Below are 50676 nucleotides of genomic sequence, written 5' to 3'. Positions count from 1 at the left end.
GTGCAGTATATTCAGAATGAAATGAACCATTAAAGTATGAAACCGCAGAAAAATTGCCCTTCTCTTTTTCGGTCAGTGATGAGAACCGAGCTGTTGTGGCTGAAAAGACTTTATTGGAAATGTCACAGGCAGTGTTGGGACTAACGCGTTATTAAGTAACGCGTTACAGTAACTACGTTATTATTGTGGTAACGAGCACGGTAACTAGTTATTATGCCAAAATCAGGAACGCGTTACTCGTTACTGGGATTTAGATAGGGTCGTTACTCGTTACTTCGTGTGGTGGCTATCGCGGAGCTTCCACAGAGTCAGTAACATTAGCAAGTGGTGGAGGGCAGCAGGTGGATGAAGGAAAGGGGACACAGAAGGAAAAGAGACCCGAGGCGGCCACCGGTCCAAGTGTGAACTGAACTTCAGGTAAGAAGTTATGACCTGCAGTCTCTCTGGGTCAGATATGAACCAAGTTTAGTTGGAGTTTATTTTCGTTATTCTGACTTTTTCCGTACTGCGTGCTAGCTAGCATGACGGAGTTTCTATACAGCTGGGTGATGCTATGAAGTTAATGAAGTTGCACTTTATTTTGTTCATAAGTTATTAGAGTTGCCAACCGTCCCATCTGGTATTCAGAGAAAATATTACGCGTTTCTTATTGAGGTGAAAAGGAACAGTTTGTCCCGTAATTCAGCTACAATGGAAAAGACACAAAGCTGGAGTTATTCTGTGTCTTTGCTGCACAGCTGCCTCTCATTCTCTCATTCTCCCCCCTCCCTCTCCCGTTTCTACTTCAATCATGAAACTGATCAATGATCAGCTGATCGGCTCTCTTGTTTGTTTATCGCCCACTTTGCGCCAGAAAGAGGAAACCAGCGGATGTCGCGCTAAACAACAGCAGCACATTTAAGCTCGATCAGCTGTTGTTAGAATTTATTTAATATTAATTTCTAGTATCAGCTGATGTTTGCTGGAGCCACAGCTGTAAAGCTGCTGGTCATGATATCGGTTTGGTTATCTGGTGAGAGGGAAACATGAAGATGAAACCAGGAGATGTCCTTACTGAATCATCAGAGCTGTGATGGAGAAACAGGTTTACCTTTTAGGTGACATGAATGAGTTGAAGGGAAGTTATGAACTGTTTCTGAGAGACAAATAACACCAGGATCCTTTTCTAAGTAGCTGACAGCTGGTAACTGTGCAGGTGCAGATCTAGCAAAGTGTTGCCAGGGGGCCAGGTAGGGCATTAACAGGGAGAGGGGGGGCACAAAGAAATACTTTTCTTTCTTATTCTCATTTAAAATGTCTAGCTTTTAAAAAATAATTATCTGAATCTTACAACAAACGATTGATAGATTGATGCATAGCATCAGAACAGTGTACATCACTGTCACAACAGTGTTTGTTTTCATTCAAAGGCTTTAAGATTTTTCCTATAATGGTGGGCCAGTCTCTAGTCAAAATGCCCGGGCCAATTTTCTGTCCCAGTCCAGCCCTGTATGCAGCTCACCTGCAGTCTGGTGTTGCCTACATCTTCCTATTCAGAAGGCAGAATTTCTGAGTTCTGAGTACAATCGAAAGCACCACGACTGCAGTTTTTGTGTTGGATGTAAAAGGTGCACATGATGCTGTGACGTAGGCTAGAATCATGGCAGCAGTCAATGACGGTCCAGGCGTGGGATTTCTCTCGTGGAAATATGCACATTATCTTTTCCTTTCTATTGGTAGGTGGCACAGTGCACTTGTGGCAAGTAAGCAAGCTAGAAGACTGGCAAAGTTATGGAAGCAACACATTAACAAGAGAATTCTGAGTAAAACCAAAGTTACTTTCCCTAGTAACTAGTTACTTTGAAAGTAACGAGTAACTTGAAGTAACTGAGTTACTTTTGAGAGAAGTAACTAGTAATGTAACTAAGTTACTATTTTAAAGTAACTTACCCAACACTGGTCACAGGACAGAAAAGACCTGGGCTTCTGTGATTATATCCAGCGAGTGCTTCACATGGTTGTCCATTGATTGGTTTGCACAGTGCGAGCATAGAAGTCACAAAATCTGTCTTTAAAAAGACTGTTAAAAATGTGCAGTGCGAGTTAACATGCTTTTGTCGTGCTTTTAACATGCTTTCAAAATTTTACCTGCTAGCATGCTACACTAGTCACAACTGATGCACTGTCAAAATGTTTCAGGTGGAAATTAATTGTTTAGCTCACCATACTAAACCAAAAACCCTCACAAAAAGTTTATACTGAAAGCAGATATAGATGTACTGCAACGCACTGGACACACCTTCTTATTTAAGGGGTTTTCTGTAATACAGAACTAAAGAAACAAAAGTGGCCACTGATTTTCTTCTTGCCATTAGAGACATTCCAAACACACACATGGGACTGTAATTTGAAATGGTTTTTAATTAACAAATGGGCCTTGTCCAAAGTTATGTGGTGCAATGCAATTTTACGACTTTTTAATGTGTCTGAGACATCAGAAGTGTCAGTGTGAAACAAACAACCCTTTGACTCTTGCAGTCATCCATATAATGAGATGCAGAAACAACGTCAATTAAGACATTTTCAGTCAATGTGTAAAACTTCAATAACTCGGAGTTCCCTTGAGTACAGTCTAAAACCAATCAAAGGTTCTGATGAAAGTGGCTCTTATCAGACCAACTCCAGAAAACAGTTACAAATGACGGGGAGGATAATTTTATTAACAGTGAGAAATCCAGAAATCAGTATGGCAAAATAGCACCTCAGACTGATGCCCACATCACTGCTATACACACATCTAAATATCAACTATTTACAGAAGCCTGCATCAATCTGACCTTCATGGTTGAATTCCTGGGGGAGACTGATAAGAAGCAGAGAAGTGCTTGCATTAAGAAACAAAGAATGGGCATTAGACCAAAGAAAATATGTGATTAGGTCTGATTGGTTTTGGTTCAAGTATTTGTGAATACTGAGAAATAGATGTGCATGTGCGATTCCCATTGTGAAGCATGGAGGAGGTGGTGTGGTGCTGTGGGAATGCTTTGTGGGTGATTTATCTGAAAAGAAATGCAACACTTAAACAGCGAGGACACCAAACAAAAGCCATAGCTTTAGTTGACCTAAATGTAGCTCTGTAGGTCTTCTTGGCAATAAAAGACGTGATGGAGTATTGTGTGATAGCCTGAGATGGATACGTTTGACTGACTGTGGATAAAACAGGAGCCAGTGAGGGGTTAGCATGTAGTGACTTAAACAGTGATAAAAAAAAAGCACTCCAGGTGAGATCAAGATGTTTGCCAGTGTACCAAGTGTACAAAGGTCTTATCACTGCAAAAATAAGTAAATAATTGAAACAAACTTTGTTTTATTTTTCACATTTTGGCTTCACAATGGCCAAACAGCATGATATAAATAGTAGCAGCATAACAAGTACTAAAAGCACTGCTAGTAGCAGTGATGCTAGCACAGAGGTATGTGGAAGCAGACCGCTTGAGACCAGCATTAAAAGCATGGAAATGAAAATGGTACGAATTTGCAGGTGGCAGAGGATGGTGGGAATGAAGGGAGCACGAGGCTGGCTGGTTAGGAAAGTGCTTTAAAATGAACAACACGAGCTCTATGCCATTTGCAAAAAAAGAAAAAAGTCTGTCTCTGAGTCCAGGAAAAAACACACAAAAAGCAAATACACAGAAAAACACCGTGGGCATGAAACACGTTAAAAATGCATTTCAAGCTCAGGTACAATAGATATAAAAAAAACCCAACATGTGACAATTTTTTAAAGTATGTAAACACTTTGGATGCATGTGTCCTTTTTTTTGTATTGTGGAAAATAATTGATGCTGTCATATCTGCCAGAGTAACCAAAACCCAAAACAGCCAATGACTGCAGGGTTTTCTGTGCAGCTTATGAGCGAGCTCTGTGCCGGAGGTCAGATAAGAGCTTTGAGTATAAAATAGACTGGCAGGTACGGACATGATAAAGATTCACCACTCCAGTCGTGGCATGCTCCCACACACAACTGCACATTTCGTCCAAAATGAAAAGAGAGGGAACTACATTAAAAGTTTTTACTGTGCTTGCTGTGCTAGATTATATAAGAACTGAAGGCAGCATATTCAAATTAGAATTCTTTTGGATGTTATCTTGAAAAAGGCCTTTCTCTTAAACACCCTCATGTGACGGTGCATCTGTGATGCTTCGGTACAAAAGTGGAAAGATTCCTGAATCTGTGGCAATGCTCCATTGATTCCCTTGATTGTGCAGTTTTTCTGACGACAGAGTATGGGGTATTAATTAGGCAAATCCTCATGGAGGACCATATGAACTATACAGCAAAGCCAACAAAAACAGAATGGAACTAAAATTATCTGCTGGCAGCTTTGATAATCATTGTGTAACACTGGTTAGGTCCTGGACTACGGAAGGATAACATTCACTTTCAGAACTGAGAATACGTCATTAAAAAATTACAACATTTGCAGATGTATCATGTGACAACTGGTGATCATATGCTTTTGTCAACCATTTAGGACTTATAAATGATGGACATGAAGAACTACTGGAACTCTCTCAAACTCCAAAATGCATTTGTAGTCATAGTGGCACATAAAACCATTTGTTTGGACAAAAGACATGAAAAAGATCAATGGAACGTTATTTGGTGAAAGATGTAAAATGTTTGGACTGAAAGAGCTTTTGGCTTCAGTAAAGATAGTACTTGTTTCAGGTGAGGAGCAGGAGCAAGGCTTTTCATAGATTAGCATAATGTGCAGCTCCAACAAGTCACCCTTTCTCACTTCCATCAGGTCCTATACTACACACTCATTCTTCTCAGTCCCTGTTAAACCCCATTCTGTATGTGAGCTCACATGCTAGGAAAGGACAGAGAACTTCCAGACACCTTAAGAGTAAAATAGGTGGGACGGAAAGGGGGGCTCAGAGCTCTTTAAATGTGTACATGGCAGCACAAATAGAGAGGAAAATACAGTCTTTTTAATACCATTTTCTGCTACATAATGTTGATGGTCATTTGCGAGGGTGAAGATGAGCATGACGATAGTGTTATGATGATTAATTCATCAGGCCAGTGAATGTAAAAATACCCCACTTAGAAGCACTATATGCTATCGAGTGGTTTAATGCTTTTTGGTGCCTGTGATTATTTTGTTCAGTGCATGAAAGTATTCACAGTGCTTCCCTCACTCCACATTTTGTCGTTTTACAGCCTTATTCCAAAATGGATTCAGTTCATTTTTCACCTCAGAATTCTACACACAATAGAAACCCCATGATGACAAAGTGAAAAAAGCTTGGTTGAAATTCTTACTTTATAAAAAATAAAAAACAAAACTATAACATGCACATAAGTATTCACAGTCTTTGCTCAATACTTTGTTCAAGCACCTTTGGCAACAATTACAACCTCATGTCTTTTTGAGTATGATGTTACAAGCTTGGCCAGTTTTTGTGATTCTTCTTTGCAGTGATCACGGAGAATCTTGGCTACAAGCTGAACAGCCACAAGGAGTGGTATCCTCCATGAACAAGGAGACTATGCGATGAACAAAGGCGTGCCTGGGCAGTACAACCAGCTGCCCATACCTGAGGCCTTGGAGACGTAGCAATACTACAAGAGCTTCTGGGAGAAGGATGAAACCTATAACAGCAATGCTCAGTGGCTAATGGATCTAAGAGTAGATCACAGCAACCTCACTGAACAAGATCCAGTGACTATCACAGTGACAGACATCAAACGTCAACAAAGAGTCTCCAGTATGAAAGTTGGACAACGCCAGGCCCTGACATGATTGATGCCAACTGGCTGAAGAAGCTGACTACTCTCCATGAGCATTTGGCAGCACAAATGAACCAGCTGCTAATTGATGAGAGACACCCGGAATGGCTAACTGAAGGCCGGACAGTCCTGATCGATATATAGCACAATGCTAGGAGAGAAGGCGATGGATAGATAGTAGGACAGATGGACATGTGTGTGTGTGTGTGTGTGTGTGTATGCCACATAGAAGTCCCCAACTCCTAATGGGAGATGCCACCAAAGGGGGTTGACAACAACAGGGTAAAGTCCTGTGGGACGTCGAATCCCACACAGACAAACAGCTGCTGGCCAACCAACCATAGTAGTGGAAAAGCTGCAGTTGTGATAGATGTGGCAATCCTAGCAGACAGCACCATTACCAACATCAGTGGCTGAGGGAACAACTGGACCAGATGTGAAAGGCAAAGTCCTAAGCTGTCCCAGTGATAATAGGAGCATTGGGAGCTGTAACCTTTAACCTGAAAGAGCAACATCAGAGCTCACTGTCCAGAGTTGATGACACACATACCAACCCCCAGGGAGTGAGAGGGAGATTTTCTATTTATCCATATTTAAAAAAAACCCGAATATGATGCCTTTGTTGAGTTTTTCCATACTTTAAACAAATAACACCGGTGAAATAAAGGAATGTAGTCAACCTAAGTTTTACACAAGGAAATGATAATGATATCAATATCTCTGAATCTTCCTATTGTCTATTAATGTGCAGCAGAAGGAAACAGGCTTGTGCTCCAGTGTGTATTTTTGGTTTTCTAGTCAGTATATGGGTAAATGTTCTTGTGCAGAGTAAAGCATCTGTCCTCCATCTGGATTACCGTATATTTCAAGTCACTGATGAGTTTGTTCTAATAAGTAATATTGCTTTGTGGCAGGTGCTGAGTAATTTAGTCTTCTGTCTAGCAGAGCAAATGGCATAGTTCAGGCCTATAATTAGTAAATTTAGAGAGCAACAGTGAGACCTCAAAGAAACTGACCTTTAATTAGACTATGTATTGAGCGAACAAGCCATCTCAAAGCCATATATTAAATTACTGAAAAGAGTTATCTGAAATTAGTGAAGCTATCTAAATGAAAGATAGTGGTTTTAATTATTTATTTCCCATGTCATGTTTGACACTTTATGCGAGATGGCGTGACTCATAATTTCATGTCTTTCTTTCACTTTCCATGTCCATCTGTCCCACTATCTATCCATCGCTTTCTCTCCTTGCATTGCGCCTGCAAGATGGGTTGATAAAGGCATGCATTATTCATCTGTGTGTCCTTTCTGTCATTGCAAAGTTGAGCTCTGAGCAGAGGGGTGCAAAGCAGAACTACAATCAATCAACAAGGGTCTGACACTCACCACAATGGGATATATTGAGATGGTCTGATGGTCTTTTCACACTAGCAACAGTTTAAGTTCATTGGTATTCTGCTCCTTTCCAATGAAATCCCCAAAACACCTGCTTCAGAAAAAAAAAAAACCCTGACTGCTTCTCCACAGTGATGACAAGAATGTGGTCAAAATACTGCAAGTATGAGAGGCACTCTAAGAATCTACAGACAGCTGTGTTTGTCAAGCTGATTTTGACATAATACTAGATTGAATGTCATGTTATTAGTATTTGTATTTTTATCCAAAACCTTTCAGACTTTATCTCATGTTGACTGACACCTGTTTATGAGTTGATACATGTCAGACTCTTAGCCCTGTTGATCAGCACTCGTTCAAATCTCTCCTTCAGGCAGCCTGTTACACTACATTACTCGGTCTTTAATTTATAAAAATGATACCCAAAATAAAAAGCACAAAGTCTCACTTTTATAAACAATAATATGACAACATATTATAATAAATTTAGCAGTCTAAGTACTGGTATTAAGAAAAAATATGAAGGCTGATGGAACCCTGAACAGCATCATGCTTAAAAACCCCGGGGTAGGAAACTGCCATGCCAAGATGAAGGTATAATATTTATTTTGCATAAACTCCATTTAAGGAAATATTTTTTGCTTTCTTCAGATTTTATTTATTCAGTTCCTCTTCCCCCCGAGGACAAAGGCAGACTGTCTGTACATGACTGTCACCAAAATCCCAGAAAAGTCTGTGATAATTGGAGAGCATATGACAATGAGCCACTTGGAATTGCCAGTTTTATTTGGGATGCATTTTGCTTGAGCTTATCAGTGATATATTCATCTGCACTGGCAAATTTGTTTATGTGTGTGGCTGATTGCCTGGAAACTCAATAGCCAAATAGCACTACAGATTACCCCATGGACAATTGTAAGGGTGGTCATAAATCATTTCATTTTGATGGTCAGCTGTGTTTATTTGATGGGTTAAATCAAATGTAAGATGGAGCGTGGAGAAATGAGGAGGAGGCAAAAGGAAAACAGAACTGAAGGGCAACATACCTCAGGAAGCTCTCTTTGCTGCTGAATGTGTACTACTACTACTTCACTATATGTTATGTTTAACTTCAAATGTTATTTTGGTATCTGTGACAGGAATAACATCTGTGGAACTACAACTAATAAATATGTGGCTCTGAGAAACATTACTCTCGTTAAAATGATGTCTTGCTCAAATTAACTGGAGGAAAAGATTAAACAGTTGTCTCTTTATTGGAGTTATTCCCAGTGGATACGTTCTAATTCAGTCAAGCAGTGCCAGTACCAACAACCTCCACGTGTAACGTCCTTGTACCAAATGTAGTTATGCATTCCTTACATGCTATTAAAGCAGGAACAGAAACTGCACAATTAAAGAGCTTGAAAGTCAGTATCGGATATGACCACCTTTAATATTCAACACAGCCTGAATTCTCTTAGGCAGCTTTCTTGTCTTCAGGAATAGTTCTCCAGGCTTTTTGAAGGTCATTCAAAGCTCTTCTTTAGATGTTGGATGCTTTTTGCGCCATTCTCTGTCATGTGTCTCTGTGAACCCACACTGTTTCAGTAATTTTCGATCCAGGCTCTGGTGAGGTCAAACCACTGTGTGTTTTTCTATCCAGCTATTGCAAAGCTGCTTTCCACATCTTTTCTGTGTTAATAATTACATCAGTTTTGACAAGATCCCCAAAGTTGCTGAAATCCTGCTGCAAAGCATGGCTGAGCCGCTGCCGTGTTTCATACATGGCTGCAGAAACTTAGTGTTGTGCTTTTCACCAAACTTCCTCCATACATCAGTTTCAACCTAAGAATTTTACATTTGGATTCATTACTCCATAAAACCTGCGAACCTGATTTTAGGCCTGACACTTTTTCTTTTGTCCTCCACTTGTCCAATTTCCTCAGTTTTTTCTAAGAACACATTATAAACTATGCTGAGATACCCTCTGTCATGGTCCGTAGTGCCCGCTGGGTGACCTGTCGTTTCCACTTGTGTGAGTTGGTGTGTGTGTGTACAGCGGTTTTCCGGAGACGTCGGGCCCGCAGAGTTTCCTGCCCTTAAGCCAGACACACCTGAAAGTTAATGACACTCACCTGTTGCTGATCAGCCTCATCTGAAGAGCTACTTAAGAGCGGAGCTGAGCTTCAGTCGACGTTGGATCGTTGTGAGAAAACAGTCAGTCCCCAGCTAGTGTGTGATAGTGTTCTAGTGGAGTGGATTACGTGCGTTAACGGCAGCTTGTGTTTATTTTCCAGAGTGTTGCGGAAACAAGCGGAGGAAAGGGAGCACTTTGTACTAAGACACCGAAGGGAAAAGAAGTTCACCACGAACACTGGAGAAGTCACAGCATGGAAGCAGGGAGCGAGCGCACAAAAAGAGAAACACTCACAGAGGATCTTTGTGCTTGTTGTCATTTTATTCACTCTAAATAAATGCACTGTTCTCTGCACAGGAAGTCCTGCATTTGGGTCCTACTTTCACAACCATGACACTGGGTTTTAGGCTAACAGGCTTACCTTGTTACTTCAAAAATGCTATTTTATAATATTTAACATGTCCAAAATCCAAAAGATAACAAATAATTCAAACATCCAGAATAGGAAGCTCAGAGAAAGCAGAGCAAGGGAAATAGCAATGTGGATGGTGCGACAAGAGGAGACTCAGACAAAACATACACAAGATAACACAGGGAACAGTAACGTAAGCTGAAACTAATCAAGGACAACAAGACAAGGGAAGTAAAACTAAATGCAACGACTGTCAAAATAAAATGGGAACACCTGAAACAGAGACGAAGACTTGACAACACAATGTAAGAAAAAAAACCACACAGGAGAAGCTAGATTAAAGTGAAACACACAAAGGGGTAAATGCAAATGACAAAAATGAAACCAAGGATATAAAAATCAAAACAGTGCCTCCAAAACGCAGGACCATGACATGCAGTGGCAACTAAACAGGAAATGCCTAAAGCAAAAAGGGATGGCAAAAAACTCATGTGCACAAATGCAAATCAATTTGTCTAAAAAAAAAAGAGACTAAAGCCAAAATGTAATTACGAATTGCAAACAAAAGGGTTGTAATGCGGAATTGGTCCTCTAAACTCTCATCTGTTCCCTATTTATCAGAAAAGTCAATTTCATGGCTAATAGGTTCATTACTGTGGTCATGCTTGAAGGGATTCTCAGATAAAACTCACTCAGGAGTTGAGAACTAAGCCTCTGGAGAGCAGGTCTTAATAAGGTTCCCTATCTGTCTCCCAGCTTCTCTTTCTCATGGCAGCATTAAAGGGAAGTTAAACTTTGACCCTTTTCTTCATACAACTTCTGTAGTTGGTCCATTGTGATTGCTGTATGTGGAGCGGCTCCAAACAAGAGAAATCGTTTCTTGTGTAGAAAAGAGCACAGATTTGCCTCAGCTGCTCAATTCACTACAGACAATTTATCTCCTGTTCAGGGGGAGAGAGTTTCTGCAAAGGTCCAGCTAGACAAGATGGGTCTGTGCTGCATACTAATGACAGTCAACTGTTTCTACCACACAGCCTTGTCATCCTGCATTCCAGCCATGTTCTCATGCTGTCACGCTGCGGTGCAGATGGAGCGCTTTATGAGGCGCTGCATCGGGGTCTGCTTTGCTACAGCACGTGCAATGCTCCGACTTGTGTTTCAAATCAAATTCCTTATTCTCAGGTAGATAAGCTCAAGCCAAACACGTAATGTTGTTGTATTTGGTTTTTTAGTTTAACGTGTTATCCCTGAAAATCCTGATTTTCTAAAATGGGATAGTTGATGAATGTGAAATCCTTCCATCGCTAGCTGCACTTGATTCTTCTTAATTCCGCACACATGTGGAAGGAGCATTAACTCCAAGTGCTTTCTCAAAAAATGCCAAAAAACAAAGAAAAAAAAATCACGGCTCTTTTTCATTTGCAATTACTGTTTTAGAATCCATCTTTTTAAACAGACATTTATTAAGTCTGCACTTATCATGTGTGCATAACTTGTCTGGGCAAGGCTTTTTCATCTATCCTAATGCTCAAGTGTAATATCCATCATAAGGCTCTGGGCTTATCCTAATGAAGGTTAAATAATCCACTCCTTTGTTCCCAAACAGATTAGTTTCTCATTTTTTCCTCACTGCTTACATGTAGATCTTCTCTTCTTGGTTTTCTTTGTTAAGATCATCATTCAAGGGCACACGCATGTCTAGTTATACCAGTACCTCCAGATATGCGTACGTCCACTGATGCAACTAATTTTGTAATCTTGCAGTCCGAGTGAACAAATGAGTAGCGGTTCATGTGTGTGCAAGCTATTTGTCTGAGCAAGATTTGTGGCACTATTTAATACAGCATAACTGACCGGCATCATCAGTCTCTATTGATTTTCAATTTAAGTGGAAGATAGATCTTTAGAAGAGGGATGGAGTTAATATCTCTAGCTGCCGGTAAAAGAGAATTAAATGCATCTAAGCGTCTAAAACTGTTCGCAAGACTTCAGCATGAAGAGGTGAGTTGACAGAGTTAGAATCAATACCTTACACATTTACTCCGGCTGTAATATCTGACCGGTGTTTGTGGGCAAACGAAAATCAGCAAGAAGTCAAGAGTTTTATGAAAACTGAACCTTCTGCTGTATAAACAAGAGCACGCTCTAAGAGTTTGCACTCCTTATCAAAACAGCAATCAGCTCTATAAATAGCTTCTACAGACGGTGCTGGCCAATTATTTATGAATAATAATGGAATGACTTGCATGGAGACATGTCACAGTTCAAAATAACATCATCCATCTTTCCTTCCATCTCGGCTCTTATTGCCCAAGGGGAAGTGGTGGGAGTGGGGGTATAAGATGTTGGGAGGGGGCGGGGGTTGTAGCGTGAGAGGGGGAGAGACCTGCAAAACGCAAGGATCTGTCATTGTTTGCAATGTGTGAGGTGAATGACTGCCTGGAGTAGGATGTAGAGGCTCCAGAAATAGCAAGAAATCACGTGTTATCTTATAAGAGTGCTTCAAGAAAAATGTGAAAGTATTTTAGGTTTAAATGTATATCAATGTATAGTTTATCTTTTTCACAGTGTAAACAAGAAGGTGAATGAGGGAAACGAGGTTCCAGCGTTCAGCCACGTGTGAATAGATTCCTCATTCTTCATCCCCGAACAAGTGCGGCGCTACAACAACAGTGAGACGGTAATGTAATCAGTATGTCTCTGTCTATCAACAAGGCTATGCAGAACTCATATTAGCAAGTAAATAATATTATTTAGTAAGAAAAGCAATGGTGATAACAACTCCACGTGAACATAATTTCATCATTTAATGTCTAACCGCAGCAGTTTATTGCAGCACGCCTGTCATTAAAAGTGCTTCTAAAGGATGCTCGTTCTGAGTATAATGACCAGAGCCACCGAGGCGCATCACATTCGGGGAACTGAACAAGCTTGGGCCATCATCAAACATTACTCAGCATCAATGTTCAGTTCAGTGTATATACAAACCATTGCTGCACATAAAAGAAGTCTGTGTCATCTTTTTTTAGTGCCGCCTTATTTGCATGAAACACATTTGCAAGGATCAATGTATTTATATATGTACATGGTAATGCTGCTGAATTATATGGAACAGTAAAAAAACAAACAAACTTTAAGATACCTACACAACATCCACCATGCAGTCTGTCAGGGACCCAGTGAAGGACACCTCAACAACTACGAATCCCTAGAAGCTCCACCTTAATCCCAATCATGGTAACCAGTGCTTCACTGCATAATCTCTATTATTTGCTGAACTCCTTTAGTGTGGGATCCTGCAGTTGCCTGACAAAGGCAGGGATAATCTGTCCTTGATTTTTAGTCACACTTCATCCTTCCATCAGTCCTGCATGTGAAAGACACGTAAATCAGGGCAATGCCCCCCTGAGCTCTCCATGACTTTTCTGGGTCACGATGACAAGAGCCAAAACTGAGTCTATATATTTTTATCTACATTTCATGTCTTGCATGACAATATGGCTTTCAGTGTCTGTCAGTCCCTCTTTTTTTTTTTTTTTTGGCACACGTGCATGGTATTCTCTGTCTGCCATCAAAGAGATCAAATCAAAAGTCCTAAATAGATGACCTTATACTGGCCCAAATAACACTGATCCACATATCTCTCTCATACAGACAGACATTATTGAACAGTGATAAACTAGCCTCGGGGTGATAAAAAAAACAAAAAAAAATAGGTCAAATTGTTCCTAAGCAAGAATACTTAGATTAACGAGGACATATTCATCCCTGGACAAAGCATGTTCTTGATTGTAGGGCTGGAAATATTTGGGAAGCTCAATCCAATTACAACTCTTGTTATACTGTTCAATTCCTCTATCCGTTGGTAAACTCAAAATCGATCCTCTATTCATTAAACAGAAAAAGGGAACTAATTTTAGAGTCTTACTTGAGTAGTTCATCAAACATTGTCGGCTGCCAGCTAAGTGTTTTCTTGATTTTCTTTTTCTTTAATTAAAAAGGCTACCAGGCATTATTTGGAAGCATGTTGAAGCCTTCTATTGAAGTGTGGTTACATGTTTTTTGGTAAAATAGAAAGTGTTCTGTGTATCATGGAGTAAGTTTTGTGTTGTTCGGTATTATCGTAGGCTAAATTATATTCTTTGCTTGATGAAAATTGACTGGAATGAACTGTTTCAGTTACTGCTGGCTGGGTGACTCATTTACGATTGCTGGATTTTGTTAGTCTCTGGCAGGAATGCAATGCAATTGCATCCCTAGTCATCCACGTCAACTATTATATATAATAGTTAAAAATCACTGAAAAGCGCAGCAGCATTTTTCCATAGCATACCAGAACCTTTCTAACCACAAAACTAGAATTCTAGTCTTCATCATGAAATTGAGGAACAAATTAAAGAGAGACCAAATTAATGTAATTAAAAATAACACCAAATAACAACTTCATTAGAAACTGAAAAGCTCCCATATCCACTGATCCCTGCTGAAAACTCTGAGCTAGAACAGACTCAAACTTTGTGGGGCATTGATATAGCACATCACTTCTGCATTCATTTTGCTGAAAGCACGTGTCGCCAGAGCGCTGCTGTTCCTGAATGGTAGCAGCGCTACTCTCTGAAACTCAGCTGTGTTCATGCAGAAAGTGCTTGCTGTATCGGTTAAATATGCTAGTTTTGACACTAGATACTAACTAAAAAGGACAGTCTGAAAGACTTAACTGAGGTTAATCAATATTCTGATTTATTCTGAGTAAACTTTGAAATATTACAGAGGCCAGAATAAGTGGCATCCATGCAAAGTGATCATTCATGCTGCCACAAAGTAGTTTATAACAGCTTTGTTTGATGCAGGCATAGATGACAGCACCTCCTCTTTGCTGCCTACACTTAGTGTTTTCTTGTAAATGAAAAATCTTCACCACCTGCTACAGTAAAGCAAGCCAGCAGCCTCTAAACCAGGCCCAAACACACATCTCCTGGTCTTCTGAGTGTGTAGGCGGACAAACTCCTTTCCACTTGGTAACTGCAAGAATGTCCCCCTTCGTGTGTGAATTTCAGTACTTCCTTCTGCACAAAGCCTCTTATCTATGAATGTCATTAGAATACATGAGCATTACGTGTCTAAGGCTTTGTGTATTTGTTCCAAACTGTTTGGTACAACATGTTCGACTTCCTAGGTTCAGTATCCCTCAGAATTTAGAGGACTGTCAGAGTAGTCTATTTATGTAAAACACACTTGCCTCCAAAATGCTAATCTTAGAAGACTGTCACCAGCCCTCTCGTGCTAATAGGGTTTGTATTATAAAACTGGGGAAATGGGATTTTTATTATTCTTGTGCTTTAACTCTCACCGCACACTTTAATGTGCCTCCCTGCCTGGGCAGAACCTGCAGATTTCTCATCTCACATTGTATGGGTCAATTGTCAGGCCATAATGTGGAGCTCACAGTGATGAAAAAAATATGGTTTTAAATAGTGGAAGCTGAGTGCCAGCAAGCGAAACGGACTGAATAGCACAACCACTATCTTACTGTAACAGCGAACTTTTGGCTTTTGTGCTTCAAAGTGTTTCTTCTACAAGATTTATGCCAGTAAAGAGTAATCATTACATTACAGCATTATCTTTTGAGTAAAGTAACTTGTTAAAGCACTCTTGGATTACAAAAATTAAACATCCGTTGCATTTTGCGTGTCCTTAAAAGTATTTTACTTTTTTCCGAAACTCCTTGAAAACCCCATGTGTCATTTCCATAAAAAAAGAAAATCTGTATGTTTGATCTGATCTTTTTACAAACTTTGTCTAACATGCTGAAATCACCTCTGTGAACTCACTAAAAACAGACCAGGTGCAGATGACCTCCTGGTGCAACATAAATAAAACTGAATTTGCAATTTATATAATGTAAATATTTGTCATTATACAAAATATTGTGATGCTATGCTATATTGAACCCCCCCCTCCTTATGTTCTGCAGCATGTACAGCATATTGTAAGTTTATCTGTGATTGTAATTCCATCTCAATACATAGTAAGCTGAGCTGTGTGCTCCACCACAACAAGCCTGTTAATGTTCCCTGGACAGTTAGCCAAACTAAAAGGCAACCACTGTTGTTTCTGAGCTGTGGGCAGCAGCCTCACTACAACTGTTGCCGTGCTGAACTGGCCTCACATGTATTTCTTTGATACCTGAACCAAATCTCGTTAGCAATAAAGACTTACTGTAACAGGTGTCATTTCCCAGCAGGCAAGGTGGGCATCTACTTGGCTCCCCAGGCCTGTGAGGGGCCAAGAGGGCTAATAGACTTTAACCTACCAACCGTGGCAATGTGCAAAGTTTGCAGTAACCTTCCTAGGGGAGATCCTCTTAACTCATTCCCATTGCCAGTGGTGTTAATGATTTGAAACCCTATGACTGATGCCAGTTTGGAGGACTTTTCATTTGTGGGGTAAAAAAGATGGAGAAAAAAGGGAACTAGGGTGACCAACCGTCCTCTTTTCCCCGGACATGTACCCTTTTGACGTTCTGTCCAGGGCGTCCCGGGGGATTTTCAAGATGGATGAAAATATCCGGGTTTTCCTATAGGCCTACAGAGGACCCATATGTGCAACGTCATCAACTGCTGTGTTGTAAGTGGTTGTTCCCCGCTCACAGACGGGACAGAGCGCGGAGTGGCAGGCTGAAAAGATGCCAAAGTGCATCTTTTCAGACAAACTGCAAAAGAAATTTCCCTCGTACCATCCCGGTCGGAATAAATGGGAGGCGTAGTGCACTGTGTGCGGAGCTGGCACATACGTTTGTTTGTCTAACAAAGGTGCCAGAGATCTTGTTGCTTACATGGACACAGTAAAACATAAAAAGGCTGCGCGAGGCGAAAATTCATCTAGTAAGTTGACAGTTCTTTGTTACACCTTGGAAAAACGAGGATGCTATTGTATCTGCAGCAGAAGGTGCACTGGCATTTCATACTATGAAGCATCACAATAGCAACAGATCCAAGGATTGCACTAGTGTGTTGCAAAAAAAAAAGCATTTCCAGACTTTAACACAGCTAAAAAGTTCAGCAGTGCCCGCACCAAGACTGAAGTTATTTTCACTCTTGAAGCTAATGAAATCCAGTACTGGGGCATTTCTCAGACTTAAGTAACCATGGGACAGAAAAAATATTCCCAATCATACTTTGACTGTAAGAATGGTGGCGTGCAAACAAAATTAATAGAGGTTAATTTTGTACAAATGAAACAGCAGAAACCATTGCACAATACCTCACTGGTAATTTTTCTTATACAGATGAGGCATTATTTCTGCTACATTTTTTAATTCCAGAGGTTTTTAAGTTATTTTTTTTGCACTTGTATACTTGTAAAAGCCTATATGACATTTTTTATTTCACCATTTACTAACCGCACAGAGAAGGCATCTTTTAAATATGTTAACATTTTCTTTAAACAAACAGTATTATTAAAATTCTTCATGACTGGGCCAAGTGTCCTCTTTTTTGGAAATCAAAATATGGTCACCCTATTAACTTTAGTGTTAATAACTAAATACTGCTTATCTGTAACATAAATGCTACTAGCTTCACACTATTTCCTTTGTTTTCTTTGAAATTTAACATTTAGTTAAATTATCCAGCAGAGCAGCCTGGTGTGTCTCTCTCTGCTAGCTACCACGTGACAGTCACCTTGCATAGCTAGCAGGCTAAAACAAGCTAGTAGTAGTTATATTATTAGCACTTTGTAACTCAGCTTAGTTTTGGGCATTGTTTTCGAAATGATCTCTGCCATTAGAGTAATGTTTTACCTGCTGTTTGGCAGGACACCAGCAATAAGGTGATTGGATAATATTTTTTTTTGTAGTTAACTGATGAAAGATGTGTCTGACAGAGCTAAAAGTCAGGCTGTGAATGCAAATTTATAAAATTTAGATACATTTAGACACATACTCTAAGTTCTTGTGGAGTATTGGTGTAGATTATTGTCTTAAATGTGCAGTGTGGTGTCCGTATGTTTTCATATTTCCATGCCAGTCAGTACAGGCTCCAGTACACAAGTTTAATCACCTGTAATGGAACTATATCATTACATGTATCAAATGAAAAGGAAATAGTAAACACTGAATAGTGAACGCTGTACCCAAGAAGAATATTCCAAATTTCAGTTTAAGCAATTCTAATTATATAGATCATCAAACCGTGTATTTGTTGATATTTATTTACCCTGATATTAAAAACGTATATATTAATATTGTGCCAATAATGCAGATATGTATGCATATTACTGTAAATAACTGGGTCATTGCTACATTTTCTAAACATGTTTTCTATTTATATCACAACAATGAAGTTATTGAGAATTTTCTGACCACAACAACAGTGAAGAGAAAATCTGGCAGGCAGCCACGTGACAAGGAATGTTGCAAATGCATCAGTGATCGCAATAAAAGCGAACAGGGAAAAGCAACTTATTTTAAAACTTACCTAATTACCAAATTGTTAAACTACAAAGTGCTGCGTTACTCATTACAACAAAAAGGTAATCTGAGTACTCAAAGTACTCATTGCATAATACCATACAATGTAATTTATTTATTTAATAATTCAGTGCAAGACGCTGGCTGGATAGTGTGCAGATGACTATGATTATGCATAAGATAAATGACATGTAATGTTTTATGTGTGGTATGTGATGTTTTGCATATTAAAAAAAGACCTCTACTTAAGCGTCATCAGTTTTTAATAAAACCAGATGATCATGTCTTTAAAAAATTATTACTCCTTTTAAATGATAGGTTTCTAAAATGCAATAATATGTAACTCTCACTGCTTAAAACACACTGAAGAGAAAATTGTAGGAACTGTTACATCCCTAATCAACACCGCATCATTGACCACAGTGCAGTACAGATGAAGCACAAAAGTGAAGCGGAGACAGACAGAGATAGACAGACAGATCTAAGGGAGGGCACAGAAAGGATGCATTGAAAAAGAGTGTGAGAAAACATCAGTGCTACAATACAGTATTCGTGAATTTAGAAACGTTAAAACAAATACGATTATGCAACTGACACTGTGGGATTTGATTGCATAAAAAGTCAAAGACAGAGGAGGCAGAAGCACAGTTGTTTGAGTGCTGTGCTTTAAAGACTAGATCTGAGGAAAGAGTGGGAGCGAATGTATCCACCCTCTTAAAAAATGACACCTTGTTTTAATGTAGACAGATGGCCTGACATCATCCATCCTGACCATTTTTTCCTTGCATTTTCTTCCACATGCCCAACCTTGCACTGGACTGACAGGGCCCTGTTGCTTGCCATCTGTTTGCCACGTTTGGCACTGTGGCATGTATTTCCTTTTTGAGATCTTTCCTGTTGCGGGGCACCATCGATTACTCACTCTGCCACTCCTTCCATAAAGACAGCTTATCGTTTCTTTTTGAATCAGTTCAGCTTCTTATTCATTGTCGTACATATTCTTAAGTCTAGAGTAAATCGATCTGGGCACAAGGTAATGTAAAAAGACACTTCGAATCAGTTGTTAGATGTTTGTTTTTGCTAATGTTTCTGGTAAATTTGTCTGGAGCCAAGCAGAATCCAGTCTCATCCAAACAGCAAAAGAAATTTCAATCAATTTGTCAAGTGGAACGAAAATCTAATCTGTCTGTTTAATGATACGAAGCTCTTTTTACAGGGCCCACTAAACAGCCTGTTTGCAAGCCCTGCGCCTTCTTGGCTTATCACATCCAAACTTTAGATGCCGCCAAGAACCTCGCTCTAGATCCACACAGTCGGAGAATCAGTTTTAGAGCTATCATCACCGTACTGTTAGCTTAAGGGTTTTTTGTGTGACAACATGTGCACATTGCTTGAGAGTTGTCTGCCACATTTAAAAGTGACACAATCACTGGTCACAGGGGTAAAATGTAGATTCCCTGAGTGGTTCTAGGAGTTTGGTGGTTGCTGTTAGGGGCGCTAAGAAGGTGCTGCATGATTATAACACCCAGTAGGTCACAGAAGATCTCAGAAAAACATCGAAAGAACTGCAGCCCCCACTAGGCTCAGTTGATTTCGTGTTCATGATTCAACAATAAGAAAGAAACTGTGCAAAAAGGGAGAGCTCTGAGGTCAAAACCACTTCTTGTCTCACATTTCCCAAAACACATCAAATGATCCCCAAAACATTTGGATAAATGTTCTGTGGACTGTTGGAACAAAATCTGAACTTTTGGACAGTTTGATTTCAGTTACATCTAGCATAAAAGTAACACAGCACTTCATAAAAAGAACATCATAGCAACAGTCAAACATGGTGGCAGTAGTGTGATGGTCTGGGGCTGCTTTGCTGCTTCAGGACCTGGATGCTCAGTGTAAATGATGGAACCATGAATTCTGCTCTCTAAAAAAAAACACTGAAGGAATCAGTTTTTGCTTTGAAGGTCAACCAGACTCGGGTTATACAGCAGGACAATGATCTGAAACATACCAGCAAGTCCACTTTTGAATGGCTCAAATAAATACATAAATAAATAAAATGAAGCATGGATTTAAATCCAATTAAGCTGCTTTGGCATGACAATAAACATGCTCAAACCCTCCAATATCACTGAATTACAACAATTCTGCAAAGGAGAGTGGGCCAAAATTTCTCCACAGTGATGTGAAAGACTCATTGCCAGTTATTGCAAATGCTTGATTGCAGTTCTCGATGCCAAGTGTGAGACAACCAGTTACTAGCTTTAGTGAACAATGAATTTTTCACACAGGGGTGGTAGGTCATAGTAGCTTTTTCCCTTTAATACATGAAAACATGATTTAAACACTGCATTTCGTATTTATTTAGGTTACCATTGTCTATTATTAAAATGTGTTTGATGGATCTGAAACATGTAAGTGTGTGTTACTCACACATTCCACAATAACTGGATTTTGTTTCAAATGCTATCTGAAATCATTTTACAGTTTTTCTCAGTCGCTTTGGTGCGTTTCTCAGATCAGAATTGAAATTCTCATAACTATTAGTTCAACCTCCACAACACTCAGTCATTTGTGCACATCATAGTAGCAATTTCTCCTCTCTCTGAACAAACTGCAAATGATTTTGGACATGAATCAGTTGCTTCCATACATTTCCCTGCTGCTTTCTGACATTTCCATTTGCTTATGTCATGTCAGTCAAAAGTAATCATACCTATGGATGCTGAATAGTCATTCCCAATAAAACTAATAGTCATACATCCATTGCTTAAGTCATCACACACAAAATTGTTGAACTAGTTATCACATGCCAAATATTGGCCATCTGTCAAGCAAATCCTATACCTTTCTGTATCATTGTTCCTGGAAATGTCTCCGAAATTGAACAATTGATCTCAGGTGAATTACAGCTGTCACTCATGAGGAGGCTCTACCAAATGGGTGATTTTATGTTTACATGTATTCTACAGTGAACAAGTGACTGTAGCATATTTTTCTTTTGCACAATTCTGTAGGATTACAAACACTTCTACACAATGGAAATGTGAAACGTACGTATTCAGTGTCTTAGTTACTCCCAAGACTCCCATAACATCTACAGTGACTTTACTGCACATTTCAGATGGCTGTACAGGTAGGCCATAGTGCTGTCGTCAGCATTTTCAGGTGTCACCAATTGTTTTTGCAATGGGAAACACTGAAATTATAAACTGTCATAGTGGAAACATGACAATGCCATTTGACTATCTTGTTCATAAAGATGGTGTCAAGACTTTTCATTTTGATGGCACTGACTGTTTTGTTGACATGGATACTTGCTTTTGAGGTATGGATAATCAAGTCTGTGCATGTGACGTGCTTTTGCAGGCTATCCACTAGGTTTTGCAGTTTGCACTAATTGTTTTGGGAAATGCACTAACTGCTGTGCAAATGTTAATGGTGTTCTGAGGAACGCACCAAAGCGACTGAGAAAAACTGTAAATGGAGAGGGTAATAAGACAATAAACCCTAGTATTTATATGCAAGTGATGTCACTTACTTTTTCTTTCCATTAAAATAATATGACCTGCATATTCAGGCTCAGCCTACCTTGCTAGTTTATAAAAAGAGCAAAAAATAATATTACTAGGGCAATAGATACAGTGACTGTAAGAAGGACCCCTGCTGGAGTGCCATTTACCTAGAATCACTAAGATAGATAGATAGATAGATAGATAGATAGATAGATAGATAGATAGATAGATAGATAGATAGATAGATAGATAGATAGATAGATAGATTCTTTGTTTTCTTGTATTTTTTTGTTTTTTTAAAGTGACAGTAATTTCACCCACTGCTATTTTACACCATCACCCACTCAATTAAATTCCCAAGTCACCCTCCCTGGATTTCTGCCTGGATAAAGTACGATCAATTTGCATTCTGCTGAGATGAGTAAGCTTCCTCCATGCAGACAGCAAGACTTATTCATAGTGGAGGCAAAAATCTCTTAATGGAAAATGATAGCTAAATAATAAACCCCACAGAGATGTGTGAATAATATTCTAGGTTCTTCCTACTTTTTGAATGAACTAGTGCACAATTTCCTGTGACACTACCGGATGAAACTGTTTGATCACAGACTACAATTAAGCGCACGAAACAGGATGTGCATGTTAGAGTGCAAGCGGATGAGTCAGTCACTATGTCATGTAATGATGTACTGAGTATATAGAAATATTTTGGCAGTCTACTTTAACATGACTAATAGCAAAACATAGGAAGAAAAAAAAACAGCATCAAAATTAATAGCACCTTAAAAGAACAGACCGGACACCTACGAGCAAAAACACTTCAGTCACACACATCTGAGTGTTATTAAACTACGTGCAGTGAGAAGTGCAGACAGTACTGACCAGCCCTCTTACCTTGACCCTGTGCCAGACAATCAAGGGCAGGAGCCCAGTATGCACACAGACAGGGCCCATACCCTACAGCTGCCACCCACGCAGACTGTCACACTCCTAAGCAGCAGTCATCTCAGTGAAACATGGGAGACTGGACTGAAATGCACCTGGTGTCACTGATGCTCTGAAAAGGCTAAATACTCTGCAGTGACACTGCAGTAATTCTGTGCAAGATAAATCGTCCACGCCACACCCGTCAGAGGTCGAGATCCATCCATCCCAAAATAAAATAAAGAACTCAATTCACAGCTAACGTCGTCTTTGCAGTAAGCAGCGGAAGATGAGCAGCCTAGTGCTGAATTTTACCCTAATTATATATAATTGACATCTATTTCATCCCATTCACACAGTCAAGAAGTAGGAGTGAGAGCTGTCTTCATGCTTTTTTTTTTTTTTGCACACATTGAGACCCTTTACATCTTGTCTTATGGATTAGAGGTTAGGTCAATTTTAATTCCTTACTTTTATATGATTGATAGTAGCCTTCACCAGCTTCACTGACTTGCTTCTTTGCTTTCACCAGACGAGCGGACATGCAGCCACGATACCATCCCTGCTGAGGCGTTCGAATTGGCATGTGGATTATGAACTGAGTCTAAGGAGGAGCCGAGATGCTGTGAAGATCCCCGAATGCTGTGGCATATGCAGACACAAAGGCTCTGGTCTTTGTGCAACAGTGGCTTGAGGCAGGCCTTATTGGTAGCAGGTGAAGAAGATGGGCACATCCTGGCTGACAGAGCCAAGGGAGTAGGCCATTAGTGGCGAACCGCTGACAAGAGTGGCCTCAATGACAAGCGGTGACTAGGCACAAGGCAAAAGCTAGCAGTGTCTAATTATCGTTAGGCCCTACTAAGGAAAGTGAGAAAGAGGAAAGTATGCAAAGGCACAAGAAAGGGCAGAAGCAAAAAAAAATTCAAGGGAGAGAAGCACAGCAAAAAGGCTTGTGCTATACTGCCTGTGTCTACAAGGTGTAATATTGGAACCCTTCCCTGCAGGCAGTAGATTTTATTTATGAGGCACTTACAGTAAATGTAATTGAGAAAACAATTTTGAAGAGACAGAGTTGAAGGAGAGAAGAAGAGAAGAAAAGGATAAAAGTAAATTCCAACGTCCTTGGTGTTTTTTGCTTGGGGCTTGACCACCGAGCAGTCCTCTTTGGCCTCGGTCCAAGTGTACCTTTGGAAAAGGTGAAAGGAAAATCGTTCTCACATCCTCCTTGAGATTGATGACGAACAGGTGAACACGAGTCTGAATCTTATGGGTAGTGAAAGCGTGTCTTTTCCCAGTTATTGAACAGTTTTATTGTTCTGGCTTGTGTTATACTGTGGTGCTAAATGAAGAGCTTCAATAAAAGCTGTGATTTAATCTTTTTTATTTAATTTTTTTTTTACAGCTATTACTCAACAGTTGAATATACAGGTGCCACCATTATGTAATCTTTGTCTTCCTCTCTCTCTCACTCTGTCATTTTGTGTCTCTCTCTGTCATAGTCAATCACCTGTCCTTCCCTGCTGTGCTTAGATATGACCTTGGTACTCTGCCTGTGATTTGCAGTCCTGATGATGCAGCAGGTCAGTAGGGCTATAACCATAAAGTTGTAACTAGGTGAGGTCAACTGTTTAACTTTGAGCAAGAAATTGGCGATTGTCCATCGAGTTTCTTCAATCCCCAATAGGCTCCGCAAATGCTGACGCCTGGGAGACATTCCTTGCTTTTTTTCTGCTGAACTGTGACCTCGTCACTGTTCTCTGTCACTGAGAATAACAGCTTTTTTTCCATCAGCCCCTCAGAAGTCCATTTCCTGTTGCAGCATAACATCTGTTTATGTTAGCAATGTCAAAGAGAGTTGACCAAGGCGTGGGAACGCAAGGCGATGCATGCGGGACCCCCACACGCTCACAGGGAGGTACGAGTGCAGTGAGAGCCTGAATCTTGGGGGAAGCACGTACAGGCAAACCACACACATTCTGCAGATAAACACGCAGATGCACACGTTCAGGCTACTCCCTACAGGCAGGCGGCCATCAGAGCAACACAGTGCTTGTCATCTCAGCGTTTCATCAGGCCAAGCTGCTGCCCTTGGGAAATATGGCTTTTTTCTTAAACAGCCACTCTATATGAGCAAGCAGTTAAAGGACTTCAGTAACCAATTTGTTGTCATTGACTATTTAGTAACTGGTTTGGGGGATTTTTTTTGAATAGTCCATGCTTTGAATACACATCAGGACAAATTGATTATTTTTCAAGCATGCTTTGTGCAAAGGACATCTCAGCCCCAGAGGCTTGAAGTCGGTCTGCACACGTCTTTGTGTCTGTTTTTATTGTGTTAGTATTATTACAAAAAACAACAACAACAAAAAAGAATTCAAACAACTTTATTAATCCCTGTAGGGACATTTTTAAGCAGCTTGCTCTACATAGAACATAGTAACATTAGAAAACATAACACTAAGTGACACTGCCAGTGCCCGAATGTTGTCGGTGCCTTTGGCTTTCTGACTAACTACTAATACAAATCCAAATTTCTGTGCTCACTAGCCATCGGAGACCCACCACAGAAGGAAATCCTTGTTTGAAACACACAGACAACAAAGATCATTAGACTCTGAAGGCCACAGCAACACTGGGTATCTTTGCTCGTTAGGAAGGGATGGAAAACATGTATACGAAGTCATCTTTCCGAAGGGATGATCATGATCATCATGTAAACATAACACTGCTCCAAAAATTAAAAAAAACACTTTGAAAAACACATCACATCTCAATGGGAAAAAGAAATCATAATGAGTATCTATACTGGTGTGGACTGGGTAATGATTTAAGAATGAAAGGATGCCAAACTGTTTGATGGAAATAAAGATTATCATCCTACAGAGGGCTGAATTCAAAGGCAACACTGAAATGTAAAAAATAAAAAAATAAAAAAATGCTTGTATGCATGCCTGACAATACCGGAGCATGCTCCTAATGAGATGACGGATGGTGTCCTGGGGGATCTCCTGCCAGATCTGGGCCAGAGCATTACTGAGCTCCTGGACAGTCTGAGATTCAACTTGTTGGAGTCGGATGAACGCAAACATAATGTCCCAGAGGTGTTTTATTAGATTTAGTGTGAGGGCTGGTCCCTGCTATCAATTCCTTCATCCTCCATGAATTGCCTTGATGGACGGCCACATGAGGCCGGGCATTGTTGAGAATCCAGGACCCACTCCACTGCACTAAGGTTCTAACAATGGGTCCAAGGATGTCATCCTAATACCTAATGGCAGCCAGGGTGCTGTTGTCTAGCCTAAAGAGGTTTGTATCTGATCTTTAAAAGACCTTCTACAGCCCTTTCAGTGGCCTCCAACTATAAAGCTATTCCTGTTTTGGGAGTTGCCTCCTGATTACCCCTCTGGTGCACCTGTTGTTAATTTCATTAACACCAAAGCAGCTGATTAACTAACACCCCCCTCTGCTATTTGACTGACCAGATCAATATCCCATAAGTTAATTGACTTGATGCTATACTCTGATTAAAAAGTGCTCATTTAATTGTTTTGAGCACCGTATGAAAGTACAATGTTTACTGTTACATTCTAAGTGTAAATGTATTATTCACTGAAGGTTAAGGTCAGTATGTTTTATAATCTCTCAGAGATTATGCATTACTTTAAATGTTTGAATCATTTTAGCATATTTTATGAAGTCATGCGTAATATTACCTTCATACTGTAGAAATTTTCCAAGTTACAGTAATTCAATCATATATCATCTCCAGCTGTTATAATCTAAAGTCAAAGTTTTTAATACAGGCTGATTTTTCGAGAATAAACTATTAAGCATCAATATAATGAGAAATTTCATAGCTTAAATATCAACTCTGCATTAATTTTGATTACCATATAAACAGTCAGATAAGTCAAACTTTACTCAACTCAGTCTTCTTGCTTCCTCCACTTCTGTACCATTGATTCATTAATGTTGAATTCTCTTGCAGTTGCTCTGTTCCCAACGTTTTTGCAGTATATTAATGACTAACCTTGTATTGTGGATGGATTATCTCAGTTGTTCTCCTGACTGAAGTGTGGTCCGTTTACAGCACCCTGCCATGCGATTGCATTTGTCTCTAACCATTGGGGACCCTCGCGTTAACTTTTATTGAGTGGAAAAAAGTTAGCATTTATCATCCAGCTTTACTGTGTTTATGTTATGCTAACATAGCTGTATCGCTAGCGATCACGTAGCACATCATTATATACCAGCTAGCCCAACTTCGGTAACCCTACAAACGACACTGCTGTTTAGTTTTCTGTCTTTGTTTATGTTGGAAGTGATAGCAGAGCTGTATGTTTTAATTTTTTCAGAAATCTCTCAGTCAGAACATGCTATATCATGCTTAGGTGGAAACTAGCGAGCTAACTTCCTGCTAACTTCTAAATTGAATTTAATAAATTCTGTTTTCATGGATGCCTGGATGTTAAACTTAATTGTTACACCCTCACACTCATTTTATTAAGGATTAAAGAATTTAGACAGTTTTTAACTCTCAGTGATGCTGCAGTGTTTGTTTGACTTTGTGACCTGAAACAGACAGAGTTTTGGACCCAGATTACTCTGCGAGGCTCCTGACTCCGGCAGCCGTAATGCTACAACAATCCATCAAGCGGTGTGGCTTCATAGTTTACCAAAGTCATACTGAAACATTTTTTGACAGATTTTTGAGCACCGTGTACCACATAAAATCGGTTTGAGGTCAGTAAGCACAACCAGAATTCATACATAAGGCGCACCGGATTATATGGCGCTGTCGATTTTTGAGGAAATTGAAGGCTTTTAAGTGCACCTTATAGCCTGAAAAATACGGTATGTTGAGTAAAAGAAAAAAATATATAGTTTTTACCCTGGATAATTTACCTGTTTTCTGATAATTCACTGGAGAAAACGCTCAGAAGTACATGTGGAAACTTTCAAAAACTTATATCACTGTGTGGGATAGGTGGCTGGACAAATCAAGTTAGAGCATATGAAAAAAAAATCTAATACAATATTTTTTTTTTAACATGAACAAATTTGGAGTATTCAAGTCTTGTTTGATAATCTTTCAAATTCCTCTCTGAGTGACAGTGACAGAACAAGAACATAACGCTATCAGATTGTGCTCAACTGTTTACAATCTAACACATTTTTGAAAAGAACAAAATACATTGGACCAAATTACAATGCAGAATAAAGTTTAAAACCATTCAGCAGGTCGTAACAGATGCCAAACAGATATGTGTTGTGTTTGTGTCATGAACAGAACAGAGTCATACAAAGGCCCTTTTTTGTTATCAGTTTACGAGCTCTCTAATCCTTTCAACTTTAAGTCCATGTATGGTTTCTGCCACTACTGCTTCAAGGCATGCTTATACCTTCCCTCATCCTTCTTAAATAGATAGGTTTTCATCAGGGTTTAGGTCAGGGGATGATGCCACACCATGAATTTCTTTCTCTTTTTATTTCCATAGCAACCAAGAAGTCTTTTTTGTGCAGCATGGGATGGTGTGTTGTCCTGCATGATGATAATACTATTCTGGAAGATATCTTCTTTTCACACCATAGAAGAGATTCTAATGAGATATTTTCATTTCACTGGTCAATATTCCAGCAAGATCATCTGTCCACCACCTCCTTTCTGATGTTGTAGTCTTGTTAGGGCTGAGTGGCAATTCACTGCAAATGTTTCTCTGTCTGGGTTTTGGTTACAAGTACCCAAAATGCTGGTTTGAGTTTCCTGCTGATGCCACTTTGCTGCTCAAGATGAGCTTTTTGCAGCTGTTCTTTTAATACCATAGAAAGTATTTGTCTGTGTTCTCAATTGCTTCCAAATCTTTTGACAGCTTCATGATCTCTCATTTTTAGGACATATGGTTTTCATGACTCCAGCAAGACACTCCACTCTTTCAAGCTTTTTATGTTCACAAAGTCATTTAATCCTCCTCATTATTCCATGAAAGATCGACCTTTGTGAAGCTAACAACTCTCATTTTGCCAGTTTAATTTTTCACTCTAAGTGCTGATTGCACAACACAGTGGTTATTTAGACTAGCTCATCATTCAGCCCTCGTTGATCCTAAGAGTAAAAATAAGAGTTTGGCATTTGATTTCTCTCGAAAGCAATGACTGATTAGCGATGAATAGGCAAATGAGGGATTTAAGCCATAGCTGGGAAGAATTTCCTACAACAAGAAAAGCAAATACAGGAGCAGCTTAGGAGACATCATTTTCCTTTCTCCTTTTCCAAATGACCGCACATGTTCGCATGAGGCTAAAGCAGGAGCTCCTCGGGCTTTGTTAAAAGGGCAGTTTCCATAGATCAGGTGAGAGCAGTTTCGTTCTGGGACAAATCACAGTGGCACCAAATTGTGTCCTGCACAATGCATGCTGCAAGACAGAGATAAAAGTGAATGCGGTAGGTTTCTCTGGCCCATATTGCTCCCTCCCTGTAATGCATGATTGCCTGCTGATGTTTGGCATGCAAATTGTACACTTGTTATAAGACAGCCCCTGTCTGGCAAATCTGCATCTGCTTCATCTGATGGGCTAAGGCCAGAGAGGGTCCTCTTCACAGACACATCACACATTCTGTGACAAGGAGGATCTTGCATAGGCGAAGATATTCACACATTTGAATATGTACAAAAACATGCATACAGCATATCCGTGGACATCTACAGGCACGCAGAGACTAAATAATAAAACTGCAGTGAATATCAGACAGTAGAGTATATGAGATGGAGCGAAAAAGCTCAATGAAATATTCATGGAAATGAAATACTAACCTTATCCTTTCTATTGATAGCTTTGAGAATGCATTTTTATTTGCAGCTACCTTTTCACAGCTATCACTCTATGGATTTTTTGCGAGAAAACACATGATTCAGTGATAGTGATGGTGAAACTGTTTTCCCCTTGACTTCCAATTTGGTTTACACTGAAGGAGCTGGCATTGGTACAGTGTCAAGCAGTTGATTCCATTAAACCCGCTGCAAAGCTCACCACCTCACTTTCAACTAGAGTTCAGCAATATGTGAAAAACTAATTTCAACCGGTGTCCGTCAGCCCCGCATATATTTTGGTAGAAGTGTGCACTGTAACACTCATAGAGGAAGATACAGAATCATCCACTAGAGTTTATTTTTGTTTCTTGCTAATGGAAGCTAACAGATTGCCATGCATCCTGTAAATGATCAAATGAATGACAAATTCTACTAAACGTGTTTAATCAGCGTGTGAATCTGTTAGAGAAAAAGTAGAAACACATAACTGCCTGAGCTGCAAGCTTATTAGCTCAGAAAAGACTTCCCATATCTCAACTGGTTTGTTACCATACAACGCCAGGTCTATGTGGCACTACCAGTTCTACAGATTACGTATTTCCATCGGTGTACAACTCTTTTTCAGCTCTAGCAGAAGAACAGAATAAAAATGAAAGAGGCACCGCATTACATTGGCAAAAATAATTCTTTACAAATAGTTGGCTATAAAAGTTTACCCAATCTAATGTCATAAAATATTTAAAAAAAAACTGTCATCACAAGTTACCTTTTCACACTTGTGGTTTTCAAACCGAATCGATGAACAACAATGTAAATTTGAAATTGAGCAATCAGAAAATCCTCACTTTTGAAGTGCTCAAGCTAGTGAAATATTGACATAAAAGGAGAAGAAGATGCATGGATGTATACTTGATAGAGTGACTGATTTATTTGAAACTGGGTGCTGTAATTCATAGTCTTATTTAGACCTTTGATACAAAAAACTCTAAATGCCTTGCAAAGTAGGTGGCAGATGATAACGTGCAATTACTACACTTACTGAGCACTTACCAACCCCTCTTTCTCCTTTAGCTCTCAACGCTGGATGCTGGAAATGTTCCTGAGTCCATGTTAAAATTATTGCATTATGTCACTTCTGCCGATGTGTTAGATACACATTCATCCTAAAAATGTCTCAATTCTACAACATCCAAGATTCTGAATCTGGATCTTCAGAGCACATGCCTAATAGGCTACTGTCTCCAATGTTATAACACGACAGGAGTAGCCATTAGAAGATGGAAAACAGGGGGCTATTAAGACACATATTCAGCAGTGATACCGAGATAAGCATTTACATATTCATTGACTGGTTTTAGGGGCCTAAAGTGAGTGAAGAAAACATTTCCCACACCATCGCACACAACCACAAACATGGACTGCTGATATAAGGCAGGTTGAAACTGCAAATTAAAGCTTTTGCAAACAATCACTTTATTAATTTTAGGTGTATTTTTCATCTTCAGCTGCCCAGTTTTGGTGAGCTTTTGACCACCACAGATTTCTTTTTTCACCATCACTCATTGACTTCAAGGTTGGATATGTTGCGCATTCCCAGATTTTCTTCTCCTGAACGCATTTGTAAAGGTCTAATTTTGAATCTAAGTGTGGGCTAATTGCTCTTTTCAAGTCACTATGCCAGAATGACAGTTGGCATCATCTTCTTTACTGCAGGCTGTCAGGTACCAGGATGCCCTCTGACAATAACTGCACCTGACAAATGAGACTTGAAAAAGAAACAGAGGGTGGTCAACCTCTCACTGATCTGACAAAGTAACTTAATTGAAACTATCAATCAGAGCCCACAATACTCTATCTCCTGTTTCTGAATTCTACCTTTCCTGCATTATCCATTCCCCCCCCACGTAGAATTGACCTCTTCTCTATCAGCTTTGCTGTCTCTCATGCTCACTTGCACATGCAAAATTAGACCTGTGCACAAAAATCAATGCTGAAATATTGGTTCTCTCTTCTGGCTCTCCATCCTCATCATTCCTTCCACGGTCTACAAACGCATTATTTGTTCATTATATTGTGACAGAGCTAATTAATACATCATCCTGGATGCATTACCCCTGTTTTTGCTTCGAAAGTCTGCCCGGTTGCTTTTGAAGCAGGATGTGTGATTAGCGCAGTGACATCTAAAGTCCCTGTGCATAAGTGTAGTAGTTTTTTTTTTTTAATCCCACGCTGTTCACTACAGGCTCACATGGAATGCTACAATCACTGACAGGGAAAGAGGAGAGCATCAGAACAAAAGGAAATACCTCCCCTTGCCAGAGAGGAAAGAGTTAAGCCTATTACAGGAGACCAATCAGGACGGGGAGAGCACTGCAAACCTCCGCAGTAAGAGAGAGAGAGAGAGAGAGAGGGAGGGATCGAGGGAGTGAGGGAGAAAGAGGGGAGCAGAGCAGGAGAGAGATACCAGGAGTGTGATGGTTTGCACTCCTATCCTGACAGAAGGAGCGATCACAACAGAGAGTTGGGTGGCTAAAGGAGTTTTCACAGTGCGCATGGATGGATGAAAGTAAAATGGGTAAAAGAGGGAAAAAAGGGGAATCCCACCAACATCCATGTCAAGACTCATCTTTCTGGACTTCTTCTGTCTGGTACTCAGGAAGGAAAGAACATCTGTCAGTTGTGTGATCCTTGTATGTTCATCACTATTCAGTCCTGGATTCCTGCTGGGAGAAGTGCAAGAGAAAAACATCAGCTTCTGTCAGTCGCACCGAATTGTTGCAGAGGTGGAAGGACAGGGGACAGCGTGGTGAACAGACCAGCTCAGGAGCATCTGTGTTTACTCTGCATGGTGAGCTTTGCTGTGCTGTGATGGGGCACTCTATACTTATTGCTTTGATCTACAGCGCTAAGCCGAGCAGAGAGTATATGGCAGCAAAGATTAATGAAGGACCAAACATCTCTGTTAGAACAATTGTGAAGGATTAGAAATCGCAAATATAATTTCCTGAACAGTTTCAGTCATGATGTGTTTTTGGAGGACTTTAATTGAGAAACATTTGGTTTTGCTTAAACCAATTAGTAGCTAAATAAAACCAATTCTGGTTTTTAATGGGCAATTCAAGGAAGCTAATTGTCTAAAAGGCTTTTTCTTCTTTTTTCAATTTTATCCACTGCAATGTACGTGTATTCCACTGTGGGCACACTTGTGTCTTACTGCTACACACCTACTTACAAACAAGCACATGCCCTATGCTCTGTGATATAAGAAACTAAACATGAAATCTTGGTTGTTCACCTTAAAATTGTGCTGTATGTCTTACGTGCTACAGAGGAACGATCATTTATGATGGCACTCTGGTATACAAGTAAAGGCATATCTCACTTTTGCAACCTTGAAGAGTGACAGATGTGTTCTTCCAGAGAGATTATATGGATCACATATCGGGGCATGCGAGGAGGCATCCATGTCTCTGTAGCAAGTTTCCCAACGGATCGCACTCCACCAAAGCTTTAAGCAAGTCTGTGCCGTTGGTGAGAATGCAACAACAGCAATGTCACCAACACTGTTGCTGCACAAGTAGCATCCTAATAAGCATTTTCCTTTATTGATATGTACATGCATAACACGAATCACAAGATAACGCTGCAGTTAATCTTGAATCTCAAAACAGAACGATGAGATGTAAAATACTCCGTGGCTTTTGTGCATCCCTTTATTAGTGCTACTGTCTCGTTCACCAAGTGCATCAGGTTCTGCACAGGAACACGATAAGACATCAGAGGCTTGCTGCTTTGTTAATGAGAATTTCTTTGTCGCCTCTCTATTGAGGATATGTCTACTTTCACTAATTCGTCCCCCACACTTCCCTTTTCTTCTCCTTCTACTCCCTCTCTGTCCTTATCTTATTCTCGTTATTATCCATTTTCCTGTCCTCTCTCTTTTTCTCTCTGTCTCTTTAGGTCACTGTGAATGAAAGGTGTGGAACTGAAGGACATGTAGATGTTACCGTTTACACATCCGGCCTCCTAAAGACTAATTATTGTCTGGGATCTCTTTACAAAATCTAAAAGGCAATTTCTCTCTCTGGTGAACTGACATCCACTACCTCACAATAATGACCTTTGCCTGAATTGCAGATTCAAGCCCCCACCCTACCCCACCCCAGCCCTCCTGAGTACCTTTAAATACTGGTAATCACAAATGACAGTGTTCACATATGTCATTGCGACTGGATACACATACGCTACAGTCATGCCATCTCCGGTGATTTAGGTTTAAGCATGTCGTGGGACAAACTGGAGATCTGTGCTCAGTCAATGGCAGCTGGAGCCAAGAGAACAGAGACTAATGAGAAAGGTAGAGATTGAAGGCCTGTTCCATTAGTACTCCCAGGGGAAGCATGGGCCTGTATGCTGGCCGGACACTCTGACCTCTCCCAAATACATGTGGGACATTACTGTGGTGTGCACCGGAAATATCTGCATGGCAGACAGACAACTGCGCTTCTTGGAGTACCAGACATGGATATGGATGTAACTATTTTCTTATACACAAATATCTGACTGCTATTTTCTCACTGTATACAAAAGAAGCAAAAAGGCTCATGTTATGAGCAGTACATTTTAGCACTGCACTGGAGAAAGAGAGTCTGCGTTTCTTTGTTTTCTTGGTTGGCTGTGACTCTCCTGCCTGGGAATATCATGCGACTATAAACAGGAGGTGGCTCAGACATCTGATCCCTGCTCTGCTCATCTATCAGTTATCTCAGCATTACCAAATCAAACCAGAGATCTGAGAGAAGAAAAAAAATCAGCCTAGAAGACATCAGCCTATGTTCCCCAGCATCCACTGGATACAGGTGGCTAATTGCTTAGCTTTCTTGCCAACAAGGTCAGAAAGGAGAAAAGTGACAACTCATTGACATCTTTGGTGAGACAGTTGGGGTTTTTCGGCCTCTCTGGGAGGGACTAGCAGTAAAAGGAAAAGCCTCGCTGGGGGCTCTAGTTGAACGGAAGCACTTTTCTACAAGCGATGTTTGGATGCGATGCTCGTCTCTGTGGATCTAACATGGACTCTATGGCCTGATTACACCGCTCTGGTGTTCAGATAGTGCTGGAGGCAAGGGTAAATATTACAGAAACATTTGTTGTTCTCCATGTCATCTAATAACCATATTCAGATTTGACTGGGGTTGGCTAGATGAGTTTAATAATGCATGCACTAATAAGCTGTTATGATTTATCCTAGAGTAAGATATAATTTTTCTTCTTCCTAACAACAATTTTATGACATTTCCAAATGCCAGCAGCTTTTTTTCTTTGATCCATTGATTAGCCTGAATGGACACTCAGTATTTTAATGTGCATCTCTAATAGCTGGAAGTCTGACAATGTAAACATCCCTGTTTGGCAGAGTCATCTTGTTATAAACTATAATTCATAATTTTGCAGTGGAGAAAATGCTGTGAAAAATGATTAGTTTAGTTACTAAGGAACATATAATGTGTTATAAAGTGTTATTCAGTAGATGCTCAGAACTACACTGTGCCACAAGTAGGTTTTGACAAAACAACAATATACCAAGCAATCTTGAAAATGAAAACATTGGAATTCAGTCTGTGATATGACTCCGGTGTAGACGCAACAGCCTGAAATAGGATCACTGAGACAGTATAGTTACCAAGGAGTCATGCCAATCACGTAGTGAGACAATCTAATCTTCAGGGCATAACAGGAAAGAAAATCATTGCTCTATTTAAGTGTGTGCTCTTGGTATTTCTCATTTAAATGCTGACGCTTCCTTCTTACTGGATAACTTCATCTGATAAGAGTTATCACATAAGTGTTAAATGGAACTTCCCAGAGATGCACAAACAAAAACCCGTCATTTCCTTTTCCACTTCATAAATTTTTTTTTTTTCACTCCCTACACACAGGATAATGTGCCCTGAAAAAGAAGCCACCATGAGCAACGTCACGGTCACCGACAACACTGAGCCCATCAGCGGCACCATGAGTCCGGCGACCCCCAGCCTATATCCTGTTAGTTTTCAGGTCTCCCTGACAGGCTTCCTCATGCTAGAAATCCTGCTTGGCCTGAGCTCCAACCTCACTGTGCTTGCCCTTTACTGCATGAAGTCAAACCTCATTAGCTCCGTCAGTAACATCGTCACTATGAACCTCCATGTGCTGGATGTACTGGTTTGCGTGTGCTGCATCCCTCTCACCATTGTGGTGGTCCTACTCTCCCTGGAAGGAGACACAGCCCTCGTCTGTTGCTTCCATGAAGCCTGTGTTTCCTTCGCTAGTGTTGCCACTGCTGCTAATGTACTGGCCATCACCCTTGATCGTTACGACATCTCTGTCAAACCAGCCAACAGAGTCCTGACCATGGGTCGTGCCCTGGCCCTGCTGGCCACCATCTGGGTGCTATCCTTTGTTAGCTTCCTTGTACCCTTTATTGAGGTGGGCTTCTTTGCTCAAGGCCACACAGAGCAGAACCAGACACTGGTGGAGAACGTGGTCCCCACTAACCAGTACTACAATGAACTTGGCCTCTATTACCACTTGCTTGCTCAGATTCCTATTTTCTTCTTTACTGCAATTGTCATGCTAATCACCTACTCAAAGATCCTGCAAGCGCTCAACATTCGCATTGGTACGCGTTTCCATGCTTCACAGAAGAAGAAAGCTCGCAGGAAAAAGCGTCTGTCCATGACAACCATGACAACACAGCAAGAGACCACGGACGGCTCGCAGAGCAGTGGCACCCGTAATCCCACGCTGGGTATGCGAACCTCCGTCTCCGTCATTATTGCCTTGCGCAGGGCAGTTAAACGTCACAGGGAAAGACGAGAACGCCAAAAGAGAGTTTTCAGAATGTCCCTCCTCATCGTGTCTACTTTTTTGCTGTGCTGGACGCCCATCACGGTACTAAACACAGTAATCCTCAGCGTGGGCCTCAGTGACCTGATGGTCAAGTTGCGACTAGGCTTCCTGGTCATGGCTTATGGGACAACTATCTTTCACCCACTACTCTATGCCTTCACAAGGCAGAAGTTCCAGAAAGTCTTGAAAAGCAAGATGAAGAAGCGAGTGGTGTCAATAATTGAGGCGGACCCTACCCCCAATAACGCTATTATTCACAACTCTTGGATTGACCCAAAGAGGAACAAAAAGGTGACGTTTGAGGACAAAGACGCCCAACTGAAATGTCTATCTTCAGAGAATGTGGAGTGAAGGAACTTATCATCTTATCAGCAAATACAGTCAAAGCAGCTAAAACTGACATCAGGTCATGACGAAAAAGGGAAAACGTTAATCCAAAGCAGTAATGTAAATGTTATGGGCAGTAGAACATACAACAACATGAGTTAGATTATTTATTACTATTTATTGAGAACAAAACTAGGTTTCATAGATATACTGTCTACTGTACTGTAGATATTGCATGGCTTTTTGTATCAGTCGCAACATAAATAACATTGTGTACATACAAATACATGTACAGAATAGGGTAAACAAAGTATATATATATATATATATATATATATATAGACAGAGAGAGAGAGATAGAGAGAGAGACAAAGACATAGAAATTGTTATGTAAATGTATATTTATAATAAATTTTGTGTTCACTCGTACTCTCCCCTCCCCCGAGTAAAATGTCTGTGACTGTGTAACAGCTGTGAGATTACTCCCATTCATCACTGTGCAACTCGTTCTGACACCAGACCCTGATATCACCAGTGACCACTGACCTTATTGCCGAGAAAGAGCACTCACACTTAAATGAGACAATAAGCGTGAAGCCACACCAAAACACACACAGGTCAAATGTAATGTGGAAACATAGGTATTGGAAGTTGTGGATGTTTTATTGCTTTAGCTAAAAGTGTAAAAAAAACCCTTTGAGATTGCCGCTCACAAACACCGCTTTTATAGTCGACAAAGACCAAGATCACATTTCTCAGACGCAACAGAACGCCACAGTTCTCATCATCACGTCTGACATAAAAACAGATGTTATGAAAAATCTGTTTCGCATTAGCAGTCACCTCTTTGAGCCAAATGGAAATTCTACAGTTGCCTTATTTTCATTTGATGAATTGTGTTGTGGCAGAACAGGAGACTGTGACAGTGACGAGCACATGCTGAACACGCTGAATGAATGATCAGCAAGCATTGTGTTTATTTTCGATGGCACAATAATCCACAGATAACGTTTCAATACACAAGTTTCTTAACCGAAGGGAAATTGTTGTATTATCGAATTGTCTGTGCTTAACAACAACAGCCAAACGACAATGCTTTCCAAATAAGCAAATCCGTGACTGTAATAAAGGATCACTGCAAATATCATGAAGGAAAATAAAAGATTTTGTTTACAATACACAACAATGAAGTTCTTCTTCCATGCTTGCGTGTAACTACCAGTAGTGCATGCCTTTGATTGTTTATCAAAGAGAAAGGACGGTAAATGTGTTTGTATTTTTCAGCTGATAGATTATGATGCAGCCAGCTTTGTATTTTTGGCTCAACTTGTCTAGTTGACACATTTGCCCTAAATAACTCAGAATAATTTATTCATTCAGCTGCAGAAGACTTTCTGAAGTAAAAATCTGCAGGAAAAAAAAATACTGTCACCTTAATACATTTGATGTGCACTTTAATACCAAATCTGGATGCAGAGTAACAATATTCATCAGCATGTAAAACCCCCCTCAGCTACTGTGGCAGTCTACTTCATTTCAATCCCAGGGTCAACAATTAGACTCTATCTGTGATGTGGATACACACATCGCATTTCCATGCATACATGAAGGTACACACAAATTCATTTCCATTTGTTCCCATGGTACATTTCTGTAATGAACTTTTTACATGCGTGCCGTTGCTGCATCAGGTATGGTAGAAAACTGAAGAGCCCTTTAAATCCCGAGAGCACAGTTGTGTTGGCTACCAGAGTGATTACACAACCTCGATCAGATGCCTCTCTAGCTGTCGGCGTCTGGTTTGTAGCACAGCAGAAAGGAGTGATATGGGAATATTGATGCAGGCGAGGTTCTTTATGGCTCCCGCTGTTAACAAGCAGTGTGGATGTCATGGTGCCTTGAGGGCACATTTGTGATTGAGAGTGGAGATGGGAACACTGCCAGCAACAGATTAGCTGACAGGGCAAAGAAAGTGACCTACAAGATGGCACATTTAGCCAGAGGATAAACCTAACATGAATATGTATACAAGTCGGAATTTTACAAGACAGACTTCCAAGGTGAGGCATCAGAAATAAGTCTATACATTTATACGGGCATACAACAGTGAGACACAATAACCAACAGGATTATCTTCCTGGAAAACACGTGAATTAGATCTGTGCTCAAATGCCAGGTACTATTCTAAACTTCATCAGTGCTGCTGGAAAAAAAATCTTTTTTATTGATTCCCTCCTAAAATTACCCCGCAAAGACCAATACAATTTATGTTAACTAGACTCTGAGGTCACAATTTGTTTTCGATCCACAAGTGCAGCCACACTGGAGAGAAACAAACAAGCCAAAAAAAGATCTCGTGAACACACCAACATATCCTGATGTGCTGGGTAATGTATCAGTTCCCTTGATGTTACTTCCTGCACACACAGAAATGTGTGAGTACTGGGTACATCATTTAATGGCAATGCTAATACCATTATTTGCATTATTTCTATTATACATACTGACCTTAAAGGGCCTACTTGGTTAGACTTCTGTTGTGTTTTGTAGCTTCTTGTTCCCATTACCAGCTATTTTAAAGTCAGGTCACAAGCCTTGGTCCTTATCAGTTCACAGAGACCGTTGAAAATTTCTCTAAGCAGGAATAACACCTCCACATTTATGCAGAGGACATATGAAAAAGACACTTTTTCTACCACACTAACCAGCTGACATCTTATTTATACATTAGTTTGACTAGTGGCAAAAATCTTCACAAAGTCTACTACAGGTTAGTGTTAATGGCCTGTATTGTTTGCTGTCGCCACAAATGAAAGCTGCTTTGTTGGTCTGGAAGTTTGACTATCTACTTAATATCTAATAATACAAAATTATTATTTTGTCACACTGTAGCCCATTTCATAGAAAAAATGGAAAGGCTAGCAGTGTATTAAACCAAATCAATCTCCACTCTTATTTTGAAAAAATATTGCATTATTAAATGCTCCAAACTATCCCAACTAAGACCTTTTTTATTGATATGATGTTGTTACAAACACCATGACTATAACAGAGGAGAAAATATTCTTCATTGCAAAGGCTCTTCTCCTGTGCAACTGAAAAATGAACTAGAGTAATGTGTAAAATCAAGCCTGGGTCTCTTGTCAATATAGTTGGCATTTTTCAGACTGACCTTTTTGAGCCGCAGTGTCCTCATTCATTTCTGGATTACACATACTGCGCTATAAAATTGTTTTAATGCTTCATTTCCTCTGTGGCAACAAAACACATTGCACAAGCCTTCAGAAAAATGTGTTTTCTAAACTGGGATAGCAAAACACTTTGAGTGCTGACCATAGGTTGAAAATTAAAGATGGATGTAGCCACTCTGGCATCACCTATTGGTTAGTGAAACACCATGTCAAGCCTTAAGCAGGAGGACAGCTGTCATAAGGGGAGGATCAGACTGATAAAAGAGCCACACTGCTCGCTAGTACCATAATGACTTGTCAATCGCAAAAACATATCCTGCTTCATACTTCGCTTTGACTCTAATGAGGGTCATAGGTTACAGAAAATACATAATAACGCTTGAAACTAGAGAACGAAATGAAAACATTCTTCTATTTCCCATTATGTTTTACTTTATTTATTTATTTTTATTAGAGGTCAGCTTCTGCTGTCCAAAAAGTCTCAAGCCACTCCTCATTTCTCCCCATTTTGCTAGCAAAATAGGAAATATGTAGAACCATTTATTGCAACATATACAAGCATACGTTTTAAATATGGCCGCCGGTCCCAAACCATGACAGAGCCTTCACTGTGTTTTACTGATGGCTGTGGACACTCACTGTTATACCTCTTTTCTGACCTCTCCTTGACAGTGACCCTGAAAATGAGACCATTTCTGTTGAGGCAAGCATTAAATTGATAAACTGAAGGGCCAGATGTATTTTTCAGGTCCTGTGCCAGTTCTTTCCTGTATTCTTTCCTATTTCTTAAGGACATGACTCACTGATACTGTTCATCTGCTGTAGTTTTGTTTAGGTTTGCTACTTTGTTTTTTTCCTTCACTTGACCAATTTCCTCACATATTTTAAGCATACACTGCACCCCATGCCAAGATATGCCAAGTTTCAGATAATAGTTCTTTTGGAATTCCCTTTGTTGGTGCAAAAATCCTATTTTATATCTGTCAAAATGTTATTTCTGGTCATTTTTTTCAGATTAAGCTAAAGTAATGGGAACAAATTATGTTTTTTTTAACAGGCTGCTACTAAAAAGTGCCTAAAGTTACAATTTAAAATTATATTTTGGTTCTTTGCTAAATTGTCTGTTGGACACAGTGGTTCGTTACTTGAGTTAAGGATTTCTTTTTTAGGTCAGTGTTAAGTGGCTTAACAAACAAAAATAATATTTGCTTTAAAAATGGTCAGGTACAAGGACAGGACTGAAAAATAATGAAAAAAAAACAGGCAATGTCCAAAGAAAAACCTGATCTGCAGAAAGCCTAGAGAACTATTGCTCAGGACCACTTCTTAACATGACAGAAAGAAAGTCTGGAGCCTTGAGAGCAAAATATAAAGAAATTAGGGGTGATTCAAGACTTTTGCACAGTACTATACATCCATATTTTATATGCAGTTGCTCACCAGCAGCATTTAAACTACAGATACATCTTAATCCCTTCACACTTGCAGTAAAACACCACATTACACCGATACGCTCTCTACTCAAACAATGCTTTCAACATAGTTGTCATAGACCATGAATATATCACACATTCCACTGTTTCAAAACCAATTTTAAAAGATTGTTTTTGTCTTATTTATGTTTAAAGTAGTTAAATATTATTGTGAGGTCCTTTCTTACCTAACACAAAATCAAAACGGCAACATTAAAACGATGAATATCTTTCTTTGGACATTGCTTACTAACAGGGCTGTGAATTTCTTTTCCCTTTAACTGTTTTGTTGTTTACGTGCACTAGTTTGTAGTGTTTATCTCTGTAATTGTTGCAAAAATGAAATTTCATTTGGTTTTAACGTATTGCAGGCATTTGTTAGTGGAAACGAGTTCAGTCTTAATAAAGACAACTATTGTGGAACATATTTTGTCTTGGGCTCATCTATAACAATCAAATCTTTTTGAATATTTTTCCCAGACCATATGTTTCTAAGATATACTGAAAATGTGCGGAGCCTTTAGTTACATCCTAAAAAAATCTTTTAAAATCTGATCAACATCTTTTGTCCATCGAAGAAACCAAACATAAAACAAGCAAAGAAAAAACAAACAGTCTCAGTCATTCTCCATTTAGCTTGGGACTGATAAGCTTCCCAAAAAGTTTGATTCTGTTCATCTGGACGTAACGTTTTCATCGGGAGAAACATTTCATCACTCATCCAAGTGACTTCTTCAGTCTCAGCTGACTGCAGGTTTCCCCAATCGTATAAACAGTACATATTTGCACAATAACTGAAACCAGCCCATTGAATGAGCAATGGACTGTGAGGTCAGTTCCTTGATCATTAATAAGGAAATTGTCACGATCATTGATCAAAGACCACTGATCAGTGGCCATGAGTGCCATTCACAGAGAGTCGGGGAATGGCTACAATGCTGTGATTGCATTAATGCATTGATGAGTGACGAAACATTTCTCCCATTGGAAATGCTACGCAGGCTCGATATTTAAGCATTTCCGTACTTTCTTATTTAGCAGCACAGTTAATACCAAAGGGTCAGTGATGCTTCACTGAGAGCCTTATAATAATCACTTGACCCCAGGGAGTCCTTGTCTTTTTCCTCTGTCCTTCTCGTCTGCGGTCCACATCCAGGCTGCAGCTTGCATCACATGCATTATGTCCTTCCATCCCTTGTTCAATGGCCGCCTCTCTCCAACAGCCATCCCCAATTCAGATGGCATCTCTTCGGGGCTCCTCTCTATCTAGCAGCAGACACAGAATAAAGCCTGGGAAATCACATTACTCTGTCCGTATGGAGCCTCTATTGCATTAGGTCAGCGAACACTCAACTGTAATTCTGCTACTGTAGAGAAGAAGAAAGTGTATTGAGCACACCAGCCAGCACACTTTGACAAATCGTTGCTTGTGGTCATTTTCCAAATGTTACTCTCACCAAGCCACATTTAGTGAGATGGAAGGACACTTTATAGAGTTGAAAGATATATGACTCTGATAAAAACCTATAATCTCTGTACAAGAAAATCTATGGCTGAGATATTAAAGAAAAGAAGAAGCAGGAATTAAAGGCAGACAGATACAATGGAACATAACCTCCACCTGACATGACCCTAATGGCATCATTGATACAGAAAAAACATGAAACACTGCCTGCCTTTTAAACAGTGCTGTGCAGATCAGTATTCCCTTGTTGTTATCAGCAGAAAGCAGACACTTAATGAGACAAGTGCTCATCTCTAAAATCCACTGTATGTCAGAGAACAAAGAAATCCAGAGGGGTAAACATGGATAAGCAACTTGGATACATGCTAAGTAAGAAACTACAGAAACTCTTATTTATCAAGCATAGTTATTAAGACTCATGGATTTGCCATTATGTTGTGAAATCTTTCTCATCCTTCAGTCTGAATAGACAAAAAAGGCGGACTTGAACATTCTTATCATTCTGAACCAAACTTGTGAAGGACAAAAAGAAGTCACAAGTTTTGCGCTGACATGGCTACATGCCCGGTCTGTGTGTGTCTAACTGCACCTGCCAGTCAGAAACCAATTGCATGTGCACATGTGTGTCCACTATTCACTATTCAGCATTGTGTGCACCCTAAATTCATGAGTGTATATGCCAGCATGTGCTGCTATGCCCATATAATGTGTGCACAAAGCCACATATCAGTCCAAATGTTTATCAGGCAATGACAGAGTGTCAACCACTGTGTGTGAGAAGGTAGACAGCAGAGAGAAAATTGCTGCCCTCCAGTTCTCCTCACAGTGATGACTGCTGTCTGGTGATTATACACCAGTCTCCTCCCCCCTCGTGGAATGATATCAATGGGACCGCCATAACAAAGCTCACTAACAGAGCCCAGCATCTTAAATTTGGCATGATGCGGTTTGCATTCGGTGCAGACATGATTGGCAACTGAATTTTAAATTTACATTCTGCTGGATTTCAAGTGTCCCGGTGTCGCAACAGAGTTGCAAAATTTCAGTGGTTGTGGGATATTACACACAGGTGTAGTGTTTGTCGAGCTGGGAATACCTAATATCTTTCTTTGCCTAAATAAAGTGATTTCTTACACTTTTAGTCCATATTTATCACAAAAATGTGTATTGTGTGTATTGTTAACATAACTAAAATGGTCTCTGTTTCTGAAACAAATATGCACCAAGCAGTATCATAGGTAGGCGAATGATTGGTTGACAGTTTTTAATCATGCATCTTGCCAGATGGAGAGGCAGAAGAGCCCAACAGAGTGGATTTTTTGGGCTGTCTTCAAGTTATAAATGACTACATCCATATGGTCTGTCTGATATCATCACGTTTGTGTTGTTACACATAATACTGTTTGTCCAGGATCAACATTGCATCTGGCCAATTACATTGTCATAGCTTTGCAACTTGGGGAAAAAAAAACTGCAGATGAAATTCAAAAAAGGGGCATTTGCGGTTGGGGGGGTTAGGATGTGATTGTGTTTAGGGTTAAGGTTACAGGGCTATAGTCAGGGTTAGGTTTACGGTTATGGGGTTAGTGTTGTGGTTTACTGTGTCGTGTGACGTGTTTTGCAAATCTATGACATCACTACAATGTGATTGGTCACTCACAATGTTGAACCTAAACCAAACTGTTTTATTGATCAGCAGCAGCACCAACACGACGATATCGGATCATGCACATGCGTATACCCCTCAACATTTGTATATATATACAATATGTTATGTCACTGTTTCCAGCGTTGTATTTCAAAAGCTAGTTATCAGCTACAGTCTGCTATTCACAGTTCAGCAGACAGCACTGAACTTTATTGTTTCACAAACTACGCTGCAATACAATCTATATATTAAATCAATCATGGTACATCAGTAGAAACAACATAGATTGATAATTCTCTGTTACTACTTCTGCGATTTAAAAAAAGGTTTTGTTTTCAGAACTTATGTCATTTTTTAACGTTTTCAGTTAGCAAAATAAAGACGATGTACAAAACCTTTCCATCCTCAAATTATAGTGTTCTCCATCCTTGCAGAGCTATAATTTCTTGCTTATTAACTATAACTAGCATTTGTTTACAAACCCAAAATGTTTTGGATTTGATCTTTAGGAACGTCACATTAAATCTATCAAATCACACCTTTTGAGTTTGGGTCAATATGTGAAGGGAAAAAAAATGTTACAAAAAATAACACAAGATGCATGCTCTGTGAAATTGTCTGTTTTGTTTTTGTTAAATTATGCATCACCTTATTTTTCATTTCCAGATCAGGCTTGAAATTGTGTGCATGCATGGTTGAATTATCCTATGTGTCACTAATGCTCATTTTCTCTCTACATTGTTGTGTGGATAAAGGCATGTATGTTTTTTTTGTGTATTTTTACATCATTTCAATCAGGTTGCACAAACATTTATATTTAACTATAAATATAAAGATTGTAGCTTTGAACCAAGGCAGAGACAGTGACCTGAGTCCTTAGCTTAGTGGAGTCTTTCACATTCAGTGCTCATAATAGTTCAGATTGTGACTTTGGCACTTGCATAGGTGTATGCAAATGAGACCACAGTTCCGTGTCTTTAAAATACCTAAGTCTAAAGCAAACACAACAGAAGGCAAGTAAAAGCTCTGGGAGTCCCCCAAAATAGTTGGTTGATGAGTTTGGATAACTCGAGGCTTTTGACTGCAGTGAGATTTCTACACCTGCAAATGTAGGCTAAATGTTGATGTTGCAATTAAGTTGATTTAATCAGTTGTGATTTGTTATTGATGACAATAGGCTAGCTAAGAAATTATTATGGTTGTAATGTACTGAAAACCCGTGTGCTTACTACACCTGAGAACAGAAAGATGAACATCACACTAACTGTGGCTGTTAGTCTAGAAAGCAGTGTACCGGGGAAAAATAAAAATCTTTGTAGTTCCCAAAGCAAAAGCTCTCAGGAGCTGTGCGAAATGTGCCTCAGAATTGTTTTTCAGCAAAGGTAAGGAAATGCTGACTTTGGCTTGGGATGACAGGAAATTGAGGCAGGAAAGTACACTTTTAAGGAAATCTAAAGCCCAAATGACACGTCCTTGTGTAAGGACAAAGAGCTGGGGGAGACAATACCCTGGATTTTGTGAGGCTGGCGTGGCTCTTCAATATTGCATCAATGACTCTCAACATGTCCCATTTAACAAAGCAATCTCAGAGAGAGCTGAAATCATCAGCTTGATAACAACTGTAACCAACCACAGAACAATTTTGCCAAGAAGTCACCAAAGTCAGTGAACGGCAGTGAATACAAACACATTTGTGACCTTCCATAACCATTTACAATATGGGTAAGTCTACCTGCAACTGAAAGTAAAACTATGGACATATTTGTCTCTTTATTACAGCTTAATAACAATTCTGTTTTTCAAATATATCAGTTTGGAAATTTATGAGGGCCTCATATGTCAGGCAGCCTTCCCTGACATTCACTGACGCATGCTGTGCATAGCCGGGGACTGGAAGCTTAGCAAGTTAGCTGTTTGTAGTTAGCTTTGATTTGAAATGTCAGAGAAACAAGATATATTGCATATGTTTGTCACATGAAAATGTCAGAAAGAAGGTAAAAGGTGCATATTTTGATGCTATTCATAAACTCTGCAATTCAATTCAATTTTATTAATATATACTGCTGATTCACAAAAACAGTTGCCTCTAGGAGATTTATCTTGCAAGGTAAATACTTGATCCAGCCCTCAATGTAAGCTATATGAAAATGTTGTATACCTCATCTTCAAGATAGAGAGTGTCTGTCTCCTAAATCTAAGCTGGGAGCCGGTTCCACAGGAAAGAGCCTCAATAAGTGAAGGCTCTGCCTCCCATTCTACCTTTGAAAACTCTAGGAACCACAAGTAAGGCCGCCACAACTAAAGTGCTCGGTTAAGAAAATAAGATAGTATGAGGTCTTTCAAATATGACTGTCTAATTATTCAAGCTTTTGTGTGTGAGGAAAATCATTTTAAATTGAAGTCTGAATTTATCAAGGAGCCAGTAAACACAAGCTAATATGGGAGAAATATGGTCTCTTTCTTGCTGCAGCATGCTGTATCAACTGAAGCCTTTTCTTCTACTACTTTTAGAGCAGTCTGATAATAATGAAGTAAAAGTAGTTCAGCCTAGAAATAATAAATGCATGAACTAGTTTTTCAGCATCACGTTTAATGTGACAGGAAGTTTCTAATTTTAGAGATATTTCACAAATGAATCAAGGCAGTCCTACTGATTTGTTTAATGTGCATTTCTTGATCAAGAAATGGCTCCAGGATTCCTTGCAGTCGTACTGGAGGCTAAGGTACTGCTCTATAAAATAAAAGTTAAGTGTCATGTTTCTTAGATTTTTAGGATCGGGACAATAACCTCAGTTTTGTCTTAATTTAGCATTACAGGTCATCTAGGCCTTTATAGCTTAAAGACATGCTTACAGTTTAAGTAATAGATTTGTATCATCTTGCTTCTTAGATAGATAAAGCTGGGTGTCATCAATATAGCAATGAAAATGCATACAGAATTTATCTAATAATTTTGCCTATTGGAAGCTGTGTAATGTAAATAGAACTGGTCCCCACACAGTACCCTGTGGAACTCCATGATTAATATATAAGGGAAGGACCATTTACATCTATCAGATATATATATTACAAATCACAGTGTGAAGTTCCTTTAATACTGTTACGAAATCAGTTTCACCCCGGTTCTTTTATTCGTCGAAACTTCCAGAGATGGCACCGGAACTCAGTAGTTATTTCACAAAACCTTTATTCATCTTTATTCATCTTCATTTAAGCATGCACTTCTAGAAGGGAAGGCGAGGCCGGTGTGACTCTCTGCAAAATCTTCACCCCTTTGTTAGTTACAGCCAGCTTTATAGAGGCGACCCCATCATAACCCCCCCCCCCCCCCCCCCCCCCCCCCCCCCCCCCCACGGTGTGCTGCAAACTCTGTGTCTGTGTCTATGTGCACAAGCAGGTGAGGGCCTACATGTGCGCGTTCCCGCGTGTCTATGTGAGTGCTTGTGAGTGACTGTGTACGCATACCTGTGTGTATGTGTGTGCACGTGAGTGAGTGTGCAGTTAAAACACTGTGGATGTAGGCGACTCCCTAGGGGTCATAAAAACCCATCTCCCTTCCAGACCACAGTTTTCCAGTTACAAATGTTGAGACCTTTCACAGTTCAACTGGGGGAGGGGTCTCCTACAATCTACTCCTAAGTTCATGACACAGTCAGGCCTTTATTACATTGAGGGCAGTGTCAGTGTCTCTACAATAATTCTACATTCTATGTTAACACATTTCTAAACTCTAAATCAGCTAAACATTCCTACAATACCAACTATGTTTTCTAATATCTGTAGTAAAAAAATTGTGGTCATTGGTGTTGAATGTTGCACTGAGGTCTAACAGGCTCAGAGATGAGTCCACTGTCAGATACTGTAAGAAGATTTATCAGTACCCATCACTAATGCTGTTTCTGTACATTGTTGCACTAAATCCTGACTGAAGCTCTTCAAATAAACCAGTTCTTGGCAAATAATAAGCTAACTCTGTGAAGACTACTAAAAGAATATAATAACTAACTGTCTATTAACTAAGACAGATGGATCAGTTAAGGGCTTTTTAAGTAATGGTTTAGCTACTGCCACCTTAAAAGCCTGTGGTACGTAGCCTGTTAATAAAGACTGCTTAATCATATTTCTAGCAAGAGAAATGTGAAGCATTGACATTCATCTGTAAGTAAATGCTGAAGTGGGACCATTTGAGTGAATAAACCACTTGAGTCCAAACTGTCAATTTACAAATGAGTTTTTTCCCCCTTTTACTCTCAGCTTATGTATTTGTAATCTGTACAATCGTGTTACAAATCACCCTACTTATTTGTACCTCGAGGTGGATTGTGCACACTGAAATGCTCTTTTCCCGAGTGGTTATCTGAACCAATACCACCTTTCTGTCAGCTAAAACCGGTCTGGTTGTTCTCGGCTGACCTCGCTCTTGAACGAAGCATTTTCATCCACTGAACTGCCATTCACTCCCATTTTTCTTTTCAAGTATTTTCTATTTCTATTGTGAGTTCCTGAAATATTTAAACCTGCCCAACCTGCAGAATCATGTCTGTAATTGCTTGTTTTTGTTTCCATCGTGTTTTTGTTTCTTTTTGTCCACATGGATGGTTTGCTCCTGATCTGTAGTTGAACAACTTTATGCTCTGCACTGCTGCCGCATTATTGACTGATGGGATAACTATATGAATAAGTAGGTGTACAGGTGTTTCTAATAAAATGTTTGGTGTGTGTACATAATTTCATGTTTATGGATGCCTCCCTGTAGATGTATTATGAGTACAAACAGTGGGTGTAGCCTCTAACATGATGTGGAGAGGAGCGCAATCAAAGCACATTCAGTTCTGCCATACTCATTTACCCGCTCTCCAAAAGCTATCACAGGGTGCAGCTGTAAAGATTTTGCTCCTCAGCCCTCCTGAGAAATGCAGTCAAAAAGGATAGCAGCCCAGTCTCTTTCACAGAGGAAGCCCATGTGAATACACTTTGCAAGCTGAGTACATTTGAGAGGAAGAAATGTCCAAAAAAAAACCTCATCTGAAGCCTTTTTAAAGGTTACACAATAAGAGCAATTCTATCAACTAAGAAATCAATTTGCTTTTGTAATGAGCTCGTATTTCCTTATTTTACTGACACTTACATTATGTTGGTTTGTAAATAGAACCGTTTATCCACACTTTTCAATGTGCTTATATTTGATTATCACATGAGGAATTGTGTTGGAGTGAGTTTAATGCAGTATTTGCAAAAGATATCCAAGTCGTCCTCCTCCAGGCGCCTCTGCAACAGCTAACTTTAATCAACATCGCCCCCTTCTGGACGGCCTTCTAGTCTTCAATGAAAAGAAAAATCATTTAGAAAAGCCAACATATTTATACCCGAAGTGCAAATATGAATTCCGTTTATTTTCATTATAATATCTGGGAAAAACATCAGTTATATTTGCTTTAATGATTTGCTATAATCATATAATGATCACTGAGTAGGGGAGACCGGGGATAGTTGTAACATTTTTGACATTTCTGTCTGTAAATTGGAGCTCGTTTAAGGTAGTGGATTCAAAATGTAATGCAAAGTATTTACATGTCTCGGCTATTAAATAGTGCAGCTATTTTCTCTGCAGCACAATTACCCATTGCATGGTATGGCCTCAAACACAAAGAGTGAAATGTTACAATTAACCCCATAGTCTGGGTTAATTGTAACATATCCTGGGGTGAAATGTAACACAATGAAATAAGGGTACTGACAAAATATTAACATGTAATCTTTATTTATTCAACACATGAATGCACTTAGAGCCATTTATGTAGCTGTGTGTGTGTGTGTGTGTGTGACAGAATGCAGAAATCTAGCTTTTGAACATATTCCAACCCCCCAAAAAAGACAAATTATGGAATTTTCTGCAACTGAATATTTCATTAATTTTGGTTGGTCTTCCTTGAGTTTGGCCTCATTGGCTCAGTGGGCATTATAACCTACAACTCTTGCACCAATTTTAAACATAACAATGAAGCTGAAAAAATGTATTTGTTCACCAGCATCGCAATTCCATTACTTTTTATCATGGCTTACCTTGGTGTGGTTTGCAAAGTGCCTCAGAAAGATGAGGAAATCTGTTTCTTGCACCCATCCTGATTTATTTCCACTACCAGTACTTCCTACTGGTCCATCTCTGACACAGAGGTCTGCATAATATATGTGTGGGGAACACAAACAGTGAAGTAATTGTGTTGCCAATGGCATTAACCACATATACAAAAGCGACCAGTGAA

The 50676-nt window shown here is 39.7% G+C and overlaps 1 protein-coding gene and 1 long non-coding RNA gene across 2 annotated transcripts; both read left to right on the top strand.

Annotated features, from left to right (window-relative positions):
* Positions 1 to 207: 207 nt before the first annotated feature.
* On the top strand, positions 208 to 9594 carry LOC143419650 (uncharacterized). Its single transcript, XR_013099662.1, has 3 exons — positions 208 to 417; positions 9218 to 9375; positions 9456 to 9594. It is a non-coding gene; the product is annotated as an uncharacterized LOC143419650 (long non-coding RNA).
* A 22273-nt stretch (positions 9595 to 31867) lies between these two features.
* Positions 31868 to 41838, top strand: LOC101466401 (G-protein coupled receptor 22). Its single transcript, XM_004567741.4, has 3 exons — positions 31868 to 32270; positions 33383 to 34547; positions 35359 to 41838. The coding sequence occupies exon 3, from the start codon at positions 35363 to 35365 to the stop codon at positions 36659 to 36661; it is 1299 nt and encodes a 432-aa protein (XP_004567798.1). The 5' UTR covers positions 31868 to 32270; positions 33383 to 34547; positions 35359 to 35362; the 3' UTR covers positions 36662 to 41838.
* Positions 41839 to 50676: the final 8838 nt, after the last annotated feature.

Source organism: Maylandia zebra, linkage group LG7 (genome assembly GCF_041146795.1).
Source record: "Maylandia zebra isolate NMK-2024a linkage group LG7, Mzebra_GT3a, whole genome shotgun sequence".
Classification (NCBI taxonomy): Eukaryota; Metazoa; Chordata; class Actinopteri; order Cichliformes; family Cichlidae; genus Maylandia; species Maylandia zebra.
This window is presented reverse-complemented; position numbering and strand designations above follow the sequence as displayed.

Bases quoted from the DNA above. Each gene is read 5' to 3' on its own strand.
- LOC101466401 (XM_004567741.4), top strand. From the start codon at position 35,363: ATGTGCCCTGAAAAAGAAGCCACCATGAGCAACGTCACGGTCACCGAC.